The sequence below is a fragment of the Lynx canadensis genome, chromosome X (assembly GCF_007474595.2).
Source record: "Lynx canadensis isolate LIC74 chromosome X, mLynCan4.pri.v2, whole genome shotgun sequence".
Classification (NCBI taxonomy): domain Eukaryota; kingdom Metazoa; phylum Chordata; class Mammalia; order Carnivora; family Felidae; genus Lynx; species Lynx canadensis.
The window spans coordinates 71,715,483-71,787,571 of NC_044321.2; the positions used below are offsets into that span (position 1 = coordinate 71,715,483).

Below are 72,089 nucleotides of genomic sequence, written 5' to 3' on the forward strand. Positions count from 1 at the left end.
CATATATAAGTGAAATCATATGGTATTTGTCTCTCTCCATCTGATTTATTTTACTTTTCATTAAATCTTCTATGTCCATCCATACTATTTCAAATAGCAATATCTCATTCATTTTTATGACTGAGTTATAGTCCTTTGTGTTTACATACCACAACTTCTTTATCCATTCATCTATTGGTGGACACGTGGGTTGCTTCCATATCTTGACTATTGTAAATAATGCTGCAATAAGCATAGGGTGCATATATCATTTGGAATTTGTGTTTTTGTTTTCCTTGGTAAATACCTGATAGTGGAATTATTGGGCCATATCCTATTTCCATTATTTTAAATATTTTAACGTTTTATTTATTTTTGAGAGAGAGAGAGAGGCAGAGTGTGAGCAGGGGAGGGGCTGAGAGAGACGGAGACACAGAATCCTAAGCAGGCTCCAGGCTCTGAGCTGTCAGCACAGGGCCCGATGTGGGGCTCAAACTCACGAATCGTGAGATCATGACCTGAGCCAATGTCAGACACTTAACTGACTGAGCCACCCAGATGCCCCATTATTTCCATTTTTAATTTTTTGAGGAACCCCCACACTGTTTCCCACAATGGCTGTACCAATTTATATTTCCACCAATAGTGCACAAGTGTTCCTTTTCCTCCATATTTTTGCCAACGCATGTTATTTCAATCCCAGACTTCAAGATATATGACAGGGTTATAGTAATCTGAACAGTATGGTTCTGGTACAAAAATAGACACATAGATCAATATAATATAATAGAAATAAACCCACGCTTATATTGTCAAATAATCTTTGGCACATGCAAGAATATATAATGGGGGAAACATAGTCTCTTCAATAAATGGTTTTGGCAAAACTGGATAGCTACATGCAAAAGGATGAAATTGGACCATTTCCTTACAACAATCACACAAATAAACCCAAATGGATTAAAGACTTAAATGTGACACATAAACCTATAAAACTCCTAGAAGAAAATATATGCAGTAATTTCTCTGACATTGGTCTTAGCAACATTTTTCTAGATATGTCTCCTCAGGCAAGGGAAACAAAAGCAAAAATAAACACCAAAACAAAAAGCTTTTGCACAGCGAAGGAAGTCATCAATACATTAAAGGTAACCTACTGAATAGGAAAAGATATTTGAAAATGATATATGGGATAAGGAGTTAAGATCCAAAATATATTAAGAATTTACTCAACACCAAAAGATATGTGTAAATAATACCATTAAAAATGGGAAGAAGACCTGAATAGACATTTTTCCAAAGAAGACATCAGATGGCCAACAGGCACGTGAAAAGATGCTCAGCTTCACTAATCATCAGGAAAATGCAAATCAAAATGACAATGAGATATTGCCTTACACTTTTCAAAATGGCTAGAATCAAAAAGACATAACTTTTGTATTCAATGGAGATTTAGTTCATGATACAAATATAAAAATAAATAAATAAATATATCTATATATATATTAAACTAACATATTTGTCTCAATTTCCAACAAATCCCCTAAGGTTATAAATGTATGAATTATAGCTATTGCCTTGCATAAATATCTAAAATATTGTTCTATAATTTAAAAATACTGAAATTTTGGATAAGTATTGAAGAATAAGATATTCTGAGTTTTTAACAATTTAGCATTAATTTTGTTCATTGTAAACTCTTTTGAAACTCTTCCAGTTTGGGCCACTTTCTCACTTTAGTAAGGACATTGTAATGAACACAACTTAATCATTCTTTGATAATCAATCTTATCAAAGTGTTTCAGGAGTATCATATGGAGCATAGGTACTCATGGTTGAGGATAAAATTTTTGGAAACAGAAAAAAAAATTGCTACTGGTTCCAAAACCTACTATAGAAATGCCTGTTTATACGACATTTTGAATGTCAAATTTTCTTGCATTTTCCTCTCTCTAAAAAAAAAATATGAGCCAAGTACTAGGAAGTAAAGCTTTTACTTTATAATATTTTGTTCAGTCATCCCAGACCTCATTCAAAAAAGCAGCAAATTTAGCCTCAATGTGAGTCTTAGCAATTTGCACTGCTGATACTTTTATTTGGAAACACATGATCAAGTGCCTCTTTAAACAAAGATGAAAACTAAATTCCCAACTCTCTTCTTCCACTCATGGTGACACATTGCTATTAACTGTAAATAACAACATGTGGTGGGATCCACTTAGAATGTCAGTTATCTTTGATTCCTCATGCAAAACATTTCGCAAATTCAGAAAGATTCAGATGTGCCTCAACCAATTGCCATAGGAATCTGGACAGGGATTTTTAATGGATTTAATATATGAATCACATTTACATAGACTAAAACTTGCATTTAATATATAATAATAATAATTACAGAGAAGTGTTCTGCATCTGATTTTTATTCCATAGTCTGTTCTCAATTTAAGTTTTAAATTGATTATGGGGCACCTGGGTGGCTCAGTTCGTTAAGCATCTGACTTTGGCTCAGGTCATGATCTCACAGCTCCTGAGTTCAAGCTCCGTGTTGGGCTCTGTGCTGACAGCTCAGAGCCTGAAGCCTGCTTCGGATTCTGTGTCTCCCTCTCTCTCTCTCTGCCCTTCCCCTGCTTGCACTCTCTCTCTGTCTCTCTCTCTCTCTCTCAAAAATAAATAAATGTTAAAAAAATAAAAAAAATATATTAAAATGATTAAACAAATTATAGGCAAAAATGTTTTCTTTCTTTCCATAAACTTCTGCTTAGCAGAGGGAACTCTAATAAAATTCACTTATTTCAAAGCAGTCATCAAGTTTTGATTTTGATCCAATCAAAAGTTCACTATAGTTTAGAATGTTTATACTACAATGACACCAAGATAGCAAATAAGTGTAGAAATGAATTTATTTTGAGAATACTTATTTTTAACAATCCGATTATATCTATAATCTTGGAGAAAATATGTAGAAATGAATTGAAATACGGAAAACATACAGATGGTTACATAAAAAATAAAATATTGATTTGATTCAGTGATGATATTGTGGGAATTATCCTCTTGGATTTGTGTTATTTTAATATATATTTTCAGTAAAGTAATAATAAAAAAATTAATGTTTATTTATTTTTGAGAGAGAAAGAGAGGGTGAGAGAGAGAGAGAGAGAGAGAGAGAGAGAGAGACAGTGGCGGAGGGGCAGAGAGAGAGGCACACACAGAATCTGAATCAGGCTCCAGGCTCTGAGCTGTCAGCACAGAGCTGAACACAGGGTTCAAACTCATGAACTGTGAGATCATTACCTGAACCGAAGTCAGACACTTAACCAACTGAGCCACTCAGGTGTCCCAGTAAAGTAGTATTTTTAAATTAGAAAAATAAAAACAGTCCAAAATTCTAGCCCATTGTTAACTAAACTTATAAGAAAAGGTATTTATAAACGTTTTGTTCAAAATACAATAAACTAAGCAGGTGTTCTCAAGTGTTTCTACATATTGGTCACTGTGGTTATATTACAATACTATATTTTATTAGTCTATTTCTATATATTTTTGTTTGTATTTGCCTTTTCTCTCATAGTCTTCATATCCTGTTTAAGAATCCTAAAAAGTAGGCACAAGAGCTCAATAAAGAAAATAACTAAATATTTGAGTATATAATGAGGGTAAATTGTCTTTAGTGAACTACACAGTCTAAGAGAAAATGGAAGATTAAAAAAAATGAAGCAGCACATGAATTTGGCCTGTTATCACAGGAATTTCTTCTTGAGACAACACCCTTTGGGGTGATGTCCTTCTCTTGCATCCTTTCTTGTTGCTAGGATCTTTTCCAGCATAATAGTACTGATATAAGTTTTGTTTGGATTTTCTTTTTTCTTTTTTTTTTATTTTTTTAACGTTTATTTTTGAGAGAGCATGAACAGGAGAGAGGCAGAGAGAGAGGGAGACACAGAATCCAAAGCAAGCTCCAGGCTCTGAGCTGTCAGCACAGAGTCCGAGGCAGGGCTCAAACCCATGAACCGTGTGATCATGACCTGAGCCAAAGTCGGACTCTAAACCAACTGAGACACCCAGGTGCCCCTAGATTTTGTTTTTGAGGGGACAGGTTGTGGAAGAGGTAGGATAAGGAGCTGTGTGTTATAGATGTTGGGATTTTCCAAAGAGAGAGCAACATTCCTCTCCAAAACAGTTTCTCACAAACTCTAAGGAGAGATAGAGTGAGAAACCTGAGTTGAGTTTAATCTTACAACGTTGTTTCCTGCCATAGTTTAAAATTGAAAACTCATGTTGAAATTAGTAATTAAAGACATTTCATGCTCACGGATTTAAAGAACAAATGTTAAGATGTCTATACAACCCTTGGGGCACCTGGGTGGCTCAGTCTGTTGAGTATCTGACTTCGGCTCAAGTAATGGTTTCACAGTTTGTGAGTTCAAGCCCTACATCGGGCTTTCTGCTGACAGCTTGGAGCCTGGAGCTTGCTTTGGATTCTGTGTCACCCTCTCCCTCTCTCTCTCTCTCTCCCCCTCCCCACCTAGTGCGTGCTCTCTCTCTCTCTCTCTCTCAAAAATAATTAAACTTTAAAAAATGTCTATACTACTCAAAGCAACCAACACATTGAATATAATTCCTATCAAAATATTAACAGCATTTTCACACAAGTAGAACAAGCAATCCTAAAATTTATATGAAACCACAAAAGGCCCCGAATAGCCAAAGTAATCTTGAAAAAGAAAAGCAAAGCTTGAGGCATCAAATTCCAAACTTCAAGTTGTATTACAAAGCTGTAGTGGGGCGCCTGGGTGGCGCAGTCGGTTAAGCGTCCGACTTCAGCCAGGTCACGATCTCGCGGTCCGTGAGTTCGAGCCCCGCGTCAGGCTCTGGGCTGATGGCTCAGAGCCTGGAGCCTGTTTCCGATTCTGTGTCTCCCTCTCTCTCTGCCCCTCCCCCGTTCATGCTCTGTTTCTCTCTGTCCCAAAAATAAATAAAAAACGTTGAAAAAAAAAATTTAAAAAAAAGCTGTAGTGATCAAAACTGTATGGTATTGGCAAAAAAAGAAAAAAAAAGATACATAGATTAATAGAACAGATAGATAACCCAGAAATGAATGCACAACTATATAGCAAATTAATTTTTGACAAAGCAAAAAAATATATCCAAAGGGGGAAAAATAACAGTATCTTTAACAAATGGTGTTGGGAAAACTGGACAGCAACATGTAAAAGAATGGAGCTGGACCACTTTCTTACACCATACACAAAAATAAATCCTAAATGGATTAAAGACCTAAACATGAAACCTGAAACCATAAAAATCCTAGAGGAGAATATAGGCAGTAACCTCTTTGTCATCAACTATAATAACTTCTTTTTAGATTTGTCTCCTTAGACAAGGGAAACAAAAGCAAAAATAAATAATTGGAATGTCATCAAGATAAAAAAGCTTCTGCATAGTGAAGAAAACAATCAACAAAACTAAGGGACAACTAATGGAATGGGAGAAGATATTTGCAAATGACATATCTGATAAATGGTTAGCATCCAAAATACATAAAGAACTTATACAACTTAACACCCAAAAAATGAATAACCCAATTAAAAATGGGCAGAAGACTCTTACACTGTTGATGGGAATGCAAGCTGGTACAGCCACTGTGGAAAACATTTTTGAGTTTCCTCAAAAAGTTAAAAATAAAACCACCCTATGGCCCAGCAATTATACTACTAGTTATTAATCCAAAGGATACAAAAATACTGATTCAAAGGGGCACATGGACACCAATGTTTATAGCAGCATTATCCACAATAGCAAAAATATGGAAAGAGTGCACATGCCCATTTACTGATGAATGGATAAATAAGAGGTGGTATATGCACAAAGGAATATTACTCAACCATCAAAAAGAATGACATCTTGTCATTTGCAATAAGGATGGAGCTAGAGTGTATTATGCTAAGCAAAGTAAGTCAGAGAAAGACAGATCCCATATTATTTCATTGAACTGTGGGATTTAAGAAACAAAACAGATGAACATGGGGGAAAGGAAGGAAAAATAAATTAAGATAAAAACAGGGAGGAAAATCATAAGAGACTCTTACCTATAGGAAACAAACTGAGGGTTGCTGAAGGGGAGGTGGGTGGGGGAATGTGCTAAATGGGTGATGGGAATTAAGGAGGGAACTTGTTGGCATGAGCACTGGGTGTTATATGTAAGTGATGAATCACTGAATTCTAAATACTACACTATATGTTAACTAACTTGAATTTAAATAAAATCTTGGAGGAAAAATAATGAGCGGCACCATTTCCTGATTAAAAAAAAAAGTTAAAAATAGTAGTATCCTATGATTCAGCAATTGCACTACTAGCTATTTGCCTAAAGAATACAAATATACTAATTCAAAGGGATATGTGCACCCAATGTTTATAGAAGCATTACCTACAACAGCCAAATTATGAAAATATCCCATGTCCGTCAACTGATGAATGGATAAATAAGAGAGTATATATATATATATATATATATATATATATATATATAAACACAATGGGGTATTAGCAATAAAAAATAATGAAATCTTGCCATTTGCAAAGACATTGAGCTAGAGAGTATTATGTTAAGCAAAATAAATCAGTTCAAGAAAAACAAATACCATATAATTTCAGTCATATGTTGAATTTAAGAAACAAAACAAATGAGCAAAGGGGAAAAAAGAGACAGGGAAGCAAACCAAGAAACAGACTCTTAACTATAGAAAACAAACTGACGGCTGCTAAAGGGAAGGTAGGTAAGGGGTGGGTTAAGTAGGTGATAGGGATTTAGTAGTGCACTTGTGATGAGCCCCAGGTGTTGTATGGAAGTGTTGAAACACTATATTGTATACCTGAAACTAATATTACACTGTATGTTAATTGGAATTTAAATAAAAACTTTAATAAAATAAAATAATTAGTAATTAATGCATAATATGCCTATATCTTTACATGTTTATTTCATCTGTGGACATTAATCATATATTTTGCATTGATTCTGTAGCTTTTATCTCTTTTATTAATATTTTGTAATTTTTGATTGTGGAGACAGCACATCTTCAAAGTTTTGTAGCACTAGGTACCATAAAATGCCATTTTACGACTCTCCAGTCATTAAAATATTAGTACTACTGGAGCAGTGTCAAGAATTCTGCTTACTACTTGGGGATTATGTGATCATCATGTTGGGGTTTAATGGATAAAGGCTAAATGCAACATGGCCCTGTGTTTTATTTGACCATATGATCATTTAGCACTGTAATGTGAATCCAGTACAGCTGTCAATTCTGACTTTCCAATTAACTTAGAAAATATGCAACCCTATATCTAATTTCCTAAGCAGAAATGATATAGGGAATTTTTTTTATTATTATTAAAAAAAAGTATGAGAGCTCTTTCTGCCTAGGTGATCACCTCCTGCTTTAATTTTGGGATTAGCAGCCTAAAATTAATACTTAAAGATAATAAATAAAAACACAAAATTTTAAAAATAAAGAAAAATCTAAAAAACATTTAAATTAAATTAAATTAAATTAAATTAAATTAAATTAAATTAAATTAAATTAATTTTATCTTGGCACAGAGCAAGCGGGAAGTTACTTAGCAAGGTTCCGGGTTTCCTCACGCCCCGCCCGCCCTACCACAGCTAAATGTTTTTCGTCCTTGGGGTGCTCTGTCCTGCGGAAAGCAATCCGTGTCCATCTGTCCCAGCTCTGCCCGCCCGCCTCGCATCTACCCTTCTCTTCTGACTCCGCCCCACATCTGTCCGGAACCGCCTCCCGCTGAAGCTGACCCAGTGCGCGTCCGCCAGTCAGTCCCTCCGGACCTGCCGCGAGTCTCAGACTGCCGAAATTACCGCGCGTCACTCGGTCCGTACCCGGTGGGCATCTGGGGTATCTGGGCGGTCTTCCGTCCCCAGCGTGTGTGTCTGTCTGTCTGTCTCTCTGTCTGATCCGCCTTCTGCAGCCTGCCTTCCGGCCCCAGCGCACCAAGTGTTTAGTCTGCCCTTTCACTGACGCTGAGTGTGTTTAGCGGCCTTAGCTGCTAGCCCGCCTGAGACCGGCCAGGCAGCCGGCGGAGGAATACACGTTTGGCCCCTGTCCAGGTTAAGAGAATTTTAAGCCAGTAGGAGCTCGAGGCCTATATTTATGCTGAAAACGGGTCTCGAGGCCTCTGTAAGCCAATGCGAGATGTGGGGGGCCCAGCCAGCTGCTTGATGATTTCTTACAATTAAATGAGGAACAGAGAATTTCTTTCTTACTACTGGCTTTTAAAACAGATTTTAAATCTTAATGGGTGGAAATTATAAGTTCTTTAGGTAGAACAGATTCGTTATTGGGATGCATTGTTGTCTGATGTGTTTGTTCTGAGTCCGCTGACCAGCTGTTTCTGAACTTCATTTTCTCAGCCTCAACAGTGATTCTGAAACTGCTTTTAGCTTCCTTCGCCTTGGCTTTCTTCTTTTTGTGAACAGCTGCTTGGCCCATAGCTTAGAGAAATCAGCCTTTTTTTCTCTCCCGCGAAAGCCTCCTTCCTGTGCTTAGAAAGATGGGGAGTGGAGAGCCTAATCCTGCTGGCAAGAAAAAGAAGTACCTCAAGGCTGCCCTGTACGTGGGTGACTTGGACCCAGATGTTACTGAGGACATGTTATATAAAAAGTTCAGGCCTGCTGGCCCTCTGCGCTTCACCCGAATCTGCCGTGACCCTGTGACCCGCAGCCCCCTGGGCTATGGCTATGTTAACTTCCGCTTTCCTGCAGATGCTGAGTGGGCCCTGAATACCATGAATTTTGATTTGATTAATGGCAAACCTTTCCGCCTCATGTGGTCTCAGCCAGATGACCGCTTAAGAAAGTCTGGAGTTGGAAATATATTCATCAAAAACCTGGACAAATCCATAGATAATAGGGCCCTTTTTTATTTATTTTCTGCTTTTGGGAACATTCTCTCCTGCAAAGTCGTATGTGATGACAATGGCTCTAAGGGTTATGCCTATGTGCACTTTGACAGCCTGGCCGCTGCCAATAGAGCCATCTGGCATATGAATGGGGTGCGGCTCAACAACCGCCAGGTGTATGTTGGTAGATTCAAATTCCCAGAAGAGAGGGCAGCTGAAGTCAGAACCAAGGATAGAGCAACTTTCACTAATGTTTTTGTTAAAAACTTCGGAGATGACATGGATGATGAAAAACTGAAGGAAATCTTTAGTGGATATGGGCCAACTGAGAGTGTTAAGGTAATAAGAGATGCCAGTGGGAAATCTAAGGGCTTTGGATTTGTGAGGTATGAGACGCACGAGGCTGCCCAAAAGGCTGTGTTAGACCTGCATGGAAAGTCCATCAATGGGAAAGTTCTGTACGTAGGGCGAGCACAGAAGAAAATTGAACGATTGGCTGAGTTAAGACGAAGATTTGAACGGCTGAGATTAAAAGAAAAAAGTCGGCCTCCGGGGGTGCCTATCTATATTAAGAACCTGGATGAGACCATCGATGATGAAAAACTGAAGGAAGAATTTTCTTCCTTTGGATCGATTAGCCGGGCCAAAGTGATGGTGGAAGTAGGGCAAGGCAAAGGGTTTGGTGTTGTCTGCTTCTCCTCTTTTGAAGATGCTACCAAAGCAGTGGATGAGATGAATGGTCGCACAGTGGGCTCCAAGCCCCTGCATGTCACCCTGGGCCAGGCCAGGCGCAGGTGGTGAGAATAAGAATGCTCAATTTGGTGCAGCCTTTAGCTGGTGCCTACTTAGTCTGGGCTACTTTGTGATGAGGTTATTTTATGCCAGGCTTTCTTTTCTTTTCTTTTCTTTTCTTTTCTTTTCTTTTCTTTTCTTTTCTTTTCTTTTCTTTTCTTTTCTTTTCTTTTCTTTCTTTTCTTTCTTTCTTTCTTTCTTTCTTTCTTTCTTTCTTTCTTTTTGAAGTAAATACTTTCTTTTGAAAAAATAAGTAAAACTAGAAAACCTTGTTCATTTTAGTGAAGAATATAATTTCTAATTGTAAAACTGTCATTTTGTACCATTTTTTGATAAAATATCCTTAGGGATATATAGAATAAACTTTGTCCCTCCACATATTGTTTTCATTATTATTATTATTTACCTAAACCAGTCAAGGTGAGGTACTTGAGTATATTTACTTCCTTATTGCAATTATACTGCTAAATGTAATTTCTTCTATGAAAATATTCTCAAAATGGCCATTATTTCTGAATCTATCACACAGAAAAGTTCTAACTTGCTTTTTGAGAAATCAATAAAGCAGGGGAAAATGTATGTGATCCGATGAACATTTGTGCATAATTTTATTTTATTATTTAAAATGGATATTATTTTCAAAAGATCTGAGTTTTCTTTATTTCGTTATACATTTTTCCCCTTTTTAATGTATTGTGGGCATATCAGAGAGTTGACAGTGGCTTTGACTAAGTATTGGGAGTTGTATTCAACTTCATGCCCAGAAATAAACCTATTAGTGTTTTCTCAATTAGTATATTAGAAAATTAACACTTTAAGCATTATTAAAATGATGAGTTTTATCTTAAAAATCTTTCCTGAGAGAGTTGATATATGAATACAGTCTAAGCAGCATTCTTGCCACTCATTTTTTAAAACTCCTTAGTAGTACACATGGGTCATGTTAAGTTAACAAAAAAGGTAAATAACTGCACTGAATTGCCTTTACCTATAGAAAATTTTAAAATTTTTACTTCAGCGTCTATAAAGTGTCAATAAAAAGGGTAAATAATCCATATAATGATGTTGAAAAATTACTTTGAAGGACATCTTTTATTAAACTTGTCGTTATCTCTTGTAAATTTTTGAATACATCCATGTGATAATATTCACAGATGTATCAAAGCCTCCATCTGTTATATGAGAGCTATTAATCCAGTATGGTTCTCTTTATGTCTGGCTGCTTCAAAGTTGTGACAAGATGTCCTGTTCTATATTGCAGTTACATTATTTATCCTGTAATTTCTAGATTGCAGATTTTCAGTATTTTACTTGTAGTCTCCTCTTTTCTCCACCCATCTACCTTCCATCCATATTACACTTACTTTTATGTTTTCTTTAGATTGCCTTTCATTTAATATGTGAGTGTTCAAATCATTTTGGAAGTAGAGAAATAATTACTTAATTTATGTAAAATTTTAAAAAATCCTTTTTAAAAATAGGGTTTATTCACATCATATATCCAACCATAAAAAATGTGTTGTCTATATTCTTAATTGGTTTTTATTATGTTAACTACAAATTTTAGGTTACATGCATAATACAACATAGATATATAATTTTGATAACACTTGTTAGCTATTTTCCCATAAAACAAAGAGAAAGAACTTTCTCTGTGTAATTGTTTATCTACAAATTACATGTATATTCATTATCAAATATTTTCAAATGGAAATCACTGTTTTTATTGATCATATACATAATATATGCTCATTGTTTAAAAAATGTACACAATGCAGACATTTATAAAGAATTAATTATAAAGAATTAAATTCCCACAGTTCAGAGATAACCACTATTAATGATTTCATTGCATACATATACTTTTCTCCTATGTAAACACACTCTTTTACAATCAACAAAAAAATACTATATGTACTATTTTGTGTTTCTTTAAATTTTAAGCTAAAAAAATATCAATCTGTATCATCATTTTAGTGACTGCATAGTATTCCATTGCGTGCATGTACTATAGCTTATCTAAGTAACGCATTGAATAATACTTACATGTTTTCCAGTGTTTTCTACATTTGTAAACAACCTTGTGATGAACTCCCTTGCTTAAAACAGTATGAGTTATATGAACTTGAGGAAAAGTATCTATACCATGTAAAAGCGTAGGTCTGCTAAAAATTAGAATGCACATTATATTGATATATGTATCAAAATTCTGAAAAACATTCAAGATATATTCTTTACTTAAATTGACAAAAGTAAAACTAAAAACTAATGGGATATAATTTTCATATTTTATGAGCCCACTGCTTTACATAATTGTGACCATTAAAATATATGAAAACAGTGCAACCTGAAATAAATTTAAAATATCTACATTGGTAATTACTTACTATATGCACTCTCTATTCCTTTTTACCAATTACCAGTTTTTATTTGAATTTATAAACTTGAAGTGTTAGTGTTAACCAAAACCTTTACAAATGCTTTGAATCAGTATAAATCATGCAAGATTTCTAGAAGGTAAAAATCTTCAAGTATAAAAGCATTTAATACATTTGAGGAAATTATTTAAGTATTTAAATAATTATTATTTTTAAAAAGTTAGCCATTACAAATAAAGGAATAATTAAAATATGCCCAAGTACAGATAAATTATACGTTAGGACACTGCAAAGCAGTAAAAAACAAAACAAAACAAAACAAAACAAAACAAACCTCTGTAAATTCAGTTGGTAAAAAGAAAGGGAAAATTATAAAGGAAAGATAATCTCTATTTGAACACAAACACCTGGGTAATTTTTTAATCTTGTACTTTTCATTTTTAACTACATTTAATAGACTTATAATTAAGGTTTTCAAGGGGGAGCAAAACAACTGAACAGCTTAAATTTGTGAAAAAACATTAAAAATAGGATATTGTTCATTTCCTAGCACAAGATAATTAGTAAATTAGTAAAACTATACTGTCAATCGTCATGGTAAACTTAAGAATGGACTATTTAATACAAGTTTTGTTTGTTTCCCCCAGCCTTTTTCAGCTTTTCAAAACAGTCACTGTGCAAACTTCAAATGTGCCCAGGAGAAGAAAATTAAGAACATTGCTTTGTGATTGTAAACCATCATATTAAAAGTTATTCTGGTGAGACTATTCTGTACAAAAAACTTCTTCATATACTGTTGCCTTTCTGGTTGTATCTATGATTAAGGGGACAAACAAAATGTTACATGTTAAGTGATATTTTCAGTACAGGGGAAAATGTAAGAATACTATGTGTTTAAGGGAATATTTAGGAATGGTGTGAATGCCATCCTACCTATAAATAAATGGCTTGATTTAAGGAAATAGTTTAAAATGCATCAGTAAATTACTGAATATAGATGATATATGTGTTCCCAGCATCTACGTTAATACCTGGAATATAGTTAGCATTCCATGGTTGCTTGTTGAATTATCCCTCAATTTGTTTGTTTTTCAATTGTCTCCTCAGTATTTCACAGGAGAAGTGAGTTATTACAGAATAAGCCATTTTTTATCAAATTTCATCCCATAAAGAAATAATTGAGAGCTGATTAGTTACATAGATTGGTGCTTCTAATATGGTGTTACTGGTGACATAGACTAGTGCTTATCCTGTTGAGGTGTTATCAATACTTTTACACTTCTCATGATTTCTTTTTTTATTATTGTTCAACAATTTATTGATGAGTTTATCTTAGACAAAGCTTCTAATAATTGACATAAGTTAAATGAAAATATATTTGAAGAGAAACATTTTTTAAAATAAATTAATGGGATGTTGCTTCAAGACTAAGACAATTTCCACAAGGCCTTGTTCCTACATTAAATCAAGTGATCACAAGAATCCCTGAAAAACTAGTGCTTGTGCATGTGAAATTGTTTCTTACATACTTCATGGTGTTACTTCCCAAGAAATATAACCTAACAAATGCTTTCTTTGAGATTCAAGAGAGTTAATATAACCACTTGGCTTCAAGGGATCATGGTCAGTAGTTAGAAATAATCTAGCTACCATTGGAAATCTGAGAAAGGCCTAACTCAATGTATAAATATTGAGGATATAATTTATATGAAACTTAAAAAAAAAAACTCCAAGTACTTTCACCGTCAAAAGTCAAATTCAGTTTTAAAACATCTCCCATTTGGCACACAAAAATGACCAGTGTTCTCATTAAATCTCTCAACAGAAGTTTGGAGCCTTTGCATTTTATTTAATTAAGAAAATATTTAGTTCTTTGGAGAGACTTGCAAGAAAAGAGATGAGTGATGATATTATATGTCATGACTGTCTCAGTTATCAGAGTAAATTAGTTTCTTTGTTTTAAAACTAGTAAGTGAAACACCAGGTGTTGGCATCTTTTCTATAAAAAAATAAGCCTTCTATAATGTAGAATAAATAATTTTACGAATTTTTGAGATTGATTTAAAATTTCTAAAAAGGTAAATTATACTTTTGGAAAATCAAAGACTTTTTAAAACAATATTTAGGAGCATTTGAAAAGTAATTTTAAGCAAATTTACACAGGATTGCAAATGACTCCTTTTTTTATTAAATTAAAATTGACATACTAATTATATTAGTTTCAGGTGCACAACATATTGATTCAACAGTTCTATACATTACTATATGCTCACCATGGTAAGTGTAATCACCACCTGTCACTGAACAATGTTATTACAATATTATCGACTACATTCCCTGTGTTGTATTTTCATCCCCAGGACTTACTTCATAACTGGAAGTTTGTACCTTTTAATACCATTCATCTATTTTACCTACTTCCAGTTTGTTCTCTGTATTTAAGAGTCTGTGTATTTGTTTGTTCATTTGCTTTGTTTTTCAGATTTCACACGTAAGTGAAATCATATGGTATTTGTCTTTGTCTGATTTATTTCACTTAGTATAATACTCTCTAGATCCATGTATGTTGTTGCAAATGGCAAGGTCTCATTTCTTTTTATGGCTGAGTAATATTACATTGTGTATATATACCACATCTTCTTTATCCATTCATCTGTTGATGGACACCTGGGTTGCTTCCATACCTTAGGTATTGTAAATAATGCTGAAATAAACATAGGGTGAATATATTTTTTGGAATTAGTGTTTTCATTTTCTTTGGGTGCAAACAACTCCTTTATTTTTTTTTGTTTCAAGTTTTTATTTAAATTCCAATCAGTTAACATATGGCATAATATTAGTTTCAGTAGAATTTAGTGAGGCAGTTCTCCTCAGAAGTGCCCTCCTTAACATTCATCACGCATTTAACCCATCGCCCCTCCCACCTCCCTTCCAGCAACCCTCAGTTTGTTCTCTATAGTTAAGAGTCTGTTTTACAGTTTACCTCTCTTTCCCTCTTTATGTTCATCTGTTTTGTTTCTTAAAATCCACATGATTGACATCATATGATATTTTTCTTTCTCTGACTTATTTTGTTTAGCATAATACTCTCTAGCTCCATCCACTTCATTGCAAATGGCAAGATTTCATTTATTTCTATGGCTGGATAATATTCATATATATATATATATATATATATAATATTCTTATATATATTCTTTCACTTCTTTATCCAATTATCAGTCAATGGGAATTTGGGCTCTTTCCATAATTTGGCTATTATTGATAATGCTGCTATAAACATCAGGGTGCATGTGTCACTTTGAATCAGTAATTTTGTATATTTTAGATAAATATCCAGCAGTGCAATTGCTGGATTGCAGGGTAGTTCTAGGTTTAACTTTTTGAGGAATCTCCATACTGTTTTCCACAGTGGCTGCACTGTTTGCATTCCCACCACCAGTGTTAGAGGGTTCACCTTTCTCCATCTCCTCAACAACACCTATTGTTTCCTGTGTTTTAAATCACCTTTCTGATTTCACTTAGCATAATACCCTCCAGTTCCATACACGTAGAGTATTATGCTAAGCGAAATTAGTCAGAGAAAGACAAATATCATATGACTTCACTCATATGAGGACTTTAAGACACAGAACAGATGAACATAAGGGAAGGGAAACAAAAATAATATTAAAAACAGGGAGGGGGACAAAACATGAGAATCCTAATATGGAGAACAAACAGAGGGTTACTGGAGGAGTTGTGAGGGTGGGATGGACTAAATGGGTAAGGGGCATTAAGGAATCTACTCCTGAAATCATTGTTGCACTATATGCTAACTAATTTGGATGTAAATTAAAAAAATAATAATTAAAAAAAATGACCTTTCTGAGGATTTTGGGCAGACTACATCCCTGAATAGAACTACACACAGAGAAGAATTTGCAAGCTTTTTTTTCCCCAAAGCTTTAGGGAACCCAAAGAATCTCCCTAGTTAATTTTATTGCACAAAAATTTATTATATGTTAATTTCCTTACCTATAGGAGTAAATACCATATTTTTTTGTGTGTGTGTGTGATGAAGAGAGGCCCATTACATTATGGCAGAGATAGTGGCAAAGTAATGCAAATTAAGATGAAGAATATGTTTTCCTATTCATTAAAGAGTTGTTTTGGGGGCACCTGGGTGGCTCAGTTGGTTAAGCGTCCAACTTAAGCGTCTCAGGTCATGATTGTGTGGTCAGTGAGTTCTAGACCCATGTCAGGTTCTCCGCTGACAGCTCAGAGACTGGAGCCTGCTTTGGATTCTCTCCCTCTGCCATCCCCCTGCCCTCTCTCTCAAAAATAAATAAACATTAAAAAATAATTTTGTTTTAAATATGGGATTTATGAATTAACCCAAGAATAATTAAAAGAAGGGATATAGATAAATAAAGAAAATATTTAAATGTTATAAATATTTAAAAATAAGGGCAGTAAATGTCTGCCTGGCTTGATATCTACTTTAAGTTGAAGCATGATGAATAGTTTTCATTTAGTTTGTATGGTTATTCTTAATACTTATTTGACTACTACAGTAATAGTAAACCTTAGGAAACTTTCATTTGTAAGTGAATTTCCTAAAAAGAAAATCATCGGTACTACTCTACTTGTCTATACTCACTTACCTCCATCACCTAATCTCAACTCCATCTTTTGCTGAACACAGAAGCTTTTATAAGGCATTTTTAGTTTATGTAGTTTGTCTAAAAATTATCTAAAACATTTCTAGTAGAGGTGTGTGTGTGTCTGTGTGTGTGTGTGTGTGTGTGTGTGTGTGTGTGTGTGAGATATTGTACCATTTTGTCAAGATTAAATTTCAGGACTTGCATGTTAAGCCACGGTAGAGAGTAGGATATGTAAACTGTTTATATATAGATGAATGTATCTAGCTGAAGATATTATTTTTAAAGAAAATGTACCATATAAAAATTATGTTAATTTGTTAATTAAACCAACAAAAACTATGGGCTCTGTTTAGAATTGTGCTTTCATGCTGTACACATGTTCTAGAGCATCTGAGTACCTAAGACTGGGTAATACAAACAGAAGTATATATTGCTAATGTGGTACAAATTTTGAGATGTGAAAGCCATATGCCAAGCATAACAAAAAATAATGCTAAGAGACACTGCCCAACTTGTCTGAAGTGGCAACTTAGGAAATGAAAATGAAACTATATGTAGCCCTTAGTTGTTTTATGGAGACATACCACAATAATGTAAACTCTTTCAGGCAAAGAATAAAAACTTATGAGAAGATACAGTTTTCTAAAACTTCTATTATATTTTGATAAAAGTAAAACAAACTGTGAAGATTGAAAAACAAGTATGAACTAAGTATGTCTCCCCCTTTAGTATCCAAAAAAAAAAAAACCAAAAAAAACAGTTTTACTTAGGCAGAATAATTTTCTTAGACCACTGGGTCATTTGCACTTTTTATTTTTAGTTTGTGGGAGATGTATATATGTAATATATTTTCATGATCAAAAACAAATATATCTCCTCAAATATCCTATTTATAAGGTGATAGGTAAACTGGAAACAATGTTACAACTTTTCCTCAGCAGCAAGTTTCATCACAGAAATCATTCAAGGTGGGTTACTCATATAAGTAATTGCAGGTTTGAATTTTTTTTCTCTAATTTGGGGCCAAGAATTTATGACTATGGGAGTTGTGTTTTAATTCATCTGGGATCATAATTTTTTTATTTTAATTTTTTTAGATTTTAATTTTTTCCCAACGTGTGGCTCAAACTCACAACCCTGAGATAAACAGTCACACACTAAACTGACTGAGCCAGCCATGTGTCCCATGGGATCATACATTTTTAGAACACTGTCTGCTAGAACTGTTTATCTTGCTAAATGTGCAAAGACCACTTATCAGGTAAAAATTGAAAATGTTATTAAGTACTTGAAATAATATGGAATTTGTCCATAAAAACAAGATTAAAGTTCATTAAATAAATAAGAATACTATCTTAAATAATTTTAGTCACTCTTAGGAATTCATCACAGATAATAATTTCAGATAAATTGAATACACATATTTTGAAAAACAAGAAATAGAAAAATAATAATTAATATTTTGTCTCCAGAGAGAGAGAGAGCTTTTACAAAAATATGTATAAGTGAGGATTGGATACAAAAGGGGAAAAAATCATGGAAATCTTTCACAACTACTCAGAGAGGGAAGCCACTTTTCTCTGGAGCACCATTAGTATAAACCAAAAAGCAATGAAAATGTTGGGAAGGTAGAGAAAAAAGGCAAGGTTTGGTTCTTAGAAATATGAACTTGAGGCACCTGTGTAAACTTCATTAAGAAGACTCCAGATTTAATGATTAAAGTTGTCTCAGAGGATAAATTATTTCTTCTTTTCTTCCTTTTGCATATACTACCTAAAATCTTCAGGACTTTCCAGAATTTTTATTAAGGTATTCCAGCAATAATTTCTAACTTCTAATAACAATGACTGGAATGTACTATATATAGTGTTTTTATTTTTTAAGCTCCTTATGTCTTGTTGTTTACACTGATGTCACAACATTTGCTCTTTCCAAGGTGCATTGGTAGATTGTTAAATTTACTATGAAACAAATAGTAGATCATTCCTATCAAAAATTCAAGGTTTGTATGGCAGTTGGGGCAGGAGTTAGTACTAATTCTAGCATAATTAAGATCTTGTGTTTATAGGGAAATTGGACGGATGGATAGATTATGGATAGATGGATGGATATGTGCATATATACATAAACACACATATATACATAAACAATAATAAAGGGGGGATAAAAAAAGATAAGAATAGATGTATGGAATTTACGAATAACGATGTGTCTATCGCTATCATATGGGTTCAAATTAAGAGTTACAAAATTTCTAGACCAAAAACCATGCTTTGATCCCTAGCAGTGTTATGTTCCAAGGAAAGGTGACTGCACAATTCTTGACAGGTGTTAATAATTATAGGCAGGTGTATCCTGTGGCAATTCATTCCAATAAGATATGTACAATGAATTTATATTTACCAGCATGCTGATGGTGAAATACTAGCACAAATGTAGCTCAAAGACACTACTGAAATTTGCTCAGTGCAAGTTGGCATGCTGTGTTTTTTTTTAATTTTTTAAAAATTTTATTTAGTTTTGAGACAGAAAGACAGAGATAGACACAGAGAGTGAGCAAGGGAGGGGCAGAGAAAGGGAGACACAGAATCTGAAGCAGGCTCCAGGCTCTGAGCTGTCAGCACAGGGCCTGACGTGGGGCTCAAACCCACGAATTGTCAGATCATGACCTGACCTGAAGTTGGACGCTTAACCAACTGAGTCACCCAGGTGGGCCTGCATCTTGTGTTTTTGAAAATTTGGTCTAGAGTGTATCAGAACTACCTGGAGTGTTTGTTAAAACTGAGATTCCTAGGACTTACCCTTGGCTTACTGAATCAAAACTGACGTAACAGTGGTGAAGGTGGGGTGTACAACAAAAATTTACATTTTTCTCATAGCCTCCAGGTAATTTTTATGCATGCTTACAAATATCTAGAATAGGAGTCAGCAAACTTTTTCTCTAAAGGCCAGATAGTAATTATTTTAGCTTTTGGGAGACAAGAAGTAACATCAAGGATATTATATAGATACTTATACAAAAAGAAAAAAAAGACAAATTTCCACATATTTTAAAATTGACAAAATTCAAAATATAATGATGACAATGATACAAAGATATTTTTTCATAATATAATTCTAATGAAAAGAATTTGGGGGATTACATGTAGCTTAATTAGTGTTCATCAAAGTTGTGTCTTTCAGTTATCAAATAGATTGTAAATGTGTTCATGTATTAAAAGCTTTTAAGTATGGTCATGTAAAAAATTGTGGCAGCACAAATTTGGCCTGCAAGTTACAGTTTTTCAACCTCTGATCTATAAACCCTGGTCTACATACTTTGGCCTAGAAAGTATCTCCCAAGATTAGCTACTTAGAATAAGTAATAATAATAATATGAAAAACCTTATTAATTGATACAAGTTAGTGAAATAAGTTATAAATGAAATAAAGTTAAAAAGGAAAACAGTAATAGTCAAACCATAAAAGTGCTAGAAAACTGTACAAGTGGCTCTTTTTTTCCAAATTTCTGGAAAGGAAAAAATTCTAAACAAATCCTGGATGTAAGTATCTGAAATGATCAGCTCATAAAAAGCATCCCATTTTAATAAGAAAAAATTATATATACATAACATATACATGTATATACTGTGTTTATATTTGTGTATGTGTATGCATAAAGTGTATACACTTACAACAAAACATTGAGTAATTTTCTTCAGTTATAAAATTATAGGTGATTTTTTTTCTTTTTCATTATATATATTTTCTAAATAGCTTATAACTAAAATGTAGAATATCTTTAACGAAGAAAAACTATTTAGAATATTAGAAAGCTTTTATAATAATTGAACTCTTACTGTTGTCACCCTCTGTCAGTTCCTCCTTGTATGTTCTTCATCTCAGTAAATGGCAGCTCCTTTCTTGCAGTTTTAGGCCAAAAACTTTGGAGTTATTCTTAACTCTTTTCTTTTTATCACACTCCGCATCCAGTCTGTCTGGAAACAATGATGGCTAAATCTTGAAAATATCCTCAAAATCGTATAATTTGTTATCACTTTTTGTTGCCAACAGCTCAGTCTGAACCATGATCATCTCTCACCTAGATTATTTCAGCAGTGAAAGCTCTTGCGCTCAGTGAAGTTCAAACTCCTTACCAAGGCCTTATCTTGCTAATTAAATCTCTTACACTTCTTCACCTCTCTACATCACTCCCACAACACTGTCACCTCAATATTCTCAGAAATATCAAGCACATTACTATGTCAGCTCATTTGCTCCTGCTCTGTCCCTTCACCTGGAACTCTCTTTATTCAGATATTTTTGTGGCTTATTCTATAAATGTACTCAGATATCAACTAAAATATCACCAAATAAGAAAGTATTTTCCTACTCCTGTATACATAATGGCAAGCCCCATTCCCTTCCAAAACTCTTTATTCTTCCTAATATTTTTCTTCATAGAATTTAAAAATATCTGATATATTTTATGTTTATTTCCATTGTTTTTCCTCATCCCACTACCTCTAAACTCTATTTCAGTGCCTAAAAAAGTGACTCGTATGTAATGATAGTAAATATATGTTTGTTTAACAAATGAACTGCATAACTTGATAGAATGTAGCATGACAAAGAAGAGTGATATTTATATCATAGAATAAAGCAGACTGCATTTTACTGCTAATTAAGCAACAGCAACATGAAAACCTTTCCACATAGAACAAAAGAGTAATGAAAATACATTCAATAAATATTTATAGTGCATGTGAGGCTGTCTGAAAATTGGAACAATTTGTAACTTTTTTCACCTTTCTATTTTTTAGATAATCCAAATTTTATTTAATGAATATATATGATTTCATAATGGATAAACCTGATGATCTTTAGGAATTATCAAGAGATGGGGATCCTGGGTAGCTCAGTCGGTAAAGTGTTCGACTTCAGCTCAGGTCACGATCTCATGGTTCATGACTTGGAGCCCCACGAGGGACTCTATGATGATAGCTCAGAGCCTGGAACCTGCTTCAGATTCTGTGTCTCCCTCTCTCTCTGCACCCCCCCTCAAAAATAAACATTAAAATTTTTTTTAAAAAAACCAAGCCATAATAGAATAAATAAAAAATCAAATCTCTATGACTTTGTCTAGATTAATATTTTATTATTTTTTCAATTTTTTTTGTTTAGAGAGAGAGAGAGTGCAAAAGCACAAGCGTGAGCAGGGAGGGAGCAGGGAGAGAGCAAGAGAGAATCTCAAGGAGGTTCTGCACTGTCAGCATGGAGTTTGATGTGGGGCTCAAACCCATGAAGTGTAAGGTCATGACCTGAGCTGAAATCAAGAGTTGGATACTTAACTGACTGAAGGACCAAGGCGACCCAATATTTTATTCTTATATTTCTCTTAACAAATGAAAATTGAAAGTCAACTAGAAACAGAGAAATACTCACACCAATTATGCCAGATCAATGGTTACAATTTTTATTTTTGTATAAAAAATATCCCACAAATCAATACAAGGTCACATGGGCAAAAGTAGTTTATGAGAGAAATATATACACAACTTTAAAAGAAAAAGAAACAAATAACAACTGTATAGAAAACATATGACAATGTTCAAGGTAGCTAGTTAATAAATGCAAATTTAATGAGACACCATTTTCACTTAAATTAGTAATACTGAAAACATTAGTCAATGCTGGTCAGGCTGTTAAAACAAGCACTCTCAATTATTGCTAATCAAGGTTTAACTTGTTAAAACTTAAGAAAAAAGTTATTTTCAGAATTTGCTTTAGTATCCTTAAAGTCGTTCATACCTTTTCAACGGGATTACCATCCTAAAACCCATATATGTACAGTTCCCCATTAGACTGAAAATTTCACTTTGAAACCCTCATTAAAGATCTCTGGAGTAATTACCATACCTCATCATTCTATCTGGGCCATGAGAACACCCCACTGTCATACCACAACATAATCTCCAAGAAAAAAAAAGTGCATTATGTTGGCAAGTTTAACAACTGAATGCTAGAAAAACTCACTTTTCTTCAAATATGGCCTCTTATCTATCTGCTTTTCTCATACAGCTACATCCATCAAAGATCCCAGATCATAGAAGGCATGTAATACTTATTTGTTAATCGAGTTATTGAAAACACATCTTATTTCTCTTTGGATTATTGTTTTTCTATTGTTAGAAAAAGAGGATAATAACCAGAAAGAAGGGAGATACTCAAATAAAATTATCATCTGCCAACCTAGAATTCATAGGTTTATCTTGATCTTAAATTTTCTTCTATGTTAGCATCCAAATTACACCAAATATCTATTTGATCATTTGGGCCAAATAAGCATGTTTGTGCACACATGCATGTGGGTGTGTGTATGGGTGTGGGTGTATGTTTGTTTATATGGTTTTGTGTGTTTGGAGAGAGGAAGGATTATCACAGTTGTCCGGTCAAAGTAATTAAAATACTTGAATCAGTTATAAAAGTAGAGATAATCGCCAATATTTTCTGACTTCCTTATATAACTTCAGCATTCACTAACTCAGAACTGCAAAGGAAAAGAAATGAAAATTTAAAGGCTTTACCAAATGAAGTATATTTAGAATAGAATAAAAGTGTTAAGGAAAGACTATTATTGAAAGACATAGTTTGTGTTTTCACCCACTATGGAAGGAAACATAATATTCTATATAATATGCCCCCCCCAAAAAAACATAGCATAGAGATACTTGGGAATGAGTATAGTGTAGATGTCAGCCTCAATATGTATCTGTAGTCACTTGTAAACTGAATTGTTTAACCAACAGAGCAACTATTGATAGATAAACAAAACAAGCATGTTATTAATCTATTTACAGGAATTACAATAACTGAGAAAATTGGTTATATTTGTTTCAAATTAAGCTGACTACTTTGGCAATTGTTTTTATCTTTCTAAAGGAAAGTTTAGGAGTTAATTAAAACGGTACCTCATATTTCTTTTTCTTTATCTTTATATGTCTATTTTTAAACTATATTCTATTCTCAAATTTTCATTAGTTACAGGAAAAATTCCTTTAGTAAATGTAAAGTATTGGAAATCTTTTTTCCCTTTAATTTTGAAAAGCATTATCTCTAAGTTTCCCTTTATATTAAAAAAACTTTAATTACAATGGATAATTTTTTACCACTAGCCATGAAAGCATATGTCATCTTGTACTCTGGGTCATTCATTCTCTCTTATTTCACAGAATGCTTAACAAACAAACACAGTGTATAATTAAATTCAGATTTTTCTTAAGTTGTGGCCTAGTATAAATTAGTCATAGTGCTTTTAACTCCTTGAACCATTTAAAACTATGGTATACTTTCTTTTATTTATGAATAAAAGGTTTGTGTCATGTAGAGGATGGGAAGATGATCATCCCTTATTAATTGATAAACAGTATTCACAAAAATGTGGGAATGACCAATAATGCAAGTATATTTTTCCCAATATTAAGCCTATTCCAGTAAACATGAATATATAGATCTATATAATTGTTACATGTCAAATAATCCTCACTTTCTCAGTATTAAGTATAAGCTTGAAAGCTTCACTATAAAATTGCTCTGATAGGGAGATGAGTAACTATCTAATAATTTGTATATAATCTCAAATCAATTTTTTAAGTTTATATATTTTGAGAGAGAAAGAGAGAGAGAAAGCATGGGTGGGGAAGGGGCAGAGAGAGAGGGAGAATACCAAGCAGGCTCCACACTCTCAGTGCAGAGCCCAACATGGGAGTCAGTCTCATGTACTGTGAGATCATGACCTGAGCTGAAATCAAGAGTAGGATGCTTAATCAACTGAGCCACCTAGGTGCCACTACTCAAATCAATTCTTAAATCTATATTCCCTTCTCAAAACAGTGTCATGCTTCCAGAAATTAAATCCTTATACAGTAAGGTTTTCTTTTCCTGCCCCTGTCTTACAGTATTAGTGTTAGATTGGTGACCAGACCAGAAAAGCATGTGTGAATACAATTTCATCCTGAAGGAATTTCCAAGCCCTATATATATATATATATATATATATATATATAGCTTCCTCCATACATTGAATCATACTCCATGACTAAAGAAGACTTGGGTTTTCTGTTGTTCCTATCTGGCTATATACCTGTGTATCTCCAGAATATCTATGTAAACAACATTAGTGTATTCTATGAAAATATAAAGACGTCAATCATTTATGAAAAGATTCAGTGCTATAAAAAATTAAGCAAATTTAGCATATTCAAGTATAACTGAGTAAAGGCTAATTCAAAACAGTAAAAATAAAGTTAATATTAAAAACACTTCAGAGTTAGTAAAGAGTCCATCAGTAATGAATTAAGTCATAGACTTGATGATTTCAAACGTAAACTGTTTCATTAACTTAAATATTCCATAACTCACTACATTCCAGGTTAACATTAATTCTTCTAAAGATTTCCTAATTGTTTTATTTTTTTAATTGTAAATCAACATTCTCAGAAGAAGTCAAGAATGCTGCTGTAACCATTTCTATCGAATAGTGTACAATTTGTTTTAAGAAGTTCAGTAAGGCATAAATAAATAGATAAATGATTATATATATATATATATAAAGTAAAATGACTAGAAATAAAAAAAACTACTACTATATACAGAAGATAAAATGTTGTAGAATGGAAATACAAATAATTCTGTAAATTAGCAAATTAGGATAAAAACTAGATTTCTGATTTATACTAGATACAGGTTTAATATGAAATTATTATCTCTTTATATGCAAACAGAATTATGAAGGCTTACCTTTAAAAGGTTACCATTTTATATGGTCCAAAAATATCTAACTAGAAAACAACCAATAGAAAATTAGAAAAATTAGAACACTTCATTGTGAATTTTTAGAGACATAAATGAGAGGTATACAATGTTCACAAATTAATATTTGTGACTTAATATTTAAATAAATTAACTATAAAATTAATTTATAAGTTAAATGTAATAACAGTCAAGTCCCAACAATTTTTCTCATGTGGAATTTGATGAGCAGATTGTAAAATTTGTATGGAAGAAGTGGTGGTACAAGGGCTGCTGCACAGCTAGTAGAGCCACAGTCTGGGTGGCATCATGTGCTCCTGAACTCTCCACATCACCCTATCTAACATCCCAAGGGCCCCAACCCAGTGGTGATGCCCCTAACCACTGTGCAGAGAGTAGCCCCAGTAGCAGTGCCATGACCAGGTGGAGCACTTATATCAACAACTTCATGGTTGGTGGGACCTGTCAGGACATAGCCATTGTGAGCTGTAAGGACTTGCCCTCCATTTGGGCAGCAGTCTCCAGAAAAACCTTTGCCAACATCATGCCAGCAAAGGTTGGTGTCCTGGTTGGCAAAGGCCAATCAAGTATTTTTGTGAATGGGATGGAACGTGGAGGCCAGAAATGTTCTCTTACCTGGGACTCACTGTTTCAGGAATCGGAATTTACCATGGATGTTCATACCAAGAGCACTGGGGGGATCTTCCACTTTCAAAGTCACTGTCACCACGACTGACAAGACATTAGTCCTTCTGATGGGCAAAGAAGGTGTACACAGTGGTACGATCAAGAAATGTTATGCAAGGAGTTAAGATGGTCAGATAATAGGGGGACCTTATGCTCATCTTCTACTTTGAACACAGATAAATATCAAATCATTACGAGCACTCAGTAAATCAATGTGAGGACTGAGAGAACAAACTGCATATCTAGAAGGAGAAAAACAACCACAATGTGAAAGGTAGGAACTTCAGAAATTTGATTCGGGGAAGAAGAGAATTGTGGGTGCTGCAGAGAGGAGGGAGCCTTGGTCATGGAGTGAGGAAAAAGAGAAATAGAGACAGAGTGGCAGCAGCATGCAGGGTATTGCACAAGAAAAAAAGTCTTCCCCAAAACCATTGACTGGGAAAAAGAGAGGGCCTGATTATTGCAACTTTTTATGAGCAGCAGAGCACAAAATCTGAAGTTTTGGAAGTCTATGCCACAGCCAAGGTTGTGCCTGATGTGCATAATGGTGCTTCTGTAGGGAAAGAGGAAAGAGGCACAGGAATGGACAACATGGTCTGAAGATCCCATGTCGCATTGGGAGAGACAGTTGCCCTTCTTGGAGTGCATTTGCCTGTTACAGGAAAATAGAGATAGTGGGCACCGTTGAGCAGCATGGTTAATTAACATACCAGAAGAGACACCTGTTGAAGGCAACTAATCTGGAAGACAGTATTTGGCTGCACTTTACTATAAAGTCTGAGCTCCTGCATGGCCATGAAACTGCTTTTCTGGGACAAACTGTCATCAGCCACAGCGTGGCATGACCGTCCCCCAGAGGATCAGTGCAAGTCCACCACACACCAGGTCTCTAAAATTTGGAATATTGAAACCAAGCCATGCACCTAAGATAAAACACAACAGCACTGTACCACCAGGCAGACAGCTCAGACACAGACAGGGTGAAGGTTGTGTTCTGACAGAAGCCTGAGACATAAGAGGGGAGATTGTTCACTCTACTGTGAGGGCTTCCTAAAAGGTGGCAATGTGAACTCCCCTCTCCAGGGACAAGGGAATGTGGTGATGCCATCCCCCACCCCCACTGCCACCCATCAGCGTGGACAGACTTCAGTGAGCAACACAGTGCCCACAGTGAAGACAGGAGCAGCTTACACTAATGCATATCCCTCTGTACTCTGAAGATGCATCTTTACTAGGACAATTCAGCCTGAGAACCAGACACTAGGCCCTTCCCCCAGAAGATCAGCACTAACCCACCAGAAGCACCAACTCAGAGAATGCTGTAAAACTTCAACTGTAGGAGATATAGCCTTTTCTACCAAGCAGACCAAAGCACATATAGTTAAAATTCACCACACACTGGACCAGGTCCAAACACTTCCAAATGTAGGCAAGGAGAAACTCTGCAGAGGACTGATCTGAGAGAAAGAGCAGTGAAATCACAAATGGAGAGTGCACACAGAATACACACACACACACACACACACACACACACACGCAAATCTTGAAGTTCCAGTCTCTGGACAGCAAATGACATAGTCTTAATACAGCCATTGCATTCAGAGCAGGAACATAAAAGGCATTCCTAACACAGAAGACAGAAAACTAGACAAAATGTTAAGACAAATGAATTTATCCCAAAGGAAAGAACAAGAAGTCATGGCCAGAGATCTAATCAGAATTGATATAGGGAATATGTCTGATATATATTTAAAAAGATGATAAGGTTACTACCTAGGATTGAGCAAAGCAAAGAAGACACCAGGGAGTCCCTTACCACAGAGCCAAAAGACCTAAATCTAGTGAAGCCAAAATAAAAAATACTATAGCCAAGATAAAGAATACTTCATGTATCCTGGGAAGATGGCGGCATAGGAGGAGGCTGGGCTCACAGTGCGTCCTGCTGATCACTTAGATCCCACCTACACCTGCCTAAATAACCCAGACAACCGCCAGAAGCCTAGCAGAACGGAGTCTCTGGAGCCAAGCGCAGACGAGAGGCCCATGGAAGAGGGTAAGAAGGGCTGTGAGGCAGTGCACCCTACACGGACTGGCAGGAGGGAGCTGGGGCAGAGGGGTGGCCCGCTGGCCAAGCAGAGCCACCGAGTCTGGCTTGCAAAAGTGGAGGGGCAGGACCTAGTGTGTTCTGACAGCCAGCGGGACTTGACATCTGGAAGGTTATAAGCTAACAGCTCTGGTCTGAGAATGGGAGTGCTGGAGGACAACAGGAGGGAGAGTTGTTGAGCCCCTGGCGACAGAGCTCAGTTTGACGGGGAACAAAGGTGCTCACCAGCGCCATCTCCCTTGCCCATCCCCCAGCCAAAATCCCAAAGGCACCCAGTTCCTGCCAGGCAACTTGCTTGCACTCCACAAACACCCAACACTGTGCTTCTGCTAATCCATTTCTCCGGCGAGTCTGACTCCATCCTGGTGCCACAGGGCCCCTCCTGAAGCAGATCTCCAAAGGAAAAGCAAGCTGAGCCTACCCCTCCCACCCCTGTGCACTTTGCCAATCCGCCCCAGCTAATATGCCAGATCCCCAGCACCACAAGTCTGGCACTGTGCAAGTAGCCCGTACAGGACACACCACCCCACAGTGAATCTCGCCCCTAGGAGAGGGGAAGAGAAGGCACACACCAGTCTGACCGTGGCCCCAGCGGTGGGCCAGGGGCAGACAACAGGTCTGACTGCGGCCCCGCCCACCAAGGCATGTTATTCAAGACAGCAAAGGGGAAGTGCCCCGCAGTTCTGCATCACTCCAGGGACCATCCAAAATGACTAAACGGAAGAATCCCCTCAATAAAACGTCCAGGAAATAACAACAGCTAACAAACTGATCAAAAATGATTTAAACAATATAACAGAAAGTGAATTTATAATAATACTCATAAAATTAATCGCTGTGATTGAAAACAGTATAAAGGACAGCAGAGAATCTATTGCTACAATGATCAAGGGACTAAGGAACACCCAGGAGGAGTTAAAAATGTTATCAGTGAGCTGCAAAATAAAATGGAGACAACCACGGCTTGGATTGAAGAGGCAGAAGAGAGAATAGGTGAACTAGAAGATAAAATTATGGAAATAGAGGAAGCTGAGAAAAAGAGAGGTAAACAAAATCCAGGAGTATGAGGGGAAAATTAGAGAACTAAGTGATGCACTAAAGAGAAATAATCTACACATAATTGGTATTCCAGAGGAGGAAGAGAGAGGGAAATGTGCTGAAGGTGTACTTGAAGAAGTCATAACTGAGAACTTCCCTGAACTGGAGAAGGAAAAAGGCATTGAAATCCAAGAGGCACAGAGAACTCCCTTCAGACGGAACTTGAATCAATCCTCTGCAAGACATATCATAGTGAAACTGGTAAAATACAAGTATAAAGAGAAAATTCTGAAAGCAGCTACAGATAAATGTGCTCTAACATATAAAGGGAGACCTATAAGACTCGTGACTGATCTCTGAACTGAAAATTGGCAGGCCAGAAAGGAATGGCAGGAAATCGTCAATGTGATGAACAGAAAAAATATGCAGCCGAGAATCCTCTACCCAGCAAGTCTGTCATTTAGAATAAAGGAGAGATAAAGGTCATCTGAAACAAACAAAAAAAAAAAACTGAAGGAATTCATCACCACTAAACCAGCCCTACAAGAGATCCTAACGGGGATCCTGTGAGACAAAGTACCAGAGACATCGCTACAAGCATGAAACCTATGGACATCACAAAGACTCTAAACCCATATCTTTCTAGAATAACACTGAATGTAAACGGACTAAATGCGCCAACCAAAAGACATAGGGTATCAGAATGGATTAAAAGACAAGACCCATCTATTTGCTGTCCACAAGAGACTCAATTTAGACCTGATGACACCTTCAGATTGAGAGTGAGGGGATGGAGAACTGTTTATCATGCCACTGGAAGGCAAAAGAAAGCTGGAGTAGCCATGCATATATCAGACAAACTAGACTTTAAATTAAAGGCTGTAACAAGAGATGAAGAAGGGCGTTATATAATAATCACAGGGTCTATCCATCAGGAAGAGCTAACAAATATAAATGTCTATGCGCCGAATACCGGAGCCCCCAAATATATAAAACAATTACTCACAAACATAAACAACCTTATTGATAAGAATGTGGTAATTACAGGGGAATCTTAACACTCCACTTACAGCAATGGATAGATCATCTAGACACACGGTCAATAAAGAACAAGGGCCCTGAATGATACATTGGATCAGATGGACTTGACAGATATATTTAGAACTCGGCATCCCAAAGCAACAAAATATACTTTCTTGTTGAGTGCACATGGAATATTCTCCATGATAGATCATGTACTGGGTCACAAAACAGCCCTTCATAAGTATACAAGAATTGAAATTATACCATGCATACTTTCAGAACACAATGCTATGAAGGTTGAAATCAACCAAAGGAAAAAGTCTGGAAAACCTCCAAAAGCATGGAGGTTAAAGAACACCCTACTAAAGAATGAGTGGGTCAACCAGGCAATTAGAGAAGAAATTAAAAAATATATGGAAACAAACGAAAATGAAAATACAACAAGCCAAATGCTTTGGGATGCAGCGAAGGCAGTCCTGAGAGGAAACTACATTGCAATCCAGGCCTATCTCAAGAAACAAGAAAAATCCCAAATACAAAATCTAACAGCACACCTAAAGGAAATAGAAGCAGAACAGCAAAGGCAGCCTAAACCCAGCAGAAGAAGAGAAATAATAAAAATCAGAGCAGAAATAAACAATACAGAATCTAAAAAAACTGTAGAGCAGATCAATGAAACCAAGAGTTGGTTTTTTGAAAAAATGAACAAAATTGACAAACCTCTAGCCAGGCTTCTCAAAAATAAAATGGAGATGACCCAAATAGATGAAATCATGAATGAAAATGGAATTATTGCAACCAATCCCTCAGAGATATAAGCAATTATCAGGGAATACTATGAAAAATTATATGCCAACAAATTGGACAACCTGGAAGAAATGGACAAATTCCTAAACACCCACACACTTCCAAAACTCAATCAGGAGGAAATAGAAAGTAAAGAAATAACCAGCGAAGAAATTGAATCAGTCATCCAAAATCTCCCAACAAATAAGAGTCCAGTACCAGATGGCTTCCCTGGGGAGTTCCACCAGACGTTTAAAGCAGAGATAATACCTACCCTTCTCAAGCGATTTCAAAAAATAGAAAGGGAAGGAAAACTTCCAGACTCATTCTATGAAGCCAGTATTACTTTGATTCTTAAACCGGACTGAGACCCAGTAAAAAAAGAGAACTACAGGCCAATAACCCTGATGAATATGGATGCAAAAATTCTCAATAAGATACTAGCAAATCGAATTCAACAGCATATGAAAAGAATGATACACCATGATCAAGTGGGATTCATTCCTGGGAGGCAGGGCTGGTTCAACATTCGCAAATCAATCAACGTGATGCATCACATTAATCAAAGAAAAGATAAGAACCATATTATCCTGTCAATCAATGCAGAAAAGGCCTTTGACAAAATTCAGCATCCTTTCTTAATAAAACCCCTCGAGAAAGTTGGGATAGAAGGAACATACTTAAAGATCATAAAAGCCATTTATGAAAAGCCCACAGCTAACATCATCCTCAATGAGGAAAAACTGAGAGCTTTTCCCTGAGATCAGGAACACGACAGGGATGCCCACTCTCACCGCTGTTGTTTAACATAGTATTGGAAGTTCTAGCATCAGCAATCAGACAACAAAAGGAAATCAAAGGCATCAAAATTGGCAAAGATGAAGTCAAGCTTTCGCTTTTTGCAGATGACATGATATTATACATGGAAAATCCGATAGACTCCACCAAAAGTCTGCTAGAACTGATACATGAATTCAGCAAAGTTGCAGGATACAAAATCAATGTACAGAAATCAGTTGCATTCTTATACAGTAACAATGAAGCAACAGAAAGACAAATAAGAAACTGATCCCATTCACAATTGCACCAAGAAGCATAAAATACCTAGGAATAAACCTAACCAAAGATGGAAAAGATCTGTATGCTGAAAACTATAGAAGGCTTATGAAGGTAGTTGAAGAAGATTTAAAGAAATGGAAAGAAATTCCCTGCTCATGGATTGGAAGAATAAATATTGTCAAAATGTCAATACTACCCAAAGCTATCTACACATTCAATGCAATCCCAATCAAAATTGCACCAGCATTCTTCTCAAAACTAGAACAAGCAATCCTAAAATTCATATGGAACCACAAAAGGCGCCGAATAGCCAAAGTAATTTTGAAGAAGAAGACCAAAGCAGGAGGCATCACAATCCCAGACTTTAGCCTCTACTACAAAGCTGTAATCTTCAAGACAGCATGGTATTGGCACAAAAACAGACACATAGACCACTGGAATAGAATAGAAACCCCAGAACTAGACCCACAAACGTATGGCCCACTAATCTTTGACAAAGCAGGAAAGAACATCCAATGGAAAAAAGACAGCCTCTTTAACAAATGGTGCTGGGAGAACTGGACAGCAACATGCAGAAGGTTGAAACTAGACCACTTTCTGACACCATTCACAAAAATAAACTCAAAATGGATAAAGGACCTGAATGGGAGACAGGAAACCATCAAAACCCTACAGGAGAAAGCAGGAAAAGACCTCTCTGACCTCAGCCGTAGCCATCTCTTACTCGACACATCCCCAAAGGCAAGGGAATTAAAAGCAAAAATGAACTACTGGGACCTTATGAAGATAAAAAGCTTCTGCACAGCAAAGGAAACAACCAACAAAACTAAAAGGCCACCAACGGAATGGGAAAAGATATTTGCAAATGACATATCGGACAAAGGGCTAGTATCCAAAATCTATAAAGAGCTCACCAAACTCCACACCCGAAAAACAAATAACCCAGTAAAGAAATGGGCAGAAAACGTGAATAGACACTTCTCTAAAGAAGACATCCGGATGGCCAACAGGCACATGAAAAGATGCTCAACATCGCTCCTTATCAGGGAAATACAAATCAAAACCAAACTGAGATATCACCTCACGCCAGTCAGAGTGGCCAAAATGAACAAATCAGGAGACTATAGATGCTGGAGAGGATGTGGAGAAACGGGAACCCTCTTACACTGTTGGTGGGAATGCAAATTGGTGCAGCCACTCTGGAAAGCAGTGTGGAGGTTCCTCAGAAAATTAAGAATAGACCTACCCTATGACCCAGCAATAGCACTGCTAGGAATTTACCCAAGGGATACAGGAGTACTGATGCATAGGGACACTTGTACCCCAATGTTTATAGTAGCACTCTCAACAATGGCCAAATTGTGGAAAGAGCCTAAATGTCCATCAACTGATGAATGGAGAAAGAAATTGTGGTTTATATACACAATGGAATACTTCCTGGCAATGAGAAAGAATGAAATATGGACTTTTGTAGCAACGTGGATGGAACTGGAGAGTGTGATGCTAAGTGAAATAAGCCATACAGAGAAAGACAGATACCATATGGTTTCACTCTTATGTGGATCTTGAGAAACTTAACAGAAACCCATGGGGGAGGGGAAGGGAAAAAAAAGAGGTTAGAGTGGGAGAGAGCCAAAGCATAAGAGACTGTTAAAAACTGAGAACAAACTGAGGGTTGATGGGCGGTGGGAGGGAGAGGAGGGTGGGTGGTGGGTATTGAGGAGGGCACCTTTTGGGATGAGCACTGGGTGTTGTATGGAAACCAATTTGACAATAAATTTCATATATTGAAAAAAAATATGTAATTATTTTTTGTCCTTTATTCTTGGGAAATTATGATTAAGAAAGAATAAGCAAAAAGAAAACAAAAAGGATTGACATATTGATGTTTTATGTCAAACAAAGAAATGTGATAGTCATCTTTTTCCAGATTGGAATGGGTTGGGAATTAAATTTCATGTTAACTAATTTACTACCAAGAGGATCTAGGCACAAATGTGTCTATGATGTCTCTTGTCCACAAGATGCTTACAGTTAACAAAGAAAACAGATTTTGTAACTCTGGTACACCAAAATGAAAGATATTCGAAGTAAACTTCTTTGAGAATTCACTCATTAGTTCTCAAGTTCTCCCTGGTTTGAATATTTATTTTACTTTTTAATTAAAGAATAGTTAATACATAGTGTTATATTAGTTTCATGTGTACAATATACTAATTCAACACTTTCATACATCTCACTGTGCTCATCACAAGTGTACTCCTTAGTCCCCATCACCTATTTAATGAACCCTCCCCCACCCCAAGCCTTTCTGGTAACCATCAGAATGTTCTCTATGATTGAGTCTCTCCCTCTCTCTCTCTCTTATTGTTTTTCCTTTTGCTTGTTTGTTTTGTTTATTAAATTCCAAATATGAGTGAAATAATTTGGTATTTATCTTTCTCTGAGTGACTTATTTCCCTTAGCATTATACTCTGTAACTCAATCCATGTCATTAAAATGGAAAGATTTCATTCTTTTTAATAGCTGAATAACATTCCATTGTGTATGTGTGTGGGTGTGTGTATCATATGTTTATCCATTCACTTGGGCTACTTACACAATTTGGCTATTATAAATAATGCTGCTATAAACATAAAAGAACACTTATCCCTTTGAATTAATGTTCTTGTGTCCTTTGGATAAATACTTAATAGTATGATTGCTGGATCTTAAGGTAGTTTTATTTTTGACTTTTTGAGAAACCTCTATACTGTTTTCCTGAGGGCTACATCAGTATGCATTACCACCAACATTGTAAGAGAGTTATCCTTATTCCATATTGTCTTTAACACCTGTTGTTTCTTGTGTTGTTGACGTTATCCATTCTGACATGTGTGAGGTGGTATCTCATTGTAGTTTTGATTACATTTCCCTGATGATAAGTTATGATGAGCATCTTTTCATGTGTCTCTTGTCCATCTGAATGTCTTCTTTGGAGAAATATCTGCTCATGTCTTCTTCCCATTTATAAATTGCATTATTTGGGTTTTTTTGGTGTTGGCTTTTACAAGTTCTTTATATATTTTGGGTATAAGCCCTTGATAGGATATGTCATTTGCAAATATCTTCTCCCATTGTGAGGGTTGCCTTTTAGTTTTATTTTTTTCCTTTGTTGCACAGAAACTTCTTAATTTGATGTAGTCCTGGTAGTTTATTTTTGTTTTTATTTCCCTTGCTCAGGAGACATATCTAGAAAAAGTTGCTACAGTCCATGTGGAGGAAGTTACTGTCTGTGGTGTCTTCAAGGATTTTTATGATTTGGGGTCACATGTTTAGGTATTTAATTGTCTTGAATTTGTTTCTTGTATGGTTTAAGAAAGTGGTCCAGTTTCATTCTTTCTTATGTTGCTGTTAGGTTTTCCCAACATCATTTGTTGTACAGCCTGTATTTTTCCCATCGGGTATTCTTTCCTGCTTTGTGGAAGATTAACTGACAATATAGTTATGGGTTCATTACTGGGCTTTCTATTCTGTTACATTGATCTATGTGTCTATTTTTTGTGCCAGTACCATGCTGCTTTGATTACTGCCATATTTGTAATATAACAGTCCAGAATCGTGATGCCTCCAGCTTTGCTTTTCATTTTCAACATTGCTTTAGCTATTCAGGCTCTTTTGTGGTTCCAGGCAAATTTTAGAATTGTTTTTCTAGCTCTTAAAAAATGCTGGTGGTATTTTGATAGGTGTTGCATTCAATGTTTAGATTGCTTTGTGTAGTGTAGACATTTTAACAATATTTGTTCTTCCAATCCAAGAGCATGTAATATTTTTCCATTCCTTTGTAGTTTCTTCAATTTTTTCATAAGTGTTTTATAGTTTTCAGAGTACAGTGCTTTTAACTCCTTTATTGGGTTTCTTCCTAGGTGTCTTATTGCTTTTGGTGCCCTTGTAAATGGGATTGTTTCTCTTACGTTCTCTTTCTGCTGCTTCACTATTGGTGTACAGAGTTGGAACAGATTTTTGTGCATTGATTTTGTGTTTTTGTGACTTTACTGAATTCATTTATCAGTTCTAGCAGGGTTTCTTTTGTGTGTTTGTTAGTGTTTTATAGCGAAAATTTCATTTCTTTCTTATCAGTTTGGATGCTTTTTATTTCTTTTTGTTGTCTGATTGCTGTGGCTAAGACTTCAAGTAATATGTTGAATAAAAGTGATGAAAGTGGAAATCCTTGCTTTTTCCTGAACTTAGAGGAAAAGCTCTCAGTTTTTACCTTTTACAGATGATATTAGGTATGTGCTTTTCATATGGCCTTTATTTTGTTGAGTTACATTCCCTCTAAACCTGTTTTGTTGAGGGTTTTTATCATGAATCGTTGTTGTACTTTGTCAAATGCTTTTTCTTCATCTGTTGAAATTATGTTTCTTACCCTTTTTCTTATTGATGTGATTTATCATATTTATTGAGTTGTGAATGTTTAACCACCCTTGTAACCAGGAATGAATCACACTTGGTCGTGGTGAATGATTTTCTCAATATATTGTTGAATTCAGTTTGCCAGTATTTTAATGAGAATTTTTGCACCTATGGTCATCAAGGATATTGTCCTGTCCTGTAGTTATTTTTTAATTAATTAATTTTTTTGTGGTGTCTTTATCTGTTTTTTGAATCACGATAATGCTTACCTCATGGAATGAATTTGCAAGTTTTCTTTCATTTCCATTTTTTTCATAGTTTAAGAATAGGTATTAATTATTTTGTAAGTGTTTGGTAAAATTTTGTTTCTTGGGAGATTTTTGATCACTGACTCAATTTCATTGCTGGTTATTGTCCTGTCAAATTTTTTTCTTTCCTCTTGTTTTAGTTGTAGTAGTTGATATGTTTATAGGATTTTATCCATTTCTTTTAGGTTGTCTGAGTGCTTGGCATATAATCTCTTCTTATAATTATTTGTATTTCTATGGTGTTGTTTGTTACTTCTCCTCTCTCATTTGTGATTTTCCTTATTTGAGTTATTATTGTTTCCTTCTTAATAAGTCTGGCTCAAGGTTTAACAATTTTATTGATTTTTTTCCCCAAAGACCCAGCTCCTGTTTTCACTGATCTTGTCTACTGTTGTTTAATTTCTATATCATTTATTTCTGCTCTAATCTTTACTATTTCCTCCCTGCTGCTGGTTTTATGTTTTGGTTGTTGTTCTTTTTATTCTTCCTTTGTGTGCAAGGTTAGGTTGTTTATTTGAAATTTTTATTGCTTTTTGAAGTAGACCTGTATTGCTATAATCTTCCCTCTCAGGACCACCTTTGTTGCATCCCAGTTGTTTTGGTCAACGGATTTTCATTTTCTTTTGTTTCCAAGTACACTTTTATTTCATCTTTGATTTCCTGGCTGACCCATTCATTGTTTAGTAGCCTGGTATTTACTTCCATGCTTTGGCGGTCTTTCCACATTTTTCTTGTGGTTGACCTCTAGTTTCCCAGAGTCGTGGTCAGAAAAGATGCATGGAATGATTTTGATCTTCTCAAACTTCTTGAGTTTTGTTTTGTGAGCTAATATATGATCTATTATGAAGAATGTTCCACGTGCACTTGAAAATGTGTGTATTATGCCATTTTAAGATGGAATTTTCTGAATATATCCTTTAAGCCCATCTATTCCAGTGTTTCATTCAAAGCCATTGTTTCCTTATTGATGTTCTATTTAGATTACCTGTCCTTTGATGTAAGTAGGATGTTAAATTCTCTATTATTGTATTATTATCTACTGTTTCCTTTATTGTTTGTTATTAACATTTTTATGTATTTAGGTGCTTCTTTGTTGGATGCATAAATATTTACAATTGTTATAACTTCTAGTTGGATTGTCCCCTTTATTATTATATAGTCCCTTCTTTGGCTCTTTTTATAGTCTGTTTTAATGTCTATTTTGTATTGATGCTTTGGGTTTCTGTTGACATCCATTTGCATGATAGAGGTTTCTCAGTCCTCTCACTTTCAATCTGTAGGTGTCTTTAGGTCTAAAATGGAATTATTGCAGTCAGTGTATAGATAGGTCTTGAGTTTCTTGTTGTAGTTGTTTGTTTGTTATTTTAGTCCATTCTGTCACCCTATATCTTTGGAATGGAGCAGTTAGTCCATGTACATTTAAATTAATTATATATAGATAGGTATTTATTGCCATTTTGTTGCTTTACAGTTGTTTCCAAAGATTTTCCTTGATCCTTTCTTGTGTTTCTTTCATGTTTTGCTGATTTTTTAGTGATACATTTGGATTTCTTTCTCTTTATTCTTTTAAATTTATTAGTGGCTTTTGATACATGGTTACCATTATTTAATATAACCTCAGTTTTTATATGACCTCGGTTTTTATATAACTTCTGCGTATAGCTGTCAATATTATGTTGATAGACATTTAAGTTTCAACCCATTTTACCCTCTCTTCCCCACATTTTAGGTATATGTTATTATATTTTATATCTGATTTTTATGAGTTTCTTGACTGATTTGGTACAGAAGTATTCATCTGTACTCTTTTTGTGTTTCCTATCTCTATTCTGTCAGCTTTTAATATCTACCTTCTCCTCAGAGTCCCTTTTAATATTTTGCAGAGCTAGTTTAGTGGTTGTGTACTCCTTTAGTTTTTGTTTGTCTGGGAAACTCTTTACCTCTCCTTCTACTTTGAGTGATAGCCTTGCTGGGTAGATTATTTTTGACTGTAGATTTTTCTAATTCTGCACTTTGAATATATCATGCCACTCTCTTCTGGATCACAATGGTTTTGTTGAAAAATCTCCTGGTAGTCTTATTGGTTTTCCCTTGTAAGTTAATGCCTTATTTTGTCTTGCAGTTTTTAAGATTTTTTTCTTTGCCACTTTATTTTGCAAATTTAATTAAATATGTCTTGGTGTTGATTTGCATTTGTTTATTCTGTTGAGAGTTCCCTGTGCCTTGTGGATCTGGATATCTGTTTCCTTCCCCAAATTAGGGATGGTTTCAGCTATTATTTTGTCAAATAATTTGTCTGCCCTTTTTTTCTCCCTTGACTTCTTCTGGGACTCCTGTAATGTGAATGTTATTACATTTGATGGTGTCAGTGAGTTCCCTAAATACATTCTCATTTTGAATAATTGTATTCTCTCTCTTTTGTTCACCTTGACTACTCTCCATTACTATGTCTTCTAGGTTACTAATTCTTTCCTTTGCTTCTTTCATCCTGCTGTTCATTCCATCAAATGTGTTTCTCATTTCATTTATTGTACCCTTTATCTTTTCTAGGTTATTCCTTATATCTGTGGTAAAGGTCCCCCTGATATCTTCCGTTATTTTCTCAAATCCAGTGAGTATCTCTATGATCATTGGTTTAAATTCTCTACCAGGCATGTTACTTATATCTGTTTTATTGAGATCTCTCTGTGTGTGGCTTTGTCCTTCTCTTTCATTTGGGAAAAATTTCCCTGTTGCCTGATTTCTTTACTGACTCTTTGTGCCTATTTCTCTGTGTTCAGAAAGTCAGCTGTGTCTTCCACCCTTGAAAGTAGTGACTTTGTGAAGAGGTCCTGTAGTTCCCTGCCTTGCAGTATTCCCTCTTCACCAGAACCTGCCACTTTAGGAGAGTATCGTATATGTATTGCATATGTCCTGCTGTTGTGTCTGAGTCACTGTTCCTTTTGGTGTGATCATCTGCACTGACTTAGCCTGTTGTGGGTGTGTTTGCTCTCTATGATATTTGGAACCCAGGCAGGCCAGCTCTGATTGGGATGTGCTTACTGCAGAACTTGGGAGCATGGAAACATTGTTAACAAATTTTCCTTGGGCCACTAGTTCTATGTAGGATCCCCTGAAGTATTGTGGCACCTAATGGGATAGCTGCCAAGTTGGCCAGAGGTGCATGGCTGGTGCAGTGTGTGATGGTGGCTGAGGATGTGTGGCTTTGCATAGCACACATGGCAGCTGGGGTCACATGTCTTGGCAAGACACATGAGGGTGTCTGGGGTTACACAGCTGGGACAGGCAGATATGCAGGGCATGTGATTGCAGGTATATACCTGGCAGCTGGAGCTTGCACCCACACTGCTTAAGCATAATTTTCCCTGAGTCCAGAACTGAGGCTAGCATGATTGGAGTGGGCATGTCCTCAGGAGAACTCATGGGCATGGCACACTGCTAGCAGTTTAGGTAGCAAGTGTCTATGTAGTGCAGCCTCCTGAAGGTGTCTTTGTGCTTATGCTAGGGATTGGGGGAAGAAGATGGCACCTGTCATCTCCTGATTTTTTGGAGAAGTCTCCCATAGGGCTCAGAAACCATTATGAACAGACATGTCTTCTGTTTGTCCCCATTGTTGTGTAAACAGCTATTTTTATGTTGCCTCTCTGCACAGGCTTCTGTCTCTTTAAGGGTGGCAACTCAACTATCACATGCCCTCTGGGCCCACGCAGTGCTGAGTCAGGTGAACTCCAAAGCTCCAGGTTCCAAGTTACACTGGTTTTACAAACTAACAGAAGTCATCCCCTGTGGTTTTTAACAAATGTGATGGGGAATTAGTCTCCCCTGTGTGAAGTCACTGGTGAAAGGGACCATTTCCTTGTCCTCTTTATACACACCCCTCCTTCCCACCAGCAGCTTCCCTCCTGTTTTCCAGCCTTCCTAACCTTTCAGATGCAACTTCTTCCTATGTAAATATGAAATTTGTTCTGCAAGTCTTTGGATCACTCTCCAGTATATTGATTTGGATGAGGATAATATCTAGTTGAAAATGTGGAATGACATGAGATCGGGATCCTTCTACTCTGTCATCTTCCCAAACTCCACGCTTATATCTTCTGATTTGAGTATATAGATTATAACATTTCCATTTTGTTTGAAGTGTTAAAAATTCAAAAATATAGAGCATATAGTTATATGTAAGTCTAAATGACTTTTGGAAGCATCTTCAAAATAACATCTATATATATGTAGACAGCAAATAGCCCACCATGAACTTCTCTGCACCAAAAAAAAAAAAAAAAAAGCATGGCAAATTTAATGATTTTATTGTTCTATACATACATGTTCTCTTCTGGGATTGGAGTTTAAAATGCCAAAACTTTTGATAGCAACAAGAACTATACACATTATGTACTTTTAAGCAACATAAGTAAAATAGGTAACACATCATGTCAGCCAACAAAATAATATCATTATCTTATATCCATAAATAAAAATAATAGCAATTTTCAATGTAATTATTTTCTGAAATATGATCTCTATTGTGTTTAGAACATCAAAGTAATGTGTCTGGTGAACTAATCATGTACTAATGCACACTTCACAATCATCTGGAAACAAAGAATATTACCTAAACTATAATTTAATAATCATTTCTCTCACTTCACAAGTCTAAATTTTTCTCCATTTTGGGATCCATAAACTAAAAGTTTGATATTTAAATAAAAAGTTGGCTTTGGGTAGTGGAAAATATACCCTATTTTTGGCAATGAAAACCTGGAGATTTAGAGGAGTGTTTAAACCTCAGGCCAAATGCATTCATTAAGACATATTTTGTAAATTGCAATAGATTTTAACTGAGAACATTTTGTCTTCTTATATCCCTAGCACTGAGGTTTTCTTTTTTTTAGCTTTGTAATTTAGACCTTGGTTAAACATTCACTTTCTATGAATAGTTTTCTTTTTCTCCTTTTTACATCTCTGGCAGCCATATATTCAAGTTAGGTATCCACTTAATTACTTATCCAGGGAAATATTTTTAATCTTATCTCTAGATGTTTTTAGTCTATAATTTATTTTCCTATGGATGTGATTCAGAACACAGTGTTTCAGGAAGGATACTTTTAGTTATAATGTTAAGAATGAAAAGGCGACTTTATTTCTTTTATGATCAACATACATTTCCTTTGAAATGTGATAAATCCAAAGTCGACTGGGAGTTAATACCTATCCAGTGTGCCTTTTATATGAAACCACCTACAACACAAACATAGGACTGTCTGAAAGGAATAAAATAAATGAGGATAAGATATACTTCCATATTTATAAATCAATTCTAAAAATGAAGTTGAGCATTATGTATCTTAATGTAAACAATATGTTCTATGTAATCTTGCCATTTGCCACTATGTGGATGGAATTGGAGGGTATTATGCTAAGTTAAATTAGCCAATCAGAGAAAAACAAATATCATATGACTTCACTCTTATGAGGAATTTAAGACACAAAACAGATGAACATAAGGGAAGGGAAGCAAAAATAATGTAAAAACAGGTAAGGGTACAAAACATAAAAGACTCTTAAATATAGAGAACAAAGGGTTGATGGAGTGGTTGTGTAAGGGTGGATGGTCAAAATGGGTAAGGGACATTAAGGAATTTTCTCCTGAAATCATTGTTGCACAATAAGCTAACTAACTTAGATGTAAATTAAACAATAAAAAAGCCTAAAAAAAGAACTTTGGAAAGAAAAAAAAAAGAATATTTTTGTGGATAGTTGTGACAGAATTCTTTCATTGTTAAATATGATTGCAAAACTTTAGAAAGATGATTCATACTTAGTCACTGTATGATAATGTGAAAGACTCAAAACTCTGCTTCTCAATCCTAGAAGGATGCAAATAGAAAAACCAGCTAGAGCACAATGCATACAAAGGAACACTATCACATTCAGTAGTAAACTCTTAAAAGGAATATCAGGTGTCCTTAGGGGCTTCTAGAATCTGTTCTTTCATGCACACAATAGGAGAGTTAGTGAAATTGGAATCAAATTATAAACTTGTATGTAAGCCTTAATTTTTACATACATACCATTCCACAAGTGTATCCTGTTGTTAACTCAAATTAATTTATCATTTTATTCAAAAGTTATAAACAACTGTTTTTCTTCATGTTAATTATGACAAGTTTAAGCTAACAATAAACATATTTTATATACTTATACATTATTTAACATTATTTCAATTGAAAAGTTGGAATAGAAATATTATGAAAGCAAGAAATGCCAGAGAGATCATTAATTAATGAATAAAAATATCAGGGACATAATTATAAAACCTGTTATTGATCTCTTATATTGATATATGTATGTCTGTGTGAATGTGTGTATTTGAAAATGAATCATTTAGTCAATAAATTAGGAATATCTACATAACCTTTAATATTAAACAGATAGAGGAAAAGAAGGGCTTCCCCACCACTGCATAAACAGTGTCCTTGTCCTGTTCTACCAGAATGGACTAGTTACTGTCCACTTTAAAGAAAAGTAACTCACTGGAGGGGAAGATGGAGGCATAGGAGGATGCTGGGCTCACTGCGTCCTGCTGATCATTTAGATTCCACCCACAACTTCCTAAATAACCTAGAAAATCACCAGAAGACTAGCAGAACAGATTCTCCAGAGCCAAGCATAGACAACAGGTCCATGGAAGAGGGTAGGATGGGTGGTGAGGTGGTGCGTGCTACATGGACTGGCAGAAGGGAGTGCAGGGCAGAGGGGCAGCCCACTAGAAAGGAAAGCAGAGCCCCCAAGTCTGGCTTGCAAAAGTGGAGGGGCCAGATGGAGTGTGTTCTGACAGCAAGCAGGACTTAACATCTGGAAGGTTATAAGTTAACAGCTCTCCTTGGAGAAGAGGAAAGCTAGAGGACAACAGGAGGGAGAGTTGATGAGTGCCGGACAACAGGGCTCAGCTTTGCAGGAAAAAAGGTGCTTGCCAGTGCCACCTCCCTCGCCCACCCCCCAACCAAAACCCCAAAGGGAACCATTTCCTGTCAGGGAACTTGCTTGCACCCCGCAAACACCCAAACACCCAACACTGTGCTTCTGTGCATCCATCCCTCTGGCAGGTCTGATCCTTTCCCGGTGCAACAAGGCTCCTCCTGAAGCGGACCTCCGAAGGCAAAGTGAGCTGAGCCTGCCCCTCCCACCCCTGTGCACCTTGCGGATCCACCCCAGCTAATACGCCAGATCCCCAGCACCACAAGCCTGGCAGTGTGCAGTAGCCCAGACAGGGGCCACACCACCTCACAGTGAATCCCGCCCCTAGGAGAGGGGAAGAGAAGGTACACACCAGTCTGACTGTGGCCCCAGCGGGGGACTGGGGGCAGACATCAGGTGTGACTGCAGCCCTGCCAAGACAGCATGGGGCAAGTGCCCTGCAGTTCCGCACCACTCCAGGGATGATCCAAAATGACAAAACAGAATAATTCCCCTCAAAAGAAACTCCAGGAAGTAGCGACAGTTAATGAACTGATCAAAAACGATTTAAACACTATGACAGAAAGTGAATTTAAAATAATAGTCATAAAATTAATTCCTGGGCTTGAAAACAGTATAGAGGACGGCAGAGAATCTATTGCTACAGAGAACTACGGACTGAGAAACAGCCAGGAGGAGCTAAAATAATCCTACAAATGAGCTGCAAAATAAAATGGAGGCGACCACAGATCAGATTGAAGAGGCAGAGGAGAGAATAGGTGAACTAGAAGATAAAATTATGGAAAAAGAGGAAGCTGAGTAAAAGAGACATAAAAAAAATCCAGGAGTATGAGGGGAAAATTAGAGAAGTAAGTGATGCACTAAAGAGAAATAATCTACACATAATTGATATTCCAGAGAAGGAAGAGAGAGGGAAAGGTGCTGAAAGTGTACTTAAAAAAATCATAGCTGAGAATTCCCTAATCTAGGGAAGGAAAAAGTCATTGAAATCCAAGAGGCACAGAGAACTCCCTTCACATGTAACTTGAATCAATCTTCTGCATGACGTATCAGAGTGAAACTGGCAAAATACAAGGATAAAGAGAAAATTCTGAAAGCAGCTAGGGATAAATGTGTTCTAACATATAAAGGGAGACCAATAAGACTCTTGACGGATCTCTCTACTAAAACTTGGCAGGCGAGAAGGAATGGCAGGAAATCTTCAATGTGATGAACAGAAAAAATATGCAGCCAAGAATCCTTTATCCAGCAAGTCTCTCATTCAGAATAGGAGAGATAAAGGTCTTCTGAAACAAACAAAAACTAAAGGAATTCATCACCACTGAACCAACCCTAAAAGATATCCTAAGGGGGATCCTGTGAGACAAAGTACCAGAGACATCGCTATAAGCATGAAACCTACAAACATCACAATGACTATAAACCCATATCTTTCTAGAAAAACACTGAATGTAAATGGACTACATGTTCCAACCAAAAGAAAAAGGATATCAGAATGGATAAAAAAACAAGACCCATGGATTTTCTGTCTACAAGAGACTCATTTTATACCTGAGGAAACATTCAGTTTGAAAGTTAGGGGATGGAGAACTATTTATCACGCTACTGGAAGTCAAAAGAAAGCTGGAGTAGCCATACTTATATCAGATAAACTAGACTTTAAGCCTGTAACAAGAGATGAAGAAGGGCATTATATAATAATTACAGGGTCTATCAATCACGAAGAGCTACCAGTTATAAATGTCTATGCACCAAATACGGGAGCCCCCAAATATATAAAACAATTACTCACAAACATAAGCAACCCTATTGATAAGGATGTGGTAATTGCAGGGGACGTTAATACTCCACTTACAACAATGGATAGATCATCTAGACACAGGATAAATAAAGAAACAAAGGCAATAAATGATACATTGGATCAGATGGACTTGACAGATATATTTAGAACTCTGCCTCCCAAAGCAACAGAATATACTTTCTTCTCGAGTGCACATGGAACATTCTCTAAGATAGATCACATAATGGGTCACAAAACAGCCCTTCGTAAGTATACAAGAATTGAAATCATACCATGCATACTTTCAGACCACAATGCTATGAAGCTTGAAATCAACCAAAGGAAAAAGTCTGGAAAACTTCCAAAAGCATGGAGGTTAAAGAACACCCTACTAAAGAATGAGTGGGTCAACCAGGCAATTAGAGAAGAAATTAAAAAATATATGGAAATAAACCAAAATGAAAATACAACAATCCAAACGCTTTGGGATGCAACGAAGGCAGTCCTGAGAGGAAAATACATTGCAATCCAGGTCTATCTCAAGAAACAAGAAAAATCCCAAATACAAAATCTAACAGCACACCTAAAGGAAATAGAAGCAGAAGAGCAAACACACCCTAAACCAGCAGAAGAGAAATAATAAAGATCAGAGCAGAAATCAACAATATAGAATCTAAAAAAAACTGTAGAGCAGATCAATGAAACCAAGAGTTGGTTTATGGAAAAAATACTCAAAATTGATAAACCTCTAGCCAGGCTTCTCAAAAAGAAAAGGGACATGACACAAATAGGAAAAATCATGAAAGAAAATGTAATTATTACAACCAATCCCTCATAAATACAAGCAATTATCAGGGACTAGTGTGAAAAATTATATGCCAACAAATTGGACAACCTGGAAGAAATGGACAAATTCCTAAACACCCACACACTCACAAAACTCAAACAGGAGGAAATAGAAAGCTTGAACAGACCCATACCCAGTGAAGAAATTGAATCAGTTATCAAAAATCTCCCAACAAGTAAGAGTCCAGGACCAGATGGCTTCCCAGGGGAGTTGAACCAGACATTTAAAGCAGAGATAATACCTATCCTTCTCAAGCTATTCCAGAAAATAAAAATGGAAGGAAAGCTTCCAGACTCATTCTATGAATCCAGTATTACTTTGATTCTTAAACCGGACTGAGACCCAGTAAAAAAAAGAGAACTACACGCCAATATCCCTGATGAATATGGATGCAAAAATTCTCAATAAGATACTAGCCAATCGAATTCAACAGCATATAAAAAGAATGATTCACCATGATCAAGTGGGATTCATTCCTGGGATGCAGAGCTGGTTCAACATTCGTGAATCAATCAATGTGATACATCACATTAATATAAGATAAGAACCATATGATCCTGTCAATCAATGCAGAAAAAGCATTTGACAAAATTCAGCATCGTTTCTTAATAAAAACCCTCAAGAAAGGCCGGATAGAAGGAACATACTTAAACATCATAAAAGCCATTTATGAAAAGCCCACAGCTAATATCATCCTCAATGGGGAAACCTGAGAGCATTCTCCCTGATATCAGCAACACGACAGGGATATCCACTCTCACATCTGTTGTTTAACACAGTGTTGGAGGTTCTAGCATCAGCAATCAGACAACAAAATGAAATCAAAGTCATCAAAATTGGCAAAGATGAAGTCAAGCTTTCACTTTTTGCAGATGACATGATATTATAAACGGAAAATCCGATAGACTCCACCGGAAGTCTGCTAGAACTGATACAGGAATTCATCAAAGTTGCAGGATACAAAATCACTGTACAGAAATCAATTGAATTCTTATACACTAATAATGAAGCAACAGAAAGACAAATAAAGAAACTGATCCCATTCACAATTGCACCAAGAAGCATAAAATACCTAGGGATAAATCTAATCAAAGATGGAAAAGATCTGTATGCTGAAAACTATACAAAGCTTATGAAGTAAATTGAAGAAGATATAAAGAAATGGAGAAACATTCCGTGGTCATGGGTCGGAAGAATAAATATTGTCAAAATGACAATACTACCCAAAGCTATCTACACATTCAATGCAATCCCAATCAAAATTGCACCAGCATTCTTCTCGAAACTAGAACAAGCAATGCTAAAATTCATATGGAACCACAAAAGGCGCCGAATAGCCAAAGTAATTTTGAAGAAGAAGACCAAAGCAGGAGGCATCACAATCCCAGACTTTAGCCTCTACTACAAAGCTGTAATCTTCAAGACAGCATGGTATTGGCACAAAAAACAGACACATAGACCAATGGAATAGAATAGAAACCCCAGAACTAGACCCACAAACATATGGCCAACTAATCTTTGACAAAGCAGGAAAGAACATCCAATGGAAAAAAGACAGTCTCTTTAACAAATGGTGCTGGGAGAACTGGACAGCAACATGCAGAGGATTGAAACTAAACCACTTTCTGACACCATTCACAAAAATAAACTCAAAATGGATAAAGGACCTGAATGGGAGACAGGAAACCATCAAAACCCTAGAGGAGAAAGCAGGAAAAGACCTCTCTGACCTCAGCCGTAGCCAACTCTTACTCGACACATCCCCAAAGACAAGGGAATTAAAAGCAAAAGTGAATTACTGGGACCTTATGAAGATAAAAAGCTTCTGCACAACAAAGGAAACAACCAACAAAACTAAAAGGCAACCAACGGAATGGGAAAAGATATTTGCAAATGACATATCGGACAAAGGGCTAGTATCCAAAATCTATAAAGAGCTCACCAAACTCCACACCCGGAAAACAAATAACCCAGTGAAGAAATGGGCAGAGAACATGAATAGACACTTCTCTAAAGAAGACATCCGGATGGCCAACAGGCACATGAAAAGATGCTCAACGTCGCTCCTCATCAGGGAAATACAAATCAAAACCACACTCAGATATCACCTCACGCCAGTCAGAGTGGCCAAAATGAACAAATCAGGAGACTATAGATGCTGGAGAGGATGTGGAGAAACAGGAACCCTCTTGCACTGTTGGTGGGAATGCAAATTTGTGCAGCCACTCTGGAAAACAGTGCAGAGGTTCCTCAAAAAATTAAAAATAGACCTACCCTGTGGCCCAGCAGTAACACTTCTAGGAATTTACCCAAGGGATACAGGAGTGCTGATGCATAGGGGCACTTGTAACCCAATGTTTATAGCAGCATTCTCAACAATAGCCAAATTATGGAAAGAGCCTAAATGTCCATCAACTGATGAATGGATAAAGAAATTGTGGTTTATATACACAATGGAGTACTACGTGGCAATGAGAAAGAATGAAATATGGTCCTTTGTAGCAACGTGGATGGAACTGAAGAGTGTGATGCTAAGTGAAATAAGCCATACAGAGAAAGACAGATACCATATGGTTTCACTCTTAGGTGGATTCTGAGAAACTTAACAGAAACCCATGGGGGAGGGGAAGGGAAAAAAAAAGAGGTTAGAGTGGGAGAGATCCAAAGCATAAGAGACTCTTAAAAACTGAGAACAAATTGAGGGTTGATGGGGGGTGGGAGACAGGGGAGGTGGGTGATGTGTATTGAAGAGGGCATCTTTTGGGATGAGCACTGGGTGTTGTATGGAAACCAATTTGACAATAAATTTCATATATTAAAAAGAAAGAAAAATAATTCAGATACTACTGATTAAAAAATCTAGAACCTTAAAAAAGAGAAAATATTATTGAACAGATGGCTGAAACTGTCTAGACAGTATTTATTGAATAATTATACATAATCACAGAAATGTAAATGTTAAAATATTTGCACAAATACTCAAATTGATTTTTTAAAACTGATGTTCCCATCACTGTAGTACATTTTAAGTCTGTTTTAGACTCAATTTTTACTTCAATATATTTCCCCCTCTTTATATATTACACCAACTGTTCTCCATAGCTAAGTATTGTACCTAGTGATTTATTTCACCCTTGCCCTTCTACGTCAGGCTGTCTTCTTCCCTGGGTTTTCACTCTTCTGAAACATTCTTTTTGCTGCTCCTTTAGCTCTCAAGTGAAATTTATTTAAGAAAACCTTCCCATGGGTTCCTGACTAGGTGAAATTCCTATTATATGCCCCCATAACACTTTGCTTCTCTCCTTCATACCAGTTTTTACACTTCTAGTTTTATATTTTTTGATGTGATAATCTTATTAATGACATTTTCCCTAACAAGATTGTCAACCACATGAACTGAATTGTGTCTGTTTTGGCTCCTCACTCTTTGTTCTTCCTTCTCCTATCACAAAATCTGATATTAAGGAAGTACTCAATAAGTCTCAAATAAGGAAGGAGGGAAAATTAGAAAACATGGATGGAGGGAGAGTAAAAAATATCAAAATAAAGCTTGTTTATCTGAAGTACAATTGTGCAGACTTTGCTTTTCTTGTTTATTAATACAAATAGTTGTGATGTTTTTTTTTAATTCTTTTATACATATATTTGCTTAATCAGAAATCCATAAGGCAGGTCAGTTATTCAGAGAAACCTCTTGAAATAGCAGATAAAAAAGTCAGAGGGTTTAACTTTTTAATCTCAGACCTAAGAAGAGAGAGAGAGAGAGAGAGAGAGAGAGAGAGAGAGAGAGAGCAAGAGAGAGAGGAGACAGAGAGAGAGGAGACAGAGACAGAAGTGAAAGTGATACTGGAAATGATGTTACCTACAGGCATATTTTGCTTTATTCTGCTTTGCTTTACTGCAGTTTGCAGACATTGTGTTTTTTTTTATGAATTAAAGGTTTATGACAACCCTTGTTGAGAAAGTCTAAGTGCCATTTTTTCAACAACATTTGCTCATTTCATGTCTTTGCTTCACATTTTGGTAATTCTCGTAATATTTCACAATTTCATCATAATTGTTATATTTTTATGATAATCTGATCACTGACTACGAGTGGGATAAAGCTCTGATGATGGTTAGTATTTTTTGGTATAAAATATTTATAATTAAGGTATATATACATTGTTTTTTAAACATAAGGCTATCGTGCACTTAATAGCTTACTGAATAGTGTAAACATAACTTTTATGTACACTGGGAAACCAAAAAGTTCTTTGACTTGGTTGATTGCAATGTTAGTTTTATTGTGGTTGTTTCAGAACAAACCCAGAATATCTCCAAGGTTTGACTGCATTCTGGTAAGGCTGATTCTTTCTCATAAGAAGTATTCATTTTGGATACAAAAGTCATGACAGTACTTTTTTCATTCATTAATTAGCCATTTATTTTCGTTTGTTTCAAGTTTTTATTTAAATTCTAGTTAGTTAACATAGAGTGTAATATGTGTTTTGGGAGTAGAATTAGTGATTCATTATTTACTTATAACATTCCGTGCTCATCACAACAAGTGCCATTCTTAATACCCATCAGCCATTTAGCCCATACCCAGCCCACCTGTCCTCCAGCAAAGCTGTTGGGAAACCTGGACAGCAACATGCAGAATAGTGAAATTGGACCACTTTCTTACACCATACACAAAAATATATTCAAAACGGATGAAAGACCTAAATGTGAGACCTAAAATCATAGAGAACACAGGCAGCAATCTCTTTGACATCAGTCGTATCAACCTTTTACTAGACATGTCTTCGGAGGCAAGGGAAACTAAAGCAAAAATGAACTATTGGAACTTCGTGACAATATTTCTCTTATTCTTTCTTGTGGAAACATTGTGGAATAATGCTATCTGTAAGCACTTAGGTAAATGAGAGAGCCAATCCATTCTCAAGTGCTCAGCAGTGCCTCTGCCTCTTCTTGATTTAGGGGTTAGTTGATTTATCCACTAACCATCACAATTCAGATAAAGATTAAACTTCTTGTTTTAATATTTCTTAATTTTGTTCAAGCACCCCTGAAGTTTAAAAGTTCTTACTCAAGTCTCATTTTGACACTGTTATTTTATTTTTCCCAATTAAAGTGATAAATCCCTTTTTAAGAATCATTTAAGCTTTTTGCATTTACATGTTATTTTCAATATCATGGAAAATCTTTTTACCTTCATCAATCATAACATTTGTGTTTACTTCAAAAACTATAGTAAAATGTTAATTGGATGTGGAGGTGGAGGTGGAGACTGGGTGATGATAAAGTATAAAAATGCATAGTTTATATTTCAACTGATGATCAGACTAAACAGAATTTGAGAAAGAGGTGTCAAGATGCTTAGCTCATTTTACCAAGAATTTCCTTTATATCATGTCTTTACATTTTTATATGCAATTTAACACAAAATGGTTACAAAGTGCAAGGACACATAGGAACTGTAAGCAAAACAAAGTAATTTTGACTAAATGCTGTGTCACAGGAAGCAGATATTCAGATTCCTTGATGTTTTAATTTTTTTTATTTAATATGTTGATAATGTACACAGTTGCATCTCTGTGTCTCATAAAGGAAAGAGAAAAAAATGGCAAGCCAAACCATTTAAGGATTTGTACCTATTTACCAGACTTTTTTATACTTTCTTTATTTTTAATATCCTCAATCCAAAGTTCTCCCAGGATAATGAAAGAGGTGTCATTGGGTTATTATTTGCCAAAGATAAAATACAGAGACTCATACAAAATTGAATAAAAAATTATAAATTATAAAATTATACTACTTTCCCCACATTCTTATAATCAAGTTCTCATTTACCTTGAGTATATAAATGTGCAGTAAGTTGCTCTATCTTTTCCTATTTCCTAAGCTCTGATCAATGTCTGTAGGACTTATTGCTATGGAGAACACATCTACTTCATGAGCATTTATTTAGGTCACAAAATGTAAGAAATAATTTTTTTTAATTATTTAAGTAAGTTATTGTCAAGTTAGCTAACACACAGTCTACACAGGGTAGTCTTGACTTTGGGAGTAGATTCTCATGATTCATCACTTACATACAACACCCAGTGCTCATCCCAACAAGTGCCCTCTGTTGCCAGGAACTGAAGAAAAAGTTCTCACTTAGGCTAAGCAGACATGCAGGGATGCCTCTGTCAGTGAGAACAGCAGCAGTAGCATCAGACTTCACATAGTCTTTATTTACATAGAAGTATCAAAGAATACCAAAGCAAGAAAACAGACCACAAAGGATCTTTAGACATTAGCCAGACATACATCTGGTGGCTATGTGAAGGCTTGAAGAGAGTGCATGTGGTTTTAAGGAACGTCAGGGAGTTAGAGCAGGTGTTGTATTTATACTGCCCTTTGGGAGATCATGGGGCTCTGTCCACATAATACTATCACGTTGGGCAGCCTTGAGACCAGAACATCGTTCACACTTCAGCGATTACCTCATTCACCCTTCAGGACTTACAATACACTCTGTAGACATAAGTCCACATTCCCCCTCCTTTTGTTTTTTATTAGCAGAACCAGGAGTTGTCATGGAAAAGGTGAACATCTGGATATTGTGAAAAACACCTTGGGCGACTTGTTAGAGGAGCAAAGAGACATCATCATTTTGACAACTGCAACAAAAAACAAGATTATTAGAAGCATTATAATAGTGTTAAACCAGGAGTGTAGACTGAACCTGGAGAAGCAGTTTTGTTTTTTTGTTTTTTTTTTTTGGTTGATCCAATTAGAAATATCATTGAGAGTGTTAATCGTAGCTTGTTAGCTTTCTTGTTGAAGGTTTTGTAATTGTTTTTGCAATCTGATTTTCACACTGTTAGAAGAGATGTTTAGGGGCGAGTCGAATGCCTGATTGATATGTATATGCATTTGGGGTGACTGGGTGGCTCAGTGGGTTAAGCATCCTACTTTAGCTCAGGTGATGATCTCAAGCGTCATGATTTCGAGCCCTGCTTTGGGCTCTGTGCTGACAGCTCAGAGCCTGGAGCCTGCTTTGGATTCTGTGTCTCCCTCTCTCTTTCTGCCCCTCCCCCGCTCACACTCTGTCTCCCCCTCTCTCTTAAAAATAAATAAACATTAAAAATTAAAAAAAAGAATGTCTATGAATTTGATTCCAGGACTCATTGTGTAAATTGAGAATCATACAGTAGGTTGTGAAACTTGAGTCTCATACAAGTTGTGATGGGGTCCACAATACCTGTTGATGTTCTCTTAGCCAGACAATAGTGGCTTCTAATGCCTGAAGTTGGGCAAGGATTTGTTGATCAATCCTCATTTGTTCTTCTAAATTTAATGTAGTATTCTGCATATGCTGATTTATTTTGTGTGTGGTCTTTAAAGAGACGGCTAGAGAGGCGGCTGCCATGGCTGCTGTTGCTGTAAGTGCTGTAATGGTCAAAATAGCCACCAACAAAATGTTTAGAAACTTTTTGTATCTCTTTCTTTCTGCTAATGCAGAGACAAACTGTTGCACTTGGGGACCCCCCTTATCAAGGCTGCTTTAATTGGACTGACAACAAGAGTTGTGCCTTTTGTTTGGCTATATAGACAAAGTTATATGTAAATATGATATGTTTGTAGTAGAGAAACAGGGGGTTACCCATGTTTTGTTCCCTATGAAAACAATGTGTGTCTCATTAAAATTTGGAGTTACAATATGTGTCTCATTAACATTTGGAGCTTCAGATGCAAGTAAGAAAATATATGGCCTTGTCGTACATATAACTGTGCTGTTAATCTCATCGGTATAGGACCAGTTAAATTTGCCATGTATAAATGTAATGGGACCATGTCTAAATTTTTTTTGAATAAATGACAAGCCAATACTCCAGGAGGAAGTTTTAATGGAGGGATAGGTATTAGTGGAGTATTTGAGTCTAAGTATTGGACCCAAAAATCAAGGATTCCATATGGGGTTAGAAGTGACATAATGGAAAGGAAGTGACCAATTCCAGATACATCCTTTCCAATTCCAATTATTTTCCATCACCATCAGTCCTTGAGGTCCCCAATTTTTAAGGATTGTATTGTTAAATAGGGATATTTGTGTAAAATTATAAGAATGGCAGAGGTCCCATGAGAAGCTATCATAAGATTCCATCTCCAGCCAGGATCTGGTACACACTGGAATTGGAGGTTTTGGTACTCGTTTTCCCTCAGATTTCCTCTTATTGCTATTGTGAGAATAAAATATTGATATTTGACAGTACTTACCCAGAATCCGTGTTTTGGTGCCTTATGTATATTATTCATATACCATTGTTTGTGAAGAAAGACACAGGCTTTGGTTAGTATTGTGAGTATTAGGGTTATAATAGAAACATAGAGTGATGCCCAATAAGGAAAAGTCCAATATACTGAGAGCTTATGGGAAGGATACTTAGAAAAATCATCAGCATTAATGGGAACCTCCAGTATCCTCCAGTAATAGAGGAATCATTAGACGAGATAGGAATTTCGGGATCTTCTCAAGAGACTAAATCCAACATAGGAGGGCAAAGAAGATGAGCCAAGTAGGTAAATGTAGAGTTTGGGTGAGTAGAAGCAACAGGTAAAGAATGGAGACACATTAGCAGGAGTATCACTTTAGCTGAGTTGGCATTAAGGCAAGAGATGATGGATACAGACATATTTTTAGGGGTCACAGGCATGCCTGTGTGGGTTAAAATCTCTTTAGCCTGTCAGGTTAATATTTTATCATCACCCCAGGAGATGTCTCAGTTGGCTGAGTGATCAATCTTCCTCTTTTTTGCATTCAACATCCCATTGGAAGGGGTCACCACCATCAGTTTGAAGTTTGGTATTGGATCCTTGAGTCCCTCATGCCAGCTCATGATATGGTTTAATTAACTGAGCAGGTACCCACACAGGACCTTGAGGAGAAAGCAGAGCAGCACAACCTTTCCTCCAGGTTAACAGTTGTACTGGACCCTTCCAGGTTGGCCCCTCATTGGGTAATCTACACCATACCTTGAGTTTGGGGAGTTCTTGTTCCATTTGAAAATGTTTGAGCATTGTGGAAGGAAGTTTTCTGTCTAATTGTAAGTGATTTAATGTAAATAGGGCTCTCATTAATCTTAAGAGTGGCATTTCCACCCTTTTGTTTTAATAAAAACAGTTTTAAAAGACCATTTGTATGTTTTATGATGGCTTGAAGTTCTGGCAGTGAAGGAGTCTTGGCATAGGGTGGAGAGACATGGGAGAAAACAGTAAAACATGATTATAATAACAAAAAGAAAAAGAAGCCCAAATAAGAGTCCTTTGACAATCAATAAAAATCTTCCTATAGTTCAGGAATTTTACCAATTATTAAAAGAAAGAAAGAGATAATTTATATAGCATTTTGATTTTATGAGAGCATAAGTTCCACTTGCGTGGTAGTTAAAATATCTAATGCCATTTTATTTTTTAGACTGTTTAATGAATTTGAGTTATTTTACTATTTAATTAATATAATGTTATTTTGAGAGTTATTTAAGGTTTTCATTGTGTAGTACGTGGTGTTAACTATCAAAAAGACTCTGTTTTGTTCAGTAAACAATCAAATAATAAGAGACACTTTTATGGGTGATGGGTATTGAGGAGGGCACCTTTTGGGATGAGCACTGGGTGTTGTATGGAAACCAATTTGTCAATAAATTTCATATATATAAAAAAAAATAAAAAATAAAAAAATAAAAAAAATAAAAAAATAAATTTCTCCTCTTTTTCATAAAAAAAAAAAGAGACACTTTTATAGGATCAAGAAAAATATGTTAACGGTTGGAGTAAAATTATAAACCCAGTGTCTGTCAGTGTTTTTAGGGAGAAGATTTTTAGATGTCAGGCTTGAAGCATCCTCAGATGGAGTAGGAACAGGCAGTAGGAATCAGATGTGTTTTATCGGTTTATAATTTTAATATCTGTGGTGATCCTTTTGAATGGCCCATAGAGTAATAGATATAAAGACTGTCTATATATGAGTTTTGTGAAATTTTTTGAAGTTTATCTCAAGTTGCTTAGTTTAGGTAAACAACAAATATTTAAAGATAATTAGAACTAGAATTTAACATCCATAAAGGTGTGTTAATGAAACATAATTTTCCCTAAAAACCATAATTTTTAGAGATAGCCAAATTAAAACTAATTCATTTGTAGAACAAGCCCAGTTTTAACAAAGTAAGCCTAATTATTTACATAAGCTCAACAAGAATAGCGATTGGTCATATAGATATTTTAAAATTTTCTTTGTTGGAATTTTTATAAAGAATCTCCACATTGAATTTTTAGTAACTTCTCCAGGCCAGGAGCCAAGCCAACCTGCAATACCTGTATTTGTCCTGAAAGTCCTTTTTTATATATCTTTTTGAATATGAAACACATTTTGTAAGAGCATCAGAATAATAACTATAGATAAACCATCAGAATATTAACTATAAATAACAAAAGACTCAAAAAATCAACATGGTTAAAAATCTGACAGAGTTAATTATGATGAAATTCATAAGGAAATTTGGTTATTTTGTGACATATAACATGCTGATAATTAGAATGTCAAGTAATGGCTTTATATTAAAACATATTAAAACTTTAGGAACTTAATATACATTTGAGCAGTTATAGCATTGACCTAAGCAATATAACCTAAGGTTTACCATTATTTATTTGACAGGGCATTCCATGTAACAGGCAAAATAAAAGAGCCCAACTGGTCAAAAAGATTTTATTTACAATTTAAATCTTGGGAAGTTTGTTAAAACCATAGAAGGTTATAAAGCATATCTTAAATAGGATTATAAATCATTATAAATCTTAATTATTTATTCAACCAAGGTGGCAATAATAGAATCCACTGGAAATGTGTAAGGGTATATAGTTGTTAACAAAGCTTAGTTTCCTGAACATTGAGAAGTTTTGACTAAGTAAAGATTTGATAAAGACAAAACATAAAGCTGTGGTTTTTCTGGCAGGCAGAAGAGAAAAAGATGTTTGTTTACATTTTTTTTTTAAGAACTGATCCAGGGGCGCTCAGTCAGTAAAGTGTCCAACTTCAGCTGAGGTCATGATCTCACGGTTTGGGAATTTGAACACTGTGTAGGCCTCTGAGCTGACAGCTCAGAGCCTGGAGCCTGCTTCGGATTCTGTGTCTCCCTCTCTCTCTGCCCACCCCCCCCCACCCCGCTCACTCTCTCTCTCTCAAAAATAAACATCCAAAATTAAAAAAAAAGAGGTGATCCTTAATCCAAGAAACCTTTGTCTTTTGAACAGAGAAAACCAGATTTTTATTATTGTATCAGTGTATTTTTAAATTCTTTTCATTTTAACCTTAGTTCATCCTGACCACCTATAAAAAAATTTGTAAGATTTTTTCACAAAACTTCTATAACTTTTTTTTTGTTTTTAGATTTTGAGTCAAGTCCCCCCTTTTCCCCCAAACAACTAGTCTCATTTAGGACAAAATTAACTTTTTTTACTTTTAATAAAAATTTATTCCCATTTTTTGGATTTTTATATCACTTGTTTTTTATATACAGAGTTGCTTTTACATGCAGAAATTTTACACTTAGCATTCATTACATTTAGCAGAATTTTAACTCTTAGAAACCTTAGTTTCCAGTGAAAACTGATTAGTGACCGATTGTGAATTGTCTGTTACATCAGAATTTTTTTTAGATGGCAAACTTCTTAATTAATTAAGCACAAAGCAGGTTTTCCAACAGACCCAGATATCCTTAGTTTTTCCATAAGAGGCCAAACCACAAACCTATGTTTAGTAAGCAGTGCTTTAGCATTCCATCCAATTTGCAAGAGGCCTAAATGTCCAATGAATTTAATCCAGCTTATCATCCAAGCAAAACTTTACAGCTTCAGGTTATCAAAGACCTTGAAAGGTATCTTAACAATTATTCATGAAAACTTTTGAGACAGAGTTAGCCATCCTTTTAAGTTTTTTTTTTGTTGTTTTTAAAAAATTCCAATAGAGATAACATGAGCTTATTTTACCTTTATTAAAATTTATGTATTTACTTTATTGTGTCCATAAACTTTGTGTAAACTAAGTATCCATTATAGATAGGTAATATTGTTTGTATTATATATATAGACCAAGGATCTAGGTAATTAGATCACTAGTACTTCAAATATAATTAGGTAAGATTAAACACAATTCACTCTCATTGTTTCTGCACTATAAAAGCAAAGTTGGGTATAAGTTGATCTTTGCATACTGATGCAATGTGCCTCCTCTAGCAAAGAGTTCTGATTATCAATCTACCAATATGATCAAATGTTGCTGTATATTCTTATACTAATTGGAAATAACTCAAGGGATGACTTAATTCTTCAAGGATATAAAGGTTTCTTATATGCAAGGTATTTTTTATTACTACATCAGATAATTTACATTCATTCATAGTAGAGTCTTGTAATCCAATGACAGGTGTGTGTGTGTGTGTGTGCGTGTGTGTGTGTTATAGAAGAAATTTTGTGACACTCAGAGTTAGATTGGAATCTAATCCCTTGGAAGGAAGGCAATATAATCTATTTAGCACAACACTATAAATCTCTCACAATAATGTTACAGGGAAGCATGTATAGGCAACACATTGAAAAGACTTGTGGTTTTAAACTATCATGATTGTAGATTTTGATAACTTTCCCTATTAGCCAGTTTTCCCTCAGTAAGTAACTCCTTAAAAACTATTATCTCAAGTTCCAGGTTGCCTAGACTTCTGTTATGAAAATTGTGGGTAGGCATTGATTGATTCTGCAAATTTTGGCATAGAATTGCCTAAAGACTCACATAACTTCTTTAGTGCATTCAGATGCAATGATTTTGTGAATCTGTGGTAAAGATGTTGAGGATAATTTATGTTCTTTTCAGCTCACAAAACCATTGCAGAACACATTCTGAAATTTCCCACATGATGGAAGTTAAAGTTTGATTAAATTGAAGAGTTGTGAAATTGTGGCTAGAAGGCATCCAGCACAGTTAGAGAAAGAATAAATCTCAAGTGAGAGTTTATTGTCTTCCTCAAAAGAAAGCCTATGGTTATGGTTCTGTTCTTGCTCCATGAATATCTGTAGTACCATGTCTTTTTATTTTCCTGTTTCCAGGGCTATACCAAAGAGTAATATGTGAAGATTATTGGACAAGAATTTCAAAGTCATGAAACAATTAATTATTTCTTCTATACCCCTGAAACTGAAATAAAATAAGGAAAACAAATGATCTGGACTCTCACTTAGGCAAATTTTGAGAGAAGAAAGAACATGGAAAATGACTTGATTTACTTTTTCTATCATAGAGTTTTAGGCTTAGATTATCCTTAGATTATCTAAATAAAGAAGAAAATAAACTTAATTTAGCAAACATCCAATTGTCTACTAGTGTGGTGAAAGTGCCAGAGTGTTTGAAGGGGGATGCAAATATTAATTAGAGGAGATCTTTACCTTTGACAAGCTCACAGTGCTGAAAGAATGACAATTAGAAAAATGCATTCTTTTAAACTTTATTTATTTATTTTGAGAGAGAGAGAGCCAGTTGGGGAGGAGCAGAGAGAAGGGGGGGGGGAGAGAATCCCAATCAGGCTCCACACTGTCAGCACTAAGCCCAATGTGGGCTCAAACCCAAGAACTGTGAGACTCTGACCTGAGCCAAAACCAAGAGCCAGATGCTTAACTGACTGAGCCACCCAGGGAGCCCCAAAATACATTTTTTAGTGAATAATTGATCATATAATTTTAATGTATACTATCGGGATAATCTTGGAAAGTACCATGAAACCATTTATGAATTCATTTCCAGCCTATTAACTAAACACTATAGCCAGAAGAAAGATTTAATACTCTTTTAAGCCTCAAGTAAAATCTCATTTCATTCACAGAGATTTTCCTGTTTGCTTCAAAGTATGCACTCCTTTTTTTAAACTCCCATATTTCATATTGTCTAAGTAATATCTACATAAATTATATAGTATTTTGTGTCATTATTTACATCTTTATGAATAAAATTTTCTGCATTAGAATATAAATTATATGAGAGCAGTGTTGTTTTTCTTGTCTGTTTGATACAGTGCTATACCTACAGCGTGGTAAATAAGAACATTTGTTGAAAAATTAGTAAGCAAATTATAGGAGGTGTTTTGTTACTCATTAAGTAGCTTGACACATAATTCATTTTGTTTATTCTATTTTAATTGGCCAAAATATTTCTTACAATTTGCTACTTCTGCTTTTTCTGTTTTGTTCCAAAGCAGTAGGATGCAATCAGATGTCTATGATCCCCCCCCCATATCAAAAAGGAGACTAACGTAAAGAATAATGAAGTCTTTTAAATTATGACTTACTAAAATGTGCTGAGAAGTCTGATAGCTCTTAGACTTCACATGGATATTTACTACTTTTCTCATTGTTTGGGTGTTTTCTAGTCTAAATAATATTGAGTAAAGCTTGATTTTAAATATATATGTACACACACATATATAAATGCTTCATTAAACTAATTTTTATATAATTGTGTTGGACCCCTGTTTTAAATATTATCTTAGTTAACTAGAATCCAAATGTTGAAAAAGACCCTGAATTATTGCATTTCGTTGATTAGTTTTCAAACTGCTAAAAATATGCCTCCCAGCAATGCACTATAAACCAAATATAATAAATGCAGATTTTAAAAATCAGCTGTATCTTGCCACGTTTCTTATTAGAGCTATTAAAATCAAACTAAAATAGTATGTGCTCCTAATTAAAAACAATACTTAAATACACAGAATAGAATATATTCATAAATTTAATTCATTTCTGTGGAATGAAAAGAGGCATTGTCATTTTATAACATTCTTCATCTGTATTCTTTCATTTGCCATCATATTCAGAAAATTTAACATTCATACTGATGGCTTATTAATCCCCCCAACCTCACAATTATTTTCTTTCAGCTAGTCAACTCTTACACATATTATTTTGGAAGGCCCTTGTCCTCAAGTGACCATAGCTGCCAACAAACAAAATCACATGGCATCACATTCTTCCATCTTTTATTTCTTGTACTTAGGCTTCCCTGTTTCAGACGATAAGCTTCTTATTATTTAGTGTATCCTGCTCAACTTCACTCACTATATCAATATTTTTCTCTCTTTAAGTGCTGATCTTTACTAAACCTAGCTTGATAGCTTGTGACTTTTTAAACTCATCTTTTTATTTTGAAATAACTGAGGATTCACAAGCAAATATAAGAAATACTATAGATAGATGCTGCATGCCTAATGCAGTATTTTTAAGTACAAAGTAGTGCAGAACATTTCTGGAACTTTTTTATCTTGCATGACTGAAAGGTTTTACACATTGAGCAGCAATTTCCCACTTCCCTTTGTACACATGCCTTGGCAGCCACTATTCTATACTCCCTTTCTATGAGTTTGACTATTTTATATTCCTCATATAAGTGGTATCATGTAGTATTTGTCTTTCTGTGTCTGGCTTACTTCACTTGGGGTAATATCCTCCAGGTTCACATTTGAAGTATTTTCACAAATGACAGGAATTCTTTTTGTAAGACTGAATAATACTCCATTTTTTGTGAATAATATCATATATATACATATATAACATTTTTATGTCCATTCATCTGTTGATGGACATTTCATTTGCAGCCATGTCTTAGTGGTTGTGAATAAAGCTGCAATGAACATGGGAGTTCAGAAACCTATTTGAGATTCTGATTTCAATTATTTTGGAGATATACCTAAAAGTGTGATTACTGTATAATGTAATGGCTTTCCTTTTAGTTTTTTCAGGACTGTCTATATTGTTTTCCATAGTGGCTGCACTAATTTACATTCTCACCAACATTGTATAAAAGTTCCTTTTTTCAATATCCTCAATAACACTTTATAAATGTTATAATAATCAACCTAACAGATGTAAGATGCAATATTGTGGTTTTGATTTTCAGTTCCCTGATTAGTGCTGTTAACCAAATTTTCATATACCTATGCGCATTTGGATATCTTCTTTAACAAAAGGTCTACTAATGTCATTTTTCAAATTTTTAGTAGGGTTATTTGACTTTTGCCACTTAGTTGTGAGTCTCTTATATATTCCAAATATTAACCCTTTATCAGATACATGATTTGCAAATATTTTCCCATTGTGCACATTGCCTTTTCACTTTTTAAAATTTAAATCCAAGTTAGTTAACATATGGTGTAGTCTTAGTTTTAGAAGTAGAACCCAGTGCTTCATCTCTTTCATGTGACACCCAGTGCTCATCCCAAAAAGTGCCCTCCTTAGTGACCATCACCCATTTAACCCATCCCTCCACCCACCTCCCTTCTAGAAACCCTCAGTTTGTTCTCTGTATTTAAGAGTATCTTATGGGGGCGCCTGGGTGGCGCAGTCGGTTAAGCGTCCGACTTCAGCCAGGTCACGATCTCGCGGTCCGTGGGTTCGAGCCCCGCGTCGGGCTCTGGGCTGATAGCTCAGAGCCTGGAGCCTGTTTCCGATTCTTTGTCTCCCTCTCTCTCTGCCCCTCCCCCGTTCATGCTCTGTCTCTCTCTGTCCCAAAAATAAATAAACGTTGAAAAAAAAATTAAAAAAAAAAAAAAAAGAGTATCTTATGGTTTGCCTCCCTCTCTGTTTTTTTCTTATTTTTTCTTCTCTTCCCCTATGTTCATCTGTTGTGTTTATCAAATTTCACATATGAGCATAATCGTATGTTATCTGTCTTTCTCTGACTGACTTACAATAACACACTCTAGTTCAATCCACATTGTAGTAAGTGGCAAGATTTCACTCTTTTTTCATCACTCAGTAGTATTCCATTGTATATATAATATTATATATATATAATTTCTGTATCCATTCGTAAGTCCATGGATATTTGGGTTATTTCCATAGTTTGATTATTGATGATAGCACAGCTATAAACATTGGGGTGCATGTGATCCTTTGAATCACCATTTTCATATCCACCGGTTAAATACCTAATAGTGTAATTGCTGGGTGATAAGGTAGTTATATTTTTAATTTTTTGAAGAACCTCCATACTGTTTTCCAGAGTGGTTCATTGCCTTTTTAATTTGTGGATTTCTTGCTTTGCTATGGATAATCATTTTTTTTTTATTGTTTGAGGAAATTCCACTTGTTTATTTAGGCTATCGTTCCTATGCTTTAGCACCATATTCAAGAAATAATTACCAATACCAAAGTAAAACATATTTTCCTCTCTGTTTTCTTCTAGAAGATTTAGGGTTTCAGGCCTTACACTTTAGTCTTTAATCCATTTTGACTTCATTTTTATGTATAGTGTAAGGTAAGGATCCAATTTCATTCTTTTGCACATGGACACCTAGTTTTCCCAACATCATTTGTTGAAGAGATTATCCTTTCTCAATTGTGTGTTCTTGGCACCCTTGTGGAAAATAGGAATATGGATTATATATGTGGGTTTATTTATGGGTTCTTGATTCTGTTCTAATGGTCTATGTGTGTTTTTATACCAGTACCATATTGTACTGGTACTGTAGAGTACTTGCTTGCTGTAGCTTTGTAATATATTTTGAAATCAGGATGTGTTAGTTATTCAAAGCTCTCCAGCTTTTTTATTCTTGCTCAGGATAGCCTTGGCTATTCTGAGGCCTCTGTGATTCTATATAAATATTAGGATTTTATTTTCTATTTCTATAATAACTAACACTGAGATCTTGATGGAGATTGTATTCATTCTGTAGATTGCTTTGTGGATTATGAACACTTATTTATTTTGTTTTTAACACAAGCAAGATTTTTTTCAATATATGAAATTTATTGTCAAATTGGTTTCCATACAACACCCAGTGCTCATCCCAAAAGGTGCCCTCCTCAATACCCATCACCCACCCTCCCCTCCCTCCCACCTCCCATCAACCCTCAATTTGTTCTCAGTTTTTAAGAGTCTCTTATATTTTGGTTCTCTCCCACTCTAACCTCTTTGTTTTTCCTTCCCCTCCCCCAGGGGTTTCTGTTAAGTTTCTCAGGATCCACCACAGAGTGAAAACATATGGTGTCTGGCTTTCTCTGTATGGCTTATTTCACTTAGCATTAAACTCTCCAGTTCCATCCACGTTGCTACAAAGGGCCGTATTTCGTTCTTTCTCATTGCCCTGTAGTACTCCATTCTATATATAAACCACAATTTCTTTCTCCATTCACCAGTTGATGGACATTTAGTCTCTTTCCATAATTTGGCTATTGTTGAGAGTGCTGCTATAAACATTGGGTTACAAGTGCCCCCATGCATCAGTACTCCTGTATCCCTTGGGTAAATTCCTAGCAGTGCTATTGCTGGGTCATAGGGTAGGTCTATTCTTAATTTTCTGAGGAACCTCCACATTGTTTTCCAGAGTGGCTGCACCAATTTGCATTCCCACCAACAGTGCAAGAGGGTTCCTGTTTCTCCACATCCTCTCCAGCATCTATAGTCTCCTGATTTGTTCATTTTGGCCACTCTAACTGGCGAGAGGTGATATCTGAGTGTGGTTTTGATTTGTATTTCCCTGATGAGGAGGGACATTGAGCATCTTTTCATGTGCCTGTTGGCCATCCGGATGTCTTCTTTAGAGAAGTGTCTATTCATGTTTTCTGCCCATTTCTTCACTGGGTTATTTGTTTTCTGGGTGTGGAGTTTGGTGAGCTCTTTATAGATTTTGGATACTAGCCCTTTGTCCGATATGTCATTTGCAAGTATCTTTTCCCATTCCGTTGGTTGCCTTTTAGTTTTGTTGGTTGTTTCCTTTGCTGTGCAGAAGCTTTTTATCTTCATAAGGTCCCAGTAGTTCATTTTTGCTTTTAATTCCCTTGCCTTTGGGGATGTGTCGAGTAAGAGATGGCTACGGCTGAGGTCAGAGAGGTCTTTTCCTGCTTTCTCCTCTAAGGTTCTGATGGTTTCCTGTCTCCCATTCAGGTCCTTTATCCATTTTGAGTTTATTTTCATGAATGGTGTCAGAAAGTGGTCTAGTTTCAACCTTCTGCATGTTGCTGTCCAGTTGTCCCAGCACCATTTGTTAAAGAGACTGTCTTTTTTCCATTGGATGTTCTTTCCTGCTTTGTCAAAGATTAGTTGGTCATACGTTTGTGGGTCTAGTTCTGGGGTTTCTATTCTATTCCATTGGTCTGTGTGTCTGTTTTTGTGCCAATACCATGCTGTCTTGATGATTACAGCTTTGTAGTAGAAGCTAAAGTCTGGGATTGTGATGCCTCCTGCTTTGGTCTTCTTCTTCAAAATTACTTTGGCTATTCGGCGCCTTTTGTGGTTCCATATGAATTTTAGCATTGCTTGTTCTAGTTTCGAGAAGAATGCTGGTGCAATTTTGATTGGGATTGCATTGAATGTGTAGATAGCTTTGGGTAGTATTGACATTTTGACAATATTTATTCTTCCAATCCATGAGCAGGGAATGTCTTTCCATTTCTTTATATCTTCTTCAATGACCTTCATAAGCTTTCTATAGTTTTCAGCATACACATCTTTTACATCTTGGTTAGATTTATTCCTAGGTATTTTATGCTTCTTGGTGCAATTGTGAATGGGATCAGTTTCTTTGTCTTTCTGTTGCTTCATTGTTAGTATATAAGAATGCAACTGATTTCTGTACATTGATTTTGTATCGTGCAACTTTGCTAAATTCATGTATCAGTTCTAGCAGACTTTTGGTGGAGTCTGTCGGATTTTCCATGTATAATATCATGTCATCTGCAGAAAGCGAAAGCTTGACTTCATCTTTGCCAATTTTGATGCCTTTGATTTCCTTTTGTTGTCTGATTGCTGATGCTAGAACTTCCAACACTATGTTAAACAACAGTGGTGAGAGTGGGCATCCCTGTCGTGTTCCTGATCTCAGGGAAAAGCTCTCAGTTCTTCCTCATTGAGGATGATGTTAGCTGTGGGCTTTTCATAAATGGCTTTGATGATGTTTAAGTATGTTCCTTCTATCCCGAGTTTCTCGAGGGTTTTTATTAAGAAAGGGTGCTGGATTTTGTCAAAGGCCTTTTCTGCATCGATTGACAGGATCATATGGTTCTTATCTTTTCTTTTATTAATGTGATATATCACGTTGATTGTTTTGCAAATGTTGAACCAGCCCTGCAGTCCAGGAATGAATCCCACTTGATCGTGGTGAATCATTATTTTTATATGCCGTTGAATTCGATTTGCTAGTATCTTATTGAGAATTTTTGCATCCATATTCATCAGGGATATTGGCCTGTAGTTCTCTTTTTTTACTGGGTCTCTGTCTGGTTTGGGAATCCAAGGAATACTGGCTTCAAAGAATGAGTCTGGAAGTTCTCCTTCCATTTCTATTTCTTGGAATAGCTTGAGAAGGATAGGTATAATCTCTGCTTTAAACGTCTGGTAGAACTCCCCTGGGAAGCCATCTGGTCCTGGACTCTTATTTGTTGGGAGATTTTTGATAACCAATTCCATTTCTTCGCTGGTTATGGGTCTGTTCAAGCTTTCTATTTCCTCCTGATTGAGTTTTGGAAGCGTGTGGGTGTTTAGGAATTTGTCCATTTCTTCCAGGTAGTCCAATTTGTTGGCATATAATTTTTCATAGTATTCCCTGATAATTGCTTGTATCTCTGAGGGATTGGTTGTAATAATTCCATTTTCATTCATGATTTTATCTATTTGGGCCATCTCCTTTTCTTTTTGAGAAGCCCGGGTAGAGGTTTGTTAATTTTGTTTATTTTTTCAAAAAACCAACTCTTGGTTTTGTTGATCTGCTCTACAGTTTTTTTTAGATTCTATATTGTGTATTTCTGCTCTGATCTTTGTTATTTCTCTTCTTCTGCTGGGCTTAGGCTGCCTTTGCTGTTCTGCTTCTAGTTCCTTTAGGTGTGCTGTTAGATTTTGTATTTGGGGTTTTTCTTGTTTCTTGAGATACGCCTGGATTGCAATGTAGTTTCCTCTCAGGACTGCCTTCGCTGCATCCCAAAGCATTTGGATTGTTGTCTTTTCATTTTCGTTTCCATATATTTTTTTATTTCTTCTCTAATTGCCTGGTTGACCCACTCATTCTTTAGTAGGGTGTTCTTTAACCTCCATGCTTTTGGAGATTTTTCCAGACTTTTTCCTGAGGTTGATTTCAAGCTTCAAAGCATTGTGGTCTGAAAGTATGCATGGTATAATTTCAATTCCTGTATACTTATGAAGGGCTGTTTTGTGACCTAGTATATGATCTATCATGTAGAATGTTCCATGTGCACTGGAGAAGAAAGTATATTCTGTTGTTTTTGGATGCAGAATTCTAAATATATCTGCCAAGTCCATCTGATCCAATGTCTCATTCAGGGCCCTTGTTTCTTTATTGACCGTGTGTCTAGATGATCTATCCATTGTTGTAAGTGGAGTGTTAAAGTCCCCTGCAATTACCACATTCTTATCAATAAGGTTGCTTATGTTTGTGAGTAATTGTTTTATATATTTGGGGGCTCCCGTATTCGGTGCATAGACATCTATAGCCCGTAGCTCTTCGTGATTGATAGACCCTGTAATTATTATATAATGCCCTTCTTCATCTCTTGTTACAGCCTTTAATTTAAAGTCTAGTTCGTCTGCATGAATAGACACTTCTCTAAAGAAGACATCCAGATGGCCAAAAGGCACATGAAAAGATGTTCAACGTCGCTCCTTATCAGGCAAATACAAATCAAAACCACACTCAGATGTCACCTCACGCCAGTCAGAGTGGCCAAAATGAACAAATCAGGAGACTATAGATGCTGGAGAGGATGTGGAGAAATGGGAACCCTGTTGCACTGTTGGTGGGAATGCAAATTGGTGCAGCCACACTGGGAGGTTCCTCAGAAAATTAAAAATAGACCTACCCTATGACCCAGAAATAGCACTACTAGGAATTTACCCAAGGGATACAGGAGTACTGATTCACAGGGCACTTGTACCCCAATGTTTATAGCAGCACTCTCAACAATAGCCAAATTGTGGAAAGAGCCTAAATGTCCATCAACTGATGAATGGATAAAGAAATTGTGGTTTATATACACAATGGAATACTACGTGGCAATGAGAAAAAATGAAATATGGCCTTTTGTAGCAACGTGGATGGAACTGGAGAGTGTGATGCTAAGTGAAATAAGCCATACAGAGAAAGACAGATACCATATGGTTTCACTCTTATGTGGATCCTGAGAAACTTAACAGGAACCCATGGGGGAGGGGAAGGAAAAAAAAAAGAGGTTAGAGTGGGAGAGAGATAAAGCATAAGAGAATGTTAAAAACTAAGAACAAACTGAGGGTTGATGGGGGGTGGGATGGAGGGGAGGGTGGGTGATGGGTATTGAGGAGGGCACTTTTTGGAATGAGCATTGTGTGTTGTATGGAAACCAATTTGACAATAAATTTCATATATTGAAAAAAAACAAAAAAACAAAACAAAAACAACAACAACAAAAAAAGAATCTGTAGCTTCTCAACCATTAGTTATAAAGGGGAAAAAATCATGATGAATACAAAAGAAGCAAAGTATTTTTAAAGGAAGTATAGAAATAAAGTATTTAAAGTACAAAATAATAAACCATCAATAAACCTAAAAAATAAAAATAAAAATAATAAAGTCTTGTTTGTCTGATATAAGTATGGCTACTTCAGTTTTCTTTTGACTTCCAGTAGCATGGTAAATAGTTCTCCATCCCCTCACTCTCAATCTAAAGGTGTCCTCAGGTCTAAAATGAGTCTCTTGTAGACAGCAAATAGATGGGTCTTGTTTTTTTATCCATTCTGATACCCTATGTCTTTTGGTTGGCACATTTGGTCCATTTACATTCAGTGTTATTATCAAAAGATACATGTTTAGAGTCATTGTGATGTCTGTATGTTTTATGCTTGTAGCGATGTCTCTGGTTCTTTGTCTCAGGATTCCCCTTAGGATCTCTTGTAGGGCTGGTTTAGTGGTGATGAATTCCTTCAGTTTTTGTTTGGGAAGACCTTTATCTCTCCTTCTATTCTAAATGACAGACTTGCTGGATAAAGTTTTCTCGGCTGCATATTTTTTCTCTTCATAACATTGAAGATCTCCTGCCATGCCTTTCTGGCCTGCCAAGTTTCAAAAGAGAGATCAGTCACGAGTCTTATAGGTCTCCCTTTATATGTACATTTAAACAGTGTTACGTCTTCTGATATATGAACAAGAGATTTCTTTCCATTTGTGTCTTATTTCATTTCTTTCATCAATGTTTTGTGGCTTTCAGTACACAAGTCTTTCACTTCCTTGGTTACATTTATACTTAAGTATTGTATTCCTTTTGATGTTATTTTAAGTTTATACTTAAGTGTTGTGTTCCCTTTGATTATGTTATAAATGTAATTTTCTTAATTTCCTGTTAGATTATTAATTATTAGTAAACACAAAAATAACTCATTTTCAACATTTTAAAACCATTATGTTTTATTAACTAAAATATATTAAGATCACATATAGACTACATTATACACTTCAAATCCTCTGTATAATCCTTGTTAAAAATACAGAATACAAGTATTCAAAAAGCATTCCTGTGCTGATATAGTTATCCTGGGGTAAAGATTTCCATAGTTTTCAAGCCTAAAATAATTCTTAAGAAATGTAGACACACAGTTGTATGCCATTTTAGGGATTGGTTAGCAATCCGTTTTCTGATATCTGTGAAGATTTCTTCATTTCAACTGTATCAACTAATATTCTTTACTTCTAACTATTTCTATTATGAAGATACATCAGTATTTTATTTCACTGCCACTTCTTTTTCTTTAAAGACCAATTGGTAAAATATTTTATTTGTAATATTCAGAAAGGTTTTTACTTTTAATAAATGGAGACGAATGATGTTCTGAACATCGATTTCATGATAACTTACATGAATGTTAAGAGCACAAATAGCATCTCCATTTAGATTTTCTTCATATATTGTCCTTAATCTTTCATGGAAAATTAGATATGTATGAATCCCCCTAATTAAGAAGGGCTTTTGTTGACTCTAAGTCTAAAGTTCTCTTTTGGCCAACAAAAGAATAGGATGCAGGTTTAAAGCAAGAGATGGCTAATGTCTGGGAAAAGACAAGAACCTGGAACAAGGGTTCTTGCTCTATATTTATTAGGATAAAAAGGCTTACAAATGTGAAGGGGGGGGGGAAAGAGAGACAAAGAAACTGAGCAATAACTTGGGGACTTGAGGGAAAAGGGAGGTTTTGAAGATTTACAGTATTTGGAGTTTGGGCCAGTATAAAACAAAATCCTGGTGCTGGGAAGATGGGAAGATGGTTATTAAAGGCAGATAGGAGGCTCTGTGTCTGTTTACCTTAACTAGCTTAGGGTATAAGGCAGATGGGGGAATAACCTCAGGGCTAACAAGGCATCTTTTCTCTTGTTAACCATTTCCACTCTGGGCTGCTTCACCTGCAGTGCAGTGGTCTATAGCTCAATTTAGCTGCTTACTTATTTCCTCCTGTGAAAGCAGCTTTTTGCTATAGTACTAAATTGAGGGGTGCTTCCTCCCTGAACGCCTAACCTTGCTTACCTCGTATACCTTTGTATTGGGTGCCTTTGCACCCCTCTAAGGCCTTTGCCCCTCTCTCTCTATTATGGGGGCTCTGTACCCCCTCTCTATTCTGGGGTACCTTTGCACCTCCTTACTCTTGGGGTGCCTTTCTTGTTAACCCAAACTCGGGTATGAGCATCCTATGGCTTTGTATTTCTTTATTCCCTGTTAACCCATTGGTGTAAGCCCAGGGAATTTCTAAGCTTATTCCCCACAAAGGGCATCTCATATCTTTGCTGCAGCAAAACCCAGCCATAGAGTTTCACACACCGACTAGGAATAAAATGAATTTCATGAAGTCATTCGAGAGTAGAAATACATGAATATTTGCTAGTCACAAATCTCAAATAGGGTCAATGTAAAAAGCATATATTGAATTTAACTATACATTTCCAAAAAATCCACCCACTTAATCTTTTGAAACATAATACCATATACATTATCTAAGTGTTTAACATTGTATTATTCCTTATAATAAGTATTTTGATGTAGAGTGATGTCTGAATAGAGATACTGACTTACTGCTTTCTACTGTGAATTCTATGACATTTATTGATATTTATGTACAATTAAATATCTTCTAAATATTTATATCTTTAAAGTTACTTTCTTTTACACACTCTCTGATATTCTCTAAAGTATATATTTAAAACAAAGGTTTTTCCTCACTCATTACATTTGTAGGGTTTGAATCTAGTGTGAATTTTGGGATATTGCATAGGGTTGAATTCTGGTTAAAGGCTTTGCCACTTTCTTTACATTTATAGTTTGGTTCCTGTATGATATCTATGAGTAAGCTGAGTAAATTGAGAATTCCAGCTAGAGGCTTGTCACATTCTTTACATGTATAATGTTTCTCCTCAGTATGAACTCTGTGATGCTATGACCTCTGTAAGGGTTGGACAGTCCTAAAAGTTTCACCATATTCTTTACATTTGTAAGGTTTCTCTCTAGTATGAATTCTATGGTGTTGAATGAGGTTTGAGCACTGA

General features: G+C 35.7%; 2 protein-coding genes across 2 annotated transcripts; both read left to right on the forward strand.

The window, feature by feature from the left end:
- The first annotated feature begins 8,399 nt into the window (after positions 1–8,399).
- On the forward strand, positions 8,400–9,777 carry PABPC5 (poly(A) binding protein cytoplasmic 5). Its single transcript, XM_032592146.1, has one exon. The coding sequence runs from the start codon at positions 8,551–8,553 to the stop codon at positions 9,697–9,699; it is 1,149 nt and encodes a 382-aa protein (XP_032448037.1). The 5' UTR covers positions 8,400–8,550; the 3' UTR covers positions 9,700–9,777.
- Positions 9,778–25,919: 16,142 nt separating this feature from the next.
- On the forward strand, positions 25,920–26,316 carry LOC115506824 (profilin-1-like). Its single transcript, XM_032592067.1, is given in 2 exon segments — positions 25,920–26,198; positions 26,200–26,316. Coding segments are annotated over 2 exon segments (396 nt in total).
- The last annotated feature ends 45,773 nt before the right edge of the window (positions 26,317–72,089 follow it).

Coding starts and splice junctions, on each gene's coding strand:
- PABPC5 (XM_032592146.1), top strand. CDS start 8,551: ATGGGGAGTGGAGAGCCTAATCCTGCTGGCAAGAAAAAGAAGTACCTC.